Here is a 72,089-nt window from a genome sequence, read left to right as displayed (position 1 = left end):
ATTTAAAAAACAAACAAACAAACAAACAAACAAACAAACAAACACTATATCAGGAACCTGTCAGGATATACTTCTTGGCATCTACAATAGTGTCTGCATTTGGTGACTGTATATGGGATCGATCCTGATACAGCTGTCTCCTGAGAGGCTTTGCCAGTTGCCAGAGCCTGACATAGACAGAGACAGATGCTTGCAGCCAACCATTGAACTGATCACTGGGTCCCCAATGGAGGAAGGAGTTAGAGAAAGGACTGAAGGAGATAAATGGGTTTGCAACCCCATAGAAAGAACAATAATATCAACCAACCAAAGCTCCCTGGGTCTAAACCACCAACCAAGGAGTTCACATGGAGGGACCCATGGCTCCAGCCATATATGTAGCAGAGGATGGCCTTGTCCAGCATCTATGGGAGAAGAGGCCCTTGGTTCTCTTAAGGCTCAATGCCTCAGTGTAGAGGAATGTGAGGGCAGGGGGTGGGAGTGGGTGGGTGGGGGCACACCCTCATAGAAGCAGAAGAAGCAGGGATGGGATAGGGGGTTTCTGGGGGGAAATCAGGAAAGAGGCTAACATTTGAAATGTAAATAAATAAAATATCCAATAAAAAAAAACCACCATGTGTTCATATGGGAGAGGATGGTGCCTCCTCTCAACTCATGCCTCGAGGAACTAGGACTACCTGGATACAGCTTGAAGGTTCAAGTGGCCTCTGTGAAGACCTGAAAGATTCCTCAGGTGCTATGAGCAGAATACCAAAGACTTCTCTGGAGCATTACCCATCATTTTCCCTCAGGAAGGGGTGGTGTATTGCTGAGGTCATAAGGGATAACAGAGGAATCTAAGCACCCAGGGACCTGCAAGTCCAAAGTCCAGAAGACCTGAAAAGTAGAAGAATTTCCCACAATGCATTTGGCAGCAGAATCCCATCTCCCTGACCTTGTCTGACAACAAATCTTTTCTGAGGAGGGCTGAGACCACTTAAAATTCTCAGTCAACTTAGAGTGGCTACACACCTATCTCAGTGAGCAAACAAAACAAAAAAACCCAACCTTAAAGTGTTTGATTTCAATGCATCACCTCAGACCATGTGTTATGTCTTAGTTAGGGTTTAAGTGCGGTGAACAGACACCATGACCAAGGCAACTCTTATAAGGACAACATTTAATTGTCTGGCTTATAGGTTCAGAGGTTTAGTCCATTATCTTCAAAGCAGAAGCAGGGTAGCATCCAGGCAGGCACAGTGTAGGAAGAGCTGAGAGTTCTACATCTTCATCTGAAGGCTGTTAGGAGAAGACTAACTTCCAGGCAGCTAGGATGAGGGTCTTAAAACCCATACCCATAGTAACACACCTACTATAATAAGGCCACACCTACTCCAATAAGGCCACACTTAATCTAACAAGGCCATACCTCCTAATAGTGCTACTCTCTGGGCCAAGCATATTCAAACCACACCATGTTAAGAGAATCAAAGAGAGTGAACAACTTAAGAGTTTTAGCCAAGACCTGTGAATGGGGATTCATGTCTTAATTCTAGATATTGTACCTACTCCAAGTCTATGCTTGAGGGAAGTAGTCACACAGCTTTTAAAGGAAGTCACAGGGAAGGAGCCACATCATGAAGATGTGGAATGGGAGCTACGACCAAAGTGGCCTCTGCTTAAGTAATCTGCTGTCAGTGTTCCCTCCCTTAATCGTTTGTCTTCTCCTCTCAGAGTGAGTTGATTGGGCACTCTGGATGATATATGTGTGTTTATAAAGGAAGTCTATTTCCTAAAATCCTGGATGTCTTGTCCCCAGGGACCAGCTTCAATACATTCAGCTCTTCTAAGGATCCATTCCCTGCGGTGTTAGGCAGCTCTCTATTGCTATAGCAAACACCTGAGGTAAATCTGCTTTTAAAAAAAGAAAGAAGGGAAGGAAGGAAGGAAGGAAGGAAGGAAGGAAGGAAGGAAGGAAGGAAGGAAGGAAGGAGGGAAGGAAGGAAGGAAGGAAGGAGAGAGTGGTTTCTTTTCTTTTTTTAAAAAAGATTTATTTATTATATGTAAGTACACTGTAGCTGTCTTCAGACACCCCAGAAGAGGGCATCAGATCTCATTATGGATGGTTGTGAGCCATCATGTGGTTGCTGGTATTTGAACTCACAACCTTCAAATGAGCAGTTGGCGCTCTTAACCGCTGAGCCATCTCTCCAGCCCGAGAATGGTTTCTTGAGACTCAGTTTGGGGGTATTGAGTTCATCATGGGCTGGCTGGGTAACCTTGAGTCTATATTTGCCTTTGCACCCTGGTGGTCCTAAGAAGCAGAGAAGGCTGCTCACCTCGTGGTAATCAGGAAGTAGACAGAAGGGAAAAAAGACTGGGGTTACAGCCCAAAGAACCCAACTTCCTCCTACCTCCTAAAGGTTGAACAACCTCCCTGCAGCACCATCAAAGCCCCAGGGGTGTGAGGGAAGGAGCACAAACCTTCAGTTCAGGGACTTGCAGGGAACACTTGTCCAAAGCATAGTGCCTGCCCTCGGCTTCTGGCAGTGTGCACCCTGAAGTTACAGGTGGACTTGAGGGGTTGCAAGTCCTAAGAAGCCATGCTTGTCTCCTGGCACAGTTACTGTCCATGCAAGACAGGGAATAAGAAGGACCCTTCCCACGCTCCCTGGGCTAGCGATGACTTGAAGCTTTGCATGCATGTCAGTCAGGGCTCCACAAAGTCCATAAAGCAGTGAGACAACAGCATTCCATCTTCAGAAATCAGTAGACTCTGTGGCGATCCTAGAAACGCAGCAGCTTTTCATTGTTTTAGACGTGTTTAAGGGCTCATTACATATTTTTTTTCTGAACCTGACAGAATATAATTGACCAAAGAAAAACCATACCTATTTATATCCTATTAAGCCACCAGAGAAGAACCACTATGAGACTAAATCAGACATGCAATGCGGTCACCTGAGTTCACCCGTTCCAGGCTTCAGTAGTGTCCCTAAGCGCCTTCTCAGCTAATCAATAATGGCTATTCATGTCAGCATGAGATTTCCTAATGTTTGGTAATAGTTATCTTAATTTATTATTTAGAGCAGTGGTTTCAAAATCCAGGGCGCTGGGAAGAGAGCCCAGTGAAGCAAACACAAGAATCTGAATTTGTTTCTCAGGGCTCATGGGTGGAACAAGACAACTGTGTGCTTGTAATCTTAGTGCTGAGCAAGTCACATAGTGATAGGCAGATCCCCTAACCTGAGAGCCCCAGGTCTTATGAGAGGCCCTGGCGAGATGGTTCAGCGGGTAAGAGCACTGACTGCTCTTCTGAGGGTCCTGAGTTCAAATCCCAGCAACCACATGGTGGCTTAAATCCAACTGTAATGAGATCTGATGCCCTCTTCTGGTGTGTCTGAAGACAGCTACAGTGTACTTATGTATAATAAGAAATAAATCTTTAAAAACAAACAAACAACAACAACAAAAAACCAATAATATAGATGGCTCCTGAGGAATGTCATCCTATGTTGACATCTGTCTTCCACTTGTACATGTATACATAAACACATATACACATGCCCTTGCATGTGTGAGTTCACCCTCACCCACAGGCATGCACGAGTGAATGCATATACACATAGGCACTCAGGCACACAGGTGGATGTGCGCATGCATGCGCATATACACAAACATGTGCACGTGACACACACACGCACACACAGAGGGAGAGAGAGAGAGAGAGAGAGAGAGAGAGAGAGAGAGAGAGAGAGAATGCCAACAACAAAAGGAAGTCTTCATGGCTTCAGAGATAGTTCTTCAGAGATAGTTCTGGCTTTTGGGGAGAGGTGTCTGTTCTTCACACACACTTACTGGGTCTTCACTGGGCACCCTGCACTACATATTCAGAATTTACCCCATCTTGCCCCTTGAGATGGATGGAGTTAAGTACAGAGGAGAAAGGAAACCAAAGGACAGAAATCCTTGTCAATGAATGCCACAGCATCATGGAGTATATTTTAATTTTCTATCAAGAGTCTAGCTTCTTTTTTTAAAAATGTACTTCCTTTTTAAAATTAATTTTTAGCTTTACTGCAGAGTAAAGTTGTTATGATTAATTGAGAGAGGGCACTGATGAGATTTGACGTGGAGCCCTCATTAAGTGAACCGCTAGGCAAGCCTGGAACCCACAATTTTTTTTTTAATCCAAGGGCTGGCTTCACCTCACAGTGGGTTTTCTGCACTTCTTCCCAGATGGGGCTAAGTACTATCTTTATTCACATGGATGTGGGGTTGAGGTGGGGCGTGATGGTCCAAGATTTCCCATATGCTCAGTGCTGGGTTACCATGGTTACTGTACCATATCCCTGCCTTCCTGGGATTTTGCTTTTCGAGTTGTAGTATAGGTTACTTCTGTTTAGTTTTAAGGCTAGGATGAGAGCTGAGAAGAGTATGTGGCATGACCCACATCCCAAGAAATAACAACGCTTCAGTGTGTGATACCCTGCCTTATGTCTGTCCTTCCATCCCCACAGATGCTTTTCCAATTGTAGGTTTAAGGACACAGAAACATATCAAAGCCAGGAAATAATTCCTTTTTTTTTTTTTAAATTCAAACAAGGAAAACCAAACAAACAAAAACCACAATGCTTTTCCATCTCATGTCTGTTCCTGGTTGCTTTAAAAATTCAGAATCTGGGAAGCTGGGAATGGAGTACGGGGAAAAGAGATTTTTGTCATAAAAGAGAACCAACAGACTTGGCGACCGATTCAGTGGTGAAGCTGCAGGAAGCCAACAGCTGCTTTATGGTTTGCAGCCCCAGAGAAGCAAGGCCATCTCCTCTGCAGGCAAATGTGCGATGTCCAGGGCAGACCCACTTACTCTCTACACTTGAAAGGAAAGAGGAGTGGCTTCAGGACAGAGAAGCCCTCCATCTCCTGATTACACAGGAGATGTGATTTGGGAATCAGTGTCTTAGTGGGTCCTCAGTTTCAGGTCTACCTTGGAAACAACATAGCACACATTTTATAATCAGAGAGGAGGAGAAGTGGGGGGGGGGGTTCAAGATGAGAGAGGGTAAAGGGGTGGCTACTGTTCTTCTGCAAATAGAATTTTACATGATTCAACTAAGTATTGCAAAATGCTAAAATACAAAAAGGTCCATGTCTTTGGGTTTTACTGCTGTGAACAGACACCATGACCAAGGCAACTCTATAAGGGCAACTTTTAATTGATAAATCCATTAGCATCAAGGCAGGAGCATAGCAGCATCTAGGCAGCCATGGTGCAGGAGGAGCTGAGAGTTCCACATCTACATCTGAAGGCTGCTAGGAGAAGACTGACTTCTAAGCAACTAGGATGTGGATCTTAAAGCACACCCTCTCAGTGACACACCCACTCCAACATGGCCACACCCATTCCAACAATGCCACACCCACTCCAACAGGGCCACATCTAATAGTGCCACTCCCAGGGCTGAGCATATACACACCATCACAGTCCACAAGCTGAAGATGGGTCCTCGATGCGTCGTCTGTGTCTCTTGTGTCTATTTTGCTTAGGAATATTGAAAGGTTTGCACTTCAGCTCTTTCAGACACCTCTCTTTTCCTTGGTCCCTCATGTGAAAGTGCCAAGCTCACAGTCTGGCTGCTCTCTCAGGAAGATGTGTGCCATCTAACAACTTTAATGGTTAACACAAGCTTTGACCAAGTCCCATCAACAAGTGTTTTCTTTTAGCTTCTGCTGCTCCCAGGAGACAGCAACCCCCAGCTTATTGCTTCAATGCAGTCGCCACTCTGAAGCATTCCTCTTCTCTCTCTTCCTAAATGTTTCTCTGTGCTCACATGGTTCTCAGAGAAGGTCAAATGTGCTTCTCCAGTGATGCAAGGGTCCTTGAAAGACGACAAAGCCATAGCAAGAGAGCTGTTCTTACCCAGTCCTTAAAATTCCTTTCTTAAGCTAATGCCAAGTGCAGGGTGATTGTTTGGGAAGCATGCTTCCTGCAGGCCTGTCAGTGTGCCCTGTGTCACTGAAATTCAGGAGGACAGGCACAGGCTGGAAACATTCACCCAGGGTGCCCTGGACAGGGCATTTCCCAAGGTCTCCAGGTTCATTCAGCTGTGGAAATTGGATAACAATGTCTGGCCTACTTACGCAGTTATTGTCATGGTATCAGTCGGAGGAATTTGCCTAATGAATTTTCCCCCCTTTGGAAATGATCTACAGACTTCAAAGCACCAAATACAAATGAACTTAGTAAAGGAAACTTGCAAAGAAAATGTCTACAAAAGAAAAGGAGTCTCTGAATTGAAGTTTGCGGCTTATCTAAAAGCAAGATTACCCCCCACCCCCACCCATCAGGCAATACTGACAGTCTGACCGACACCTGTATCTGGTGTACTGTTGTGGTGGGGTGGTAGTGGTGGTAGTACTGCTGCTGCTACTGGTGGTAGTGGGGTGTGTGTGTGTGTGTGTGTGTGTGTATGCATGCCAGGAATATGTAAAGACTAGGCTCAGACCAAGAAGTGTTGGGTGATCTGTGACTAGAATATAGAAACAGGCATCGTCCTCCTCAAGGAACTCATCTTCTCCAGTGCTTTCCAAACCCTGAGGATTTCTGCTCTTGGCCCACACTGCTTCGTTCTCTACTGTGGTCCCCATCTTCTACACTATCTTCTACCTCCCCATCACCCAGAGACATTCCCCACCAGCTTGTGTAATGAATACTTTGTCTGCAGTGTCAGGTTGTTGAGAAGGAGAGGAAAAAGAAAGCCAGTGACTTGGGGAACTGTACAGGCCTTTATCTTGCACTGAGAGACCTGCAGAGGGGTCTCTGGTGTAAGGGTCAGAGTCAGCCATCTGCTTACAGCCTGCTATGGCTATGGGGAAGGAAAGAGAGTGCAGGAGGATAGCCGAGATGCTTCCTTTTTTGACCTGAAGTTAGTTGTTGCTAGGGGTAACCAGTGAGTTAAAGAATATCAGGAGATTAAAAACATCTCTAGGGGCTACTGTTCTGAGGGTGGATGAGGAGGAGGAGAAGAATCTACACATTTGAGTTCAAGAACTGGAACTATTTAGGGAATTATCATTGTTTAACTAAGATGGAGAAGAAAGAACAAAGAACAAACAGGCGTGGTCATGGCTAGCAAGGAGCTGCTTTATTTGGAAAATTCTGGAAACTTTAGGAAGTAGGGCTTAAATGGAGAGAGTACTCACTGGGGGTGCACCTATCAGGGATCCACCTGGTTTCCTGTTCCTTCCTCTCTGTTTCCCATTTGCTGTGGTGTAAGCTGTCTCTGTCATATGTTTCCACCCCCCCCTCCCCCACAGCAGCATGAGTCCTGCATCAGTAGAGGGCAAGGGCTATGAATTGAAATGGCGCACGCCTTTAATCCCAGTACTTGGGAGGCAGAGGCAGGCAGATTTCTGAGTGTGAGGTCAGCCTGGTCTACAGAGTGAGTTCCAGGACAGCCAGGGCTACACAGAGAGATCCTGTCTCAAAAAACCAAAAAACCAAAAAAAAAAAAAAAAAAACCCAAAACCAAAAACAAAACCCAAAAAAGAAAGAAAGAAAGGAAAAGAAAGAGAGAGAGAGAGAGAGAGAGAGAGAGAGAGAGAAAGTAAGTTAGTTCTCAAATACTGAACCTAGTGACCATTTCTTCCTTTAAGCTGATCATGTTGCGTATTTGGTCACAGAAACAGAAAATAACTGTCCTGTGAGTACAACTCCCTCCCCCTTGTCCTCACTCTAGTGTTTCCAGACAAGCCACCCTCTACTTCCCAAAGAATCACTGTTAGTCAAATCATCTGTTTTCCTTGGATCCATCCATCAGTTTTTCCAGATTTCTGTTTCTGTGGGATAGATATTGTGTTCTCTTGTGTTTTTGAAGCTGTCTGCCTACGTTCTCCTCCTCTTTGTTTTCGGTGCTGAGGATTGAGCCCTGGGATCTTGGATGTTCTGGGGAAATACTCTTCTACTGAACTAAGTCCCCAGTCTTTTTTGTGAGATCCTCATGAGACCTCTTTAGTGACAAATTTCCTCTTACAAGGCAAGATGCACAGTGCCACACAAACGGCCTTCCATGGACACTCTGCAAGTCCAAGGTCAGAAGTGGCAATCACTAGGGAAGCTTTCCCTGGAGGAGGCAGGCACAGGACTAAAGATGGCAGAGATGGGAAAAGTGTCCATCGCTGAATGAGAGATTTGTCCCTGAAAGAAAGGAGACAATGAGCCTGCCTGACCCTTCTGAAGATAGAGAAAGGCTTTGCCAGTGAACAGAAGATTCCATAGCCAAAGAGGATAGCAGAGTAGGTTTCCACATGGATTCTCTGAGTACTTGTAGTGTTAGTTACCCCTCTCTGCCCTATCCTCCCATTATGGTCTCCAGCTAACCCCCTGTTCTCCTTGCCACCTTCAGAACACTGTGCTGTACGGCTCCTCTCCCTTAGGTCTTTCTTTCAGAAAGTACCAATGGTCCCTTTTCAGTTTGCTACTCTCTATAGATAGGAACCCAGAGTTAAATACACCCCAGGTTAAACACACACATTTTTAACTTTTTAACAATTTGAAACATGTCTTTATTTTCCAGAAGCACACAGATTTTACTCAGTAAACATAAATGCGCCTACATTTAAAGACTGGGCATCACCAACCAATGATCTCTTTCTTTGACAGCAGAAATCTCAGTGCAATAGCTCAGTGCATGGAGCATTGGAGCATCTGGGGTCTGTGTAAGCTCTGGCATCAGGCCTGCAGGTAGGGGGATGGATGTTGTCAGGACAGCCCAGTAGCAGAGATCTGAAGTGGGAACACGTTGCTCCCCTGCTGAACAGGACTCAAGCAGAGGACTCCTTTGCAATGGGAGCAGGCAACGTCCTCCCTAGATATCAAGATCAAGGAAGCTGCAAGACAACACGAGGGGGAATGAAAGGCGTACATTTTGACAGTGGGACCTGCCTGTAAAAGAGAGCAGACAGCATTTGTTTGTCTTCTTGGGTCTTCACCTCATTGAGTACAGTGTGCTTCCAGTTCCATCCATTTACCTCCAAATGCTATCATTTTATATCAGTTCATAGCTGTATAAAACCCCTGCTGTTGTAGTGTATGTATTACATTTTCATTATCCACTAGTCAGGTGACAGACATCGCTGCTGCTTCCACCTCTGGCTCCTGGGAGCAGAGCAGCAATGAGCACCGGTGAGCATCTTTACTTTTTAAACACAGTGATTTATCACCTTTTATTCTGGAACAGAATCCCCTCCCCACTTTAAGGAGATACTTTGTGTGCAGTGGCATTTGTGTAGGGGAAGGGTACAAGTGGCAACTTTGTAAACATTTGCAGGTGTGCACCCACCACTCTCACTGAGACATAACCAGGAAGTTACCCAGACCTCATCAGTTATAACGTAATGACATTGTTTTTTGTTTTGTGGCATCTGGGACATTTCCAAATTGATTTCTATATCTTTTCAAGCGTCTCAAAAGCGAGTCCTTACTTTCTTGCTAATATTTATTTTAATTACCCAGCAGTGTAGGTGGTGTCTTTGCATGGTTTATATTAACCATCACCCACTGTCCCCAGTGAGTGTTTGAAGTACTTATTTAAGCCACTTGCCCAGTTTTCACTGGATGATTTGACTTCTGATATTGAGTTGTAGCAATTGTTTTATCTGCTCTGGATTCTACATTAAATCATTTTGTACTCCCCCCCCCCCAGGCTGATGATCTATGCCTAGGGTTTTAGCACCGGAGAGGTGTAACTAAAAGGACCCTGAATTCAAGGCCAGTCTGGGCAATATAGCAAACATTCAATTTGTTGCACCAAGCACATATACTTAACACCAGACGTTCTGTACCTCCCCCCCCTCCATCTCTCCCCTTCTTATTCCCAGCTAACACATCTCCTACCTTCTAATTTGCATCTCTTGCTTCCCAGTGTAATGATCCGAGCTGTTTCCAGACACACCACAAGCTCCTCACAGTGTGATTAGCTTCATCTTACACTTTTGGTTGTCTCTTTAAGTTACAAGGGGGAAGAAAATGCATCCTCTTGCATTGACTTACTTACACGACGTGTGTGTGTGTGTGTGTGTGTGTGTGTGTGTGTGTGTGTGTGTGTGGTTGGTTTCACTCTGCTGATCCCAGCAGTGGGTAACGATGTTGTTTAGTCTGAAGGGTATCATTCATCTTTCCTAGAATAACCGAATCTCTCAACTTCATTAATCCAAAACATATTTTTAAACATGTCATTTGGGATAGGTGAGAAGATCCAATGGGTAAAGGCTCTTGCTGCCAAGCCTAATGACCTGAGTTGAATCTCTAGAACCCATGGGCTGAAAGGGTAGAAGCAGCTCCCCCAAACTCCTCCCTCTCTCCCACATGTGCATGTCATAGAACGAGCCCAAATCTCTGGCCCCTCTGCTCAGTGGAGCCGTAAGTACTATTGCCTCCTGTCCTCAAGGGTCACAATCCTGGACTGCTGATGGCCCCTGCCTGAGAGAGACTTCAAAGGAATAGAAAGAAATGGGTCTTGAAAATGGAAATCAGGAGCTGATGAAACAACTAAGTTGTTGTTTTTTTGTTTTTGTTTTTTTTTGTTTGTTTTGAACATTTGTCACAACAATGATAATGAGCAACCAAAAAGGAACAGAAGGGAGAAGAGAGATCATCTATGAGAACTGCTGTGTGTGCACGCATGTACACACGTGTGTGCATGTACATGTGCATGTGTGTGTGCATGCTCATATGCACATACATATTCTGGAGGACAAACAGAACAACCTCAGCTGTCTTTCCTTAGGTGCTCATCACCTTGTCTTTTGAGGCAGGGTCTCTCACAGGGCTGGAACTCATGCCAAGTAGGCTAAACTGGCTGACCAGTGAGTACCATGGCTTTGCCAGTCTCCTCCTCCTAAGCATTAGGGTACAAGCATGGACCACCCATCTAAAAGAAAAATGTCTAATGATGACCTTTGAAAGCCAAGATGCTCCTTGTTCCAGGTGTTTATTAGAGTGTAACAAGTTAATACAAGACTGGGTGACTTAAGACAAGAACCTCTCCAGCACTTCTGCACCTTGGGAGCCTGCCCAAGTCTTCAACTGCTTGGCCAGAGCTCCCTGCCTACCGAGGATGCTTGAGGGAGCTGCTGATCAATGGGGCCCCCGTCAACGTGACTGCTTCTGTACAAATCCAGGGAGCAGTGGGGATGCACGGGTGCCCCTCAGGAACCCTAGCACTTTCCAAGCAGGGAAAGGCACTGACCCAGAGGCAGGCCAAGCCCAGTGTCTCCCCGCTACTTTGGCATTGAGGGTTCCCAGACCTTGGGGTTTGTCTACACTTTCTATGAATAACAAGTCGTTTCTGGTTTACACTGTCTTTTTAGAGGAAAAGGACCCTCGCAGAACAGACATTATATTTATACTTTGTCCCTCCTGCCCAACAACTGTCAGTACTGAGATCTGAAATTAAAGTGACTTGTTTGAAAAAAAAAAAAAAAAAAAAAGACAAGAACCTCTCATGACTCAGGCAGGGCTCAGATGAGAGATTTGTGTAGTCCAGAGGACACCCACAGATACTAGTCCAGTGGATTCTGGGTTTGAAGTTTGGGGAAAAACCACAGCCCTATTTTGCTGTGTCACTGAATGATCGATCAGGAGGTTGGACTCCAATGAACTACCACCTGACACACACATGTGGCCTTCCCACTGTGGTTCAAGGTTCCCTGACTGGACGAGTGTTCCAGGGGTCAAGGTCAGCAGCTTCGGTTTTTATGTCCTTCCCTTAGAAGTCACACAGTGTTTTCTTTAATGAAGTCCACCAGTTGGGACAGTCTCGGGCAACCGGGTCTCGAGCACAGGAGACCCAGCTCTGCCTTTTAATAAGAGGAGTCTGAGAATTTGCCAACACCTGTGTTAAGGTCCCTACCTGCTGCATGTGTGTTTGTGTGCATGAGGAAGCCACCATACCTGGACACGCAGTATCACTATCATCTCAGCATCCAGGGCACTGGGAGAGTTGTGGGCTTCAGAGAAGGAAGAAGCACCCGATCCCCGCACACCAGAGACACTAGCAGGAACCGGTAACCCAGGCCCCTCAGGGGGAGGAGGCATCTTGAAGTGGCAGCAGCAGGGAACAGAGAGGAGGGTAACACTGTGAGGGCAGGAGGCCTCTGATGGTATATCCTCCAGGGAATGACAACCCCAAGGACAAAGAGGACCGGAAACAGGGCAGGTGAGCATAGCTTAGCATCTCACAGGACAGTGTGTGAGGAGGAAAGGACGGCTGAGGGTGGTTCTCAGAGAACCGAGCGCAGCTCTGTGTCTCAGAAAGCAAACACCCAAGGTGGTGGGTTACTGTTTCCCATAGAAAACAAGATGTGTTTGTCCTTGGGAGAGGGGAAGAAGGAAGAAATGGGTGACCAATGGGGAGGCTTTGAAATACAGACAGTGATGTGGAGGGATCTCTGAGGAAGGCAGGGGGTGAGATTATTCACTAAAATTTAAAAAGAAGAAGAGTAAATCTGTTGCACACTCTCTATGAATATATGATTTCTAAGAACGTCTGTTCAGTAGGCAGATGATGGAATTTTCCAAGTATTTAGATTAATTCAGATTTACTTTAATGCTTTCTCTTACTGATATCATCTACCATAGATGAGGAGTATTTTTTTTTAATATAAGAAATTGAAGCTACCTCTCTCCTCTACTTCCCCACAAACAGCTGCTGGAGGCAGTTCTACTTCTACATGTTAGTCTGCTTTGCAGACACAGTTCTGTTATAGATTACAGCATAAACGTTTCGCATATTTGAGATTCCAGACAGCCGTGCTTACGTCTGCATAGTCTTCAAATTCATCTTTAAAGATCAGATGTCATCCTGGCTGGGGAGCGGTTCAGCAGTCCAGGTGCTAACCACGGTCCGGGCAACTGGAGTCCATTCCCGGAGTTCATTGGAGACATTGATAATAATGATATAATGATGATGATGATAATAAATAAAATTTAAAGGCTTTTTCATCACTCATACCATTGAGGTACAATAGTTTTCTTAGCCATCCCCTATTTGTGTATATGTGTTCCTATGTGCCGGTACATCTATGTCTATGGAGGTCAAAGGTCAGTGTCAGATGTTTGCATCAATCCTCTCCATGAACTTGAGCTATCAAAGCTAGCTGACCAGCAATCCCCAGGAACCCTGCTGTTTCTATCCCCTTAGTGCTTGCTATAACATTTTTTTTTTTTTTTTTAAATTCGAGTCCTGAGTGTCTGACCACAAGTTTGGGTATCCAAGTACTTTACCACTAAGTCATCTTTCCTGCTCCCATTCCCCTAGTTAGGAGCCTTTAGAATGTCCCTGACTCTTGACTCCATGTGCATATAATGACAAAAATACACCTTTGTGTGTGGATGTGGTGGTTTGAATGGAAATGGCTCCCACAGGCTCATAGGGAGTGGCGCTATTAGGAGGTGTAGCCTTGTTAGAGGAAGTGTGTCGCTGGGGATTTAGCTTTGAGGTTTTAAATGCTCAAGCTGGCCCAGTTTCTCTCTCTCTCTCTCTCTCTCTCTCTCTCTCTCTCTCTCTCTCTCTCTCTCTCTCTCCTGTTTGCCAATCCAGATGTAGAACACTCGGCTCTTTCTCCAGTATCATGTCTGCCTGTGTGCCACCATGTTCCCAGTCATGATAATTATGGACTAAACCTCTAAAACTGTAAACCAGACCCAGGTAAATATTTTCCTTTATGAGAATGGCTGTGGTCATGGCGTCTCTTCACAGCAATAAAAACCTAAGACAATAGGTATGATGTATGACATGATATATAAGACAGGATACAGCTATGCTGAGTCTTATGTATGTGACTGTCATCCTTCTCTAGGAAGTGTCACAGAGTCAGGTCCTCCACCCCCACCCCGGAGACTCTAGAAGCACACAGCTGCACATGTCTATGCAGAAATGTAGAACCCAACCTCGTCCACCATCAGTTTCTCTGTGCCCTAGCGCACATTTCCATTTCTGTCTCCTGACCACGAAGTCCCTGAAGTTTGGGATATTGTTTAAGCTAAAATCCAGAAGCTGTGTTTTCCTGTTCCAGGTGGAGGTTGGGGTCAGGAGAGGTTTCAAGTAGCTTTTTAGAAAGGTTCATTGTATTTTCAATAGTCTGGACAGCAAATGGCTCAGCTGTCCAGTCAACAAGACAGAGGAAGACAAGATCTATCTGTACCCTTGGTATTTGGCTATAGTAGCTTTAATCAGGAGGAATGCCTGGGGGACAAAAGTAGCTAGGACAGGGGCTAGGGTGGCACGCGCGCGCGTACACACACACACACACACACACACACACACACACACACACACACACACTTAGCTCAGGCCTGCTGACTGCACTGGGGAAGGGAAGAGGGAGCCAGGCAGCCTCCGGGTGGCCTGGCCAGGGTCTGGCGCCACCAAACCTGCACTTTCCGGTTTCGGAAGCCAGGTAGGGGGCGCGAGCAGCTAGCAGCTCCCGCCAAGTGGGTGAGAGCGCTCCGCCCGACCAACTCCCGCTACCTGAGCCGGCAACCACGTCACCGCCACATCATCTGGCCTCTTGTATTTGCACGAAACCAGGAAAGGGAGCGGCGGCGGGAGGCGCGGAGCGCGGGCGCCGGGAAGATGCTGCAGTCCCTGGCCGGCAGCTCGTGCGTGCGCCTGGTGGAGCGGCACCGTTCGGCCTGGTGCTTCGGCTTCCTGGTGCTGGGCTACCTGCTCTACCTGGTGTTCGGCGCCGTGGTCTTCTCGTCCGTGGAGCTGCCTTATGAGGATCTGCTGCGCCAGGAGCTGCGCAAGCTGAAGCGGCGCTTCCTGGAGGAGCACGAGTGCCTGTCGGAGCCGCAGCTGGAGCAGTTCCTGGGCCGCGTGCTGGAGGCCAGCAATTATGGAGTGTCGGTGCTCAGCAACGCCTCGGGAAATTGGAATTGGGACTTCACCTCGGCGCTCTTCTTCGCCAGCACCGTGCTCTCCACCACAGGTAGGGCCGCTGCTGCCACCTTACCCCAAACCCCGGCGTCCCCAGGCCTCCGCTGGGCGCATCCTGCGGTGGCTCGCAGTGGCGGCAGCCAGTGAGGTGACCTCGGAGCACGATATGGGTACAGCAGCTGTTACTCTTTGGGAATGGTCTCAAACACTCTGGACCTTGAGGCTGCAGGGGTCTCATTCACTTCTCCGTACTTGTGAGGAGCCGGTGGGAGCTGATGGGAGGGTAGGTCCCCGACATTTCTGTCCCGGCAACTGAGCAGGAAGGCCAGGAGATGAGGAGAGTATCCTGTGCTTAAGGAGCGGTCGCCTCCTCATGGCCCCATCCCAGAGACCCCAGGCCGAGAAACCTGGCAATGACCCTTGGATGGGTCACCTTCATGACTGTGACTCCCTTCCCTACTGTAGACCTATTACAGCTTCTTTGGATCTGTTTTGGGGACAGTGGTGACATCACTCTGCTCTCTGCAGGTGACCTCTAAGCAGAGAGGCCGATGGGGGTTTCAGAGTAGGAGGAAGAGTGGGAGAAGGGAAGGGAGTTTCACTTGACCTGGGCCCCACATGGTGGGGCTTCCTGAATCAGCAGTTACTTCAACTTTAGGTGCGTTGAGCTTCTCTTCTACTTTGAGGCTCCAACGTCTTCAAGAGGCTTAGAAATCCAGCTGAACATACATGCCCAGGGGCATAGCAGTTAGACTAGATGAAGAGAGGCCAGGTTTTGTCAGTGGTGGCTAGCCATGCGTGCAGGCTAGGAAGGACATAAACGGTGCACGGACAGCCAGAGGGACTCTCAAAGGGCCTCAGTACTGTGCCTTCTTCTTATGCATGAGATCCAATTTTTGAAATTGCCCCTTTTGGCAGGCACAAGGTCACACAGTGCCCAGGGACACTCTGGAATCCGAGCCTTGTGAGTTCTTGCCAGGAACAGTGTGTTATGCCCCTGCCCCACCTTTGCAAGTGACTCAATTGCACCTGGGTTACTCCAGCCGTTCCTTCTCCCTCCTCTCTACCTCTCAGGCTGACCCTTCACAACTTTCTTTGGGCTGTGGCCGGGTAAATTATCTTATTAATTACCCACTATTGTAAACACACAACCTCCAGCCAGATCAGGTAAATTTATTGTTTGGAAATCTGGGGTGAGTTCCTGAACTTGTAATCGACACAGAAAGAGTTCTAGGCTGTGTTGCGGTATTTTTAAAAACTGTGTTAAATGGATGCCGAAACAAGACAAACCTGTTGGCTCACTTTCCAGAGGAAAGTCTCCTCCTCCCCTGCTGCTCACAGTCCGGGCTTTATCTCAACATCACCCAGGCCAGTCAGGTCTTTTTGGATCCTATTTGTGTCAGAGTGTAAATCCCTCCTCCACCATAGACATGAATGTTTACATAAAGTTCACAACTGGCTCACAACGTTGGCTGAGCAGTTTGAGAATGAAGACTGCCCTTACCCTGCGGGCCTGGGAGACAGGGCAGGGATAGGAAGAGCCCAGGAGAGAAAGCATGCTTTTCCTAGGTGGCGTTTGTGGGCAGTGCTGAAGTTCTTGTATAATCGTGGTATCCTATGCGTCAAAAGCTGGTTCAGATCCCATTTCTTCTGGGGAATCTTTGTCTGTTTAATGTGAGCTCAGCCTCTAATGTTAGGAATCACCACAACTCCTGAAATATCCTCGAGAGGGGAGTGGGGTGTCTGATGTATGAGGGGAGGAGTGGGGTGTCGTGTTGGTATTCCTATTGCATTGTCCTTCGGAGGAAGAAAGTTTGTACTGTGGTATTGGAACAAGGGTTTATTTGAGAAAGGAGAGCAAGGGGCACTTAGGGATAAGCCAGACAAAGGAGACTCTCCGTGTATAAAACCAGCTGATCGGTGAGACGGTGGGTGTAGTGAACAGAGTGCTGTGAGTCAAAGCCCCTCCTCTCTCAGTTTTGAGCTGATGCCATCATCAGACACATTTGATTGCACCTCTGGTTTCCAAAATGGCTTTGTGGCAGAGATGCAGATGGTGCTAAGATTGGAGCTGGTGGGTTTCACCACTTAAGAAACTGTTCACTGCAAGAGAAGACCTCAGATGGCCTGCAGCCCCCCTCCCCCCCCCCCCCACAGTAAACTTTCAGTCAGTTGACTGTGATTGTCAGCTAGTTTGGCCCTTTCCTGCTTGGCTGGAACAGTAGGGCAGGTTTCACAAGGGTACATTTCTGCTGGCCTTGGGTACTGGGGAAGCTGAGGTAGGTGGATTGCTGTGATTTTGAGGTAGTAAGACCTTGTTTCCCACTCCCTACTAAACCCAAACCACAGCAAACCCCATAAAGATACCCTTGCTGGCTGCCATTTTAGCATAGGCTAACAAGGGCTTTTGTCAGTGTCTGCTGGCCCTCATGCCACCAGCTTCCATCGATGGAAGGAAATGGGTGGAATGTCCCCAGCCCTTTTAGAAGAGGCCTAAGGATAACAAAATTCCTCGCTGGTCTACAGTCATGCTCTGGATGTGTCTATTCTCTGAAGCTAAACAGGGTGAAACTTAGTGCTTAGATGGGAGGATCTGATTTTAATCTTCCTGGGTAGAGGAGACAAGATGGTTGCCTCTCCGCACTGCAAGTTTCTTGGCTGAGACACCACACAAGGAGAGGCATTTCCACACATTTGCAGCTCACAGAAGTGGCACAGCAGCCTCTGGCAATACACATGGACATTTCTACCTTCGGTGTATAAAGTGGGCTCTCCTGCCTACTTTGAATGAGGGTCCCTTAGAGGAGGTCTATTCTGAGACAAGAGGGAGGAGAACAGAGCCACAGCCTTCCCACATCTGCCCTTCCCACGAATGTGGAGGAGCAGCCCTGAATGTCATCAACCTTGATTCAAGTGAAACTTAAGGACAGCATCTCAAAATCATGTTAGAAATGAGGAAAGGGTTCCTGAGCCAGGCTTTTCCGAGGGAATGGGGCATGTAAGGGAAAGAAGAGAACATGGCACCTGTGCACCTTCTACACAAGGAAATCACATCTGGCTTCTTGGGGAACGAGAGATCATTATGCTAGTATCATCAATAGCTGTGTAAAACTTTGAGCCGTGTTATTCATTGTGTTATTCATTCTTAGCTCCCTCTTTCCCTCCCTCCCTCTCTCAATTCACTCCCTCTCTCTTTCCTCTCCCCCTTCCTCTCTCCCTCTATCACCCTCTCTCTCTCCTCATCTCCCTTCCTCCCTTTCCTCTCCCTCCCTCTCTTCCCTTCTCTCTTCCTTCCCTCCCTCTCTCCCTTCCCTCCCTCTCTCCTTTCCTCTTCCTCTCCCTCCCGTCCTCCCTCTCTCCCTCCTTCTGATGTTATGCTTTGTTCACTGCTGGGTCTCAAACTCCAGGCCTCACACTATGGTACGTGTTACGAAAGCACTAATTAAGCCCAAGACTTTGTTTGTTTGTTTGTTTGTTTTTTAGATAGAATCTCACTAGGCTGCCAAAGCCTTTTCTGTAGCCCAGACAGGCATGCTTTGAACTCCAGATCAACTTGTCTCAACCTCTTGAGTAGCTGGGGTGGAAGGCCTGGATCACCACCAGGCTTAGCTGCCATCCATTCTTAGGACCAACATGAGCGGTGGGTGAACTATGGGTTTGCTGTCTCCTGCACCCCTGCAGGCGGGGCCACAGCACGATGATGGGTATCCTGTAAATGTACCATTAGGAGTCAGACGGCGCACAAGCTGTCTCTACCGTCCATTTCTTCTCAATGTGTGGGTCACATGACAGAGTCTGTTCTGCCAACTGCAGATAAGTGACTTTTCCCACTTTAAGCCTCATCTAAGGCCAGGAAAAAAAACAGGTTCACACTTGTATTCCCTGTCCTAGAGAAGCTGAGGCAGAAGGATTGCTGAGAGTTCATAGCCAGCATCAGCTATAGAGTAGAACTCTGTCACACACACACACACACAATCAAAAGAAAAAAAGTGTCCAAGAAAGAATTGTTTGGGGTGTTTTGACACCAGGCTTTGGGTTAGTCAGAGCAACAACTACCTGATCACTAGTGGTTTTAAATATGGGGTGGGGACAGGTAATAATGGGTGCTGCCTGATCCCTTTTAAACCTGTTGTCAGTAGGGGGAATGTGTCATTACCCTCAGGCAGTGTTTATGAGCTGTCTAGGACAGACAGGGAACATTAGCGCCTGCTGTGCAGCTACGCACACAGCTTTAAGAGGCCTGAACCATGCTCCCCATATTTTCAAATAACTGGGAAAAGCAGCAAAAGAAAAAAATATTCTGAACACAATTCAAGCTGGCAACAATCCACTTTCCTGGTGTGTAAGAAGTCTACCGCCCCAGCCACACCTGTTGTTTCTATGTTCCTTATGGCTGCTCTCTGGAACAATTGAAAGGTTGTCATGGAAACCACAGGGCCACACACCCTAAAACACCTGTTCTCTGTGTCTTTACAAAGCAACTTTCATACACCTGTTAGGAATGTTCTGGAAGGAGCTCTGGGAGCCGCTGAGTGCCGTACACTTTTGTCCTCTTGCCATAAGACAGCTGCAGTGGTGTTCCTCACAGTTCCCTGGGGGCTGCTAAGCTGGATGTCACCTCTGAGATATTGATCCCCAGCAAGACTTCTGGGAAACCTATGGCTATAGGTGGGTGTCCCAAATTACTCAGACAAGTCTGTGACACACCCCCATACTTTCTGAAGGGCAACAAAGCTATGCGTCACTCTAGGATTATTTATCAAAAGTGAGTGCAGAACATTGTGCTGCATGCTGGTCACCCCAGCACTTCAGAAGTGGAGGACTGGGAATGCAGGGATAGCCTTGGCTATGTGAGATCCTGTCTCAACAAAACAGGACCAAATCAAAGAGCAGTAAATATGCCTTCTATCTAGAACGGGAATGAGAGCAAACAATGAACAAGACAGTCTCCATCAGCCAGGGTGGAGCTGTAACCCTGGAGGCAGAGGGGAAACAGCTTCTCTGAAGAACCATGTCGGTCTCTCTTTCTCTTTTTAGATTTGCCTTAAATTATGTGTCTGTATATGATTGTGTCTATGTATAATTATGTACAGATGAGTGCAGGTGTTATCAGAGGCCAGAAGAGGGGGTTAGAGTCTCTGAAGCAAGCAGGAGTTATATAGGTAGCTGTGAGCCCTCTGCTTAACATAGGGACTGGGAAATGAACTTGGGCTCTTATCTCATCTCATGGAGTCATCTCTCCAGCCCTGGTCTTGGTTTCCATCCACTGAGCTGTGTGGTTTTGTGAGCCCATGTAGGCTGAAGTGGGAAGGCATGAACGCAGGCAGCGGAAAGACAGACAGACCACGACGTACAAAACTAAAGTTCTAAAGACTGTGGGCTGTGGACCACATCACTTTCTCACAGTACAGAGGCGGAAGCTGAACCCCACAGGCTGAATGCTCTGCTTGGCTTACAGCCGTGAGTGACCAGGCTACAATCTCTCTTAGCCTCCCGCTGCAGAAGGTAGTTTCGGGTCTGACTAAGTCTCACAAACTCCCATGTTCAAGTCCTAACCAGAAACCTGGAGCATGGTCTGGGTTTAGATATAGGAGGCCTAGAAAGATCGGTAAGTGGAAAATGAGGACCCAGCTGGAAACCAGCCGCCTGGCAGCCAGAGACGCCTGAGAAGAAACTCCCCAACTCCTTGATGTTGGACTTCCTGCCTTTAGGGCTGGGATTCCGGAAGTAGAATGTCAATTTCCGGTTTAGAGCACTGGTCTGTGATCTTGTGCTATAATAGCCGTAGTATAGAAGCAGGGGGTCTTTTGTCTGGTTTGTGTTTGTTTGTTTCTTTGTTTGGCTGGTTGGTTTTTTGTTTTGTTGTTTGTTTGTTTGGCTGTTTTTTTTTTGTTTGTTTCTGTTGTTTTTTTGTTTTGTCCTTTAGATAGAGTGTAGGTGGGGCCGGAGTGGGAGGGGTGGGGGGGAGGTCAAACAAAGGAGCAGAAGAAACAGAAGTTTCCAGGGTGTGGGACTCACACCTGTAATCCTGGCAGTATGGAAGGGAAGCAAAGTGTATTGGTCAGGGTTTCTATTCCTGCACAAAACATCATGACCAAGAAACAAGTTGGGGAGGAAAGGGTTTTTTTCAGCTTACACTTCCACATTGCTGTTCATCACCAAAGGAAGTCAGGACTGGAACTCAAGCAGGTCAGGAAGCAGGAACTGATGCAGAGGCCATGGAGGGATGTTACTTACTGGCTTGCTTCCCCTGGCTTGCTCAGCTTGCTTTCTTATAGAACTCAGGACTACCACCAGCCCAGGGATGGCACCACCCACAATGGGTCCTACCCTCTTGATCACTAATTGAGAAAATGCCTTACAGCTGGATCTCATGGAGGCGTTTTCTCAAGGGAGGCTCCTTTCTCTGTGATAACTCCAGCTTGGGTCAAGTTGACACACAAAACCAGCCAGCACACAAAGCTAAGAAAAGAATTTCTAAGTCTTTGCTCTTGTAAGCATGGACCTCAAACAGGACATTACTCCTACAGAGCCAAATATAGATACAGATGACCTTGAGCCAAAACCACACTTCAGCATGCTCCTACTTAAGAACACTGTGTAATGGGGTTGTGTGTGTGTGTGTGTGTAGGGTTCTTGCTGTGCCATCACAAGGACCTGAACTCAATCCCCTAGCACACAGATCAAAAGCCCACATAGTCCATGCCGGCTCCTCAGGAGGCAGAGGCAGGGGGATTTATGGTATTTGCTTGTTAGTCAGTCTAGCCTCAGATGCAGTAAGAGATCCTGTCTTTGGGGGGGTGGGCGTCAAGAGGAGACAGATAAAGAGGACAGCTGACATCCTCCTCTGGTTTCTGTGCCCACAATGGCATGCACTTGCACATAGGTGTGCACACAAACATGCACACACACTGTATATGATAAATTCTATGAGAGCTTCTAGCCAGCATTAGTCAAGGAGAGAGAACAAAGACTTAGGCTTAAATGTATAAACCCGTCCCATCTGTTCTACATACATGAAATCTTTAGTGTCTCGCTATCTCAAAGGGTTTGTTTACCCTTTAGCCCCAAACTTGCTGTTTCTGTACCTATTTATAGAACTTGGAACATACTGTTAGAACCAAGTGGCCGTGGATTTCAAGGCAACTCCATCTTTGCTTTTAATAACAGAACTGCGAGTCCTGTTAGGAATAAAATCTTCCCTTGAGCCATTAGCCCATTGGGAGCAGTGAGGCCCTCAGGACACTGTGGAAGGGAGAGTATCTACAACATTGACTGGTGTTAGGGGGAGGGTCTGTGACCTGCAGGATACGATTGATTGACATTACCCAGACCAAAGCAGGTAGAGTTAACCTCAGTCAGTTCTTTGGACCTATTTTCACCCCCCACCCCAAAAGTTGCCCCCCAGCACAAGGCTGGCTTCAGGGATAGACCCACAGTTGACACTAGATGCTCTTTTGGCATGGTTAGAGTGTCGATCTGCTGGATTCTGTTTTCAAGTGGCATCCATAAATGGCAACTGCATTAGTGGCTTTTCCCATCACTGTAAGGGAATAACCAACAGAGGTCTCTTAAGGAAAGAATGGTCAATTACAGGTCAGGGTTTGAGGGCACGGTCATCCGGGAAAGTCTGATGGCAGGAAGTGAAGTAGCTGGTCACACAGTGATGACTCGGAGAGAGATAGATGATGGTCACACAGTGGCGACTCGGAGGAGAGAGATGGATGCTGGTTCTGAGGTTTTTCATTGTTACGCACTCCAGGACCCCAGCCCATGGGATGACGCTCCCTACATTTAGGGTAGATTTTTTTTTAAAGACTCAATTTTCCAATCTCTCTCACAGGCAGGCATGCTCAGAGGTTCTTCTTCTAGGGCATTTTAGATCCTGCCAAACTGACAATCAGGGTGAGTCATCACAATTACAGTCAGACCCTTTCGGTAAGGAGTAGGTGCCAGGGACCATCCCAGCGGGTATGGGGGTCCCTGGGATGTGGGTTCTCAAGGTCGGGTGGGTAAGGATTTGGTGGTGACAAACAGAAACAAACACAGAGGCAGTTTGAATTGGAGTGTATTTTGCAGCTCTCAGCCAAGGGTTTTTATACACAGAGAAACAGGTGTTACAGCTCTGAAAAGCTGTGTTCAGTGAAGCAGAGAAATAGAACAGACATAACAATATCATTTGGTACATCAAAATACAAAATCATTCAAGTCTTATAACTTCAAAAAAAAGGTGTTTTCAGTAAAACATCCAGGTAGAACGAATATTGTTATGATCATTTAGTACATCAAAATACAAAAATCATCTATGGTTAGTGGCAAATTCCCAAGAACAAGCTAATGAATGTGTGTGATCCGTTACGATTTAACCTCTAGTTCCTGTTCTTCTGTACCTCTTCAAAACATAAATTTAAACTGTTTCAATTCTTTCTAATTAAGGCTTTCTTAAACAAGATACCAAAACCTACTTCTGATGAGACACGTGCAGCCATATAAAATATTATTGTTGGGAAAGTTTATATTTATCAATACTATCTTATACATGATTTATAAAGTGAAGCGCTGGTTTTCCCGGAGATGAGGTCATGTTTAGTGACTCCATTTCAAGGGATGGTTTTGTAGCCATGATACTCGCTTAAGATCTTGGCCTAGGCTATCAGGAACATCTTGTATATAGGAAAAGGAATAGAAAACATAAAACAGATAAGTAGCCAAGAGATCTACAGCTCAATAATTTTTCTCCTGGGAAGAGTTCCACAACCGGTTCCAGGAGGCCTCTCCCTTTTGAGGTCAAATGCCTCAGCCTGTGGAACTTGTCACACAGATCCTTACTGGAGGTGGTGTGGCAAGTAGGGTCACCCAGACTCTTGCAGCAAGGAGCAGAGTCACCCAGACCCTTGCAGTGTGGAGTAGGGTCATTCAGACTCTTGCAGTGTGGAATAGGGTCCACCCCATCTGTGCCCAGGTGGTGAAGCACATGGTGTTTGAGTGTCTTGTTTTCCTGAACCTGTCCTCTGCCCTGGACTCAGCTAGGCTTTTATCCTCCCTGTTCATTTTAGGGAGACTGTGACCTTGCTGTTGGTGGTCAGTTTGCCAGTGACCTGCTGCTGGGATGTGACGCTGGCCAGAGATCTATAAGAAGGTCAGGGGTGGGGAATTGGGCTGGCAAGCTTGTCTGCTCTTTTCTAGTGCTACATACTGTGTTTACACACTTAAGTTTGCAAAACTAAGGTTACATTGACAAGGTCGGGGGGCTTCCACCATACAGCTGCAGCTTTCGGGGCCACTGTTCAGTCTTTACTCAGTTACAATTCTGTAAAACTTCTTCCCATGTTGGGCAGGCAGTGTACAATTCAGGCCCTTAATTATGTGAGACAAGCCTCTGTTAAGCTACATGCTACCTTGATTTGGATGCGTTTCTAATGTGGCGTGGTTAGAAAATTCTGCCATATAAATGGATGTTTATTAGTAGCAGAGAAAATTAGAGGATTCACACAAATTATTCCTAAACTTTTGGAAATTAAAAAAAAAGATTTAATTGTGATTATCTGTGAGTGCCTGAAGATTCTGTTCTGGCTCCCTTCTTCCTGTCTGTCTCATTTTGTTGTTTTCTCTCTCTCTCTCTCTCTCCTTTACCTCCTCTCTCTTGTTTACCCCCCTTTCTCCCCTTTCTCCTCCTTTTTCCTCTCGCCCACTCCCATTCCCCCTCCTTCTCTCTGCCTCTGTTTCTCTGACTCCCTCTGTCTCTTTGTCTCTGTCTCTCTCTTCCTCTGTTTCTTTCTCTTCCCCTCCATCCCCCTTCCTTCCCCCTCTCCTCTTGTCTTCTCTTGTCTTCTCTTGTCTTCTCTTCTTGTACTGGGACTTGAACCCAGGACCTCACATCACCCAGGACCTCACATCACACATTCTAGGCAAGCCCTCTGCCACTGAGCCGTCTCACTTCCCCTCCAGAGGCCTTTGCATGGGCCACTTCACAGATTGAAGGAATCTTTGCTCCTCAACAGCTGCCTTCCATCCCTTAGGGCTTTCTATTTTTCCACCCACTATTCCCGGCACAGCCTTGGTTTGGAATAGGAACAGGGAAAGCGAAATGTCTTAAACCAAAATTAAAAGGTTCCAGCATTCCTGTGACCAAAATTCTTCAAGCGCTTGAGTACCGGTTACCAAGGTACTCAATTATTTAAAGAACATGGTTAGGTGGATTAAGTTAATTAAAGACACAGGAGAAAGCTGTTCCCAAGCTGCCTGCCTATGTGTCACTGTCGAGTGGCTCCCAGAGGCTCTGAGCTAAGAGAAGGGCCCCTTCACCCTCTACCCGCCATCCTCCACCCAGGCCCTGGCAAGTACCACAGAGGCAGCCTGTGGACTGACTGCACAGCTCCAGATGGGCCTCCTAGTGGGCATGGAATGGCAGGGTCCCCTGCAGAAGGGAAGGGTGTGCTGTGTGGATGAGCCATCTGTCACCCACACCGTTCTAGCTCATCTCCTGCCATGTCAGAGCAGTTGAAGCTTAGCAGTCCAAAAAACCGTGAAGACAAAGAGAGACTGAAAATGAAAAAGCAGAAGGAGCTGGTCAGAATGGAAGATGATACGAGTCCACCTTCTTTCTTCTGGCAGTAGAGGGAGCTGAAGGAGGACAGCCTGAGGATGCCTCCTCTTGTCCCACCGTTTCCTGGGACCAGTCTCCTGCAGCACACAGGCTGTCAGCTCCTCTCGGCGATGGTGGGGTCTGTCTGCAGTCCCTTCTGAGTGTCACTGGCAAAGACCATGGGAAGGACACAGTGAAGTTACATCACCAAGAGTCAGTCTGGTTGATAAAGGTCCAGCGTGATTTCACAAAGAGTGAGACTAATTTTAGTTAGCTAAGACTAACTCCAGCGTGATTTCACAAAGAGTGAGACTAATTTTAGTTAGCTAAGACTAACGGCTAATTTTATTTTGTTATTGTCACTTACTTAGTTTAATGTAACTTTTTGAGATATGGTTTCAGGTGTCCTCGGCTGGCCTTGATCTTGCAGCCAAGAATGACTTTGAACACCTGATCCTTTTGCTTCTGACTCCTGAGTGTGGGGGTCACAGGCAGGAGCCACCATACCCGGTTTATGCAGTGGGACTGAGCCTAGGGATTCCTGCGTGCCAGGCATGCACTCTGCCGACTGATCTACATCTCTACCCCTTCATGTCTCGTTTTAAGGCAACGCTGTGTTCAGAAGTCTAGAAAGATCAAATGCAGAGCAGTAGGTATGAAGGTATCCAGCTGGGGACCAAGGTAAGGGTAAGGGCTGGGTCATCTCCAATCAGTGTTTTCGCCGGGGCTCACTGTTCCACTTGGGCCACAGGGGCCTATTTTCTGAATTGGGTTTTTTTTTTTTTCCTATTGAGTTCACAGTACAGAGACAATCACGTAATCTCCAAGAGCCCCCACGGCACTCTGCAGACGGGAAGAGATGCAGAGGCAGGTTGAATGAGGCCCCTGGCACCGTGTGGGACTCTGTAGGACTTGATGTGGGTGGCTGTGACCTGAGCAGCAGTCTTGGGGGGAGGGAATGGCATTTGACTCGCTGACTCCGGTGAGCTTGGGCTGGCGAAGCGGAAGGAGGCTGTTCTATTGGGACATCTGCGCAATGCGCATGTCCAGAGGCAGGCATGAGGCTGCCCATAGAGAGTGAAAATGCAGCCTTCGGGAGTCCAGAGTCCAGAACTACCCACGCCAACCGCAAGAGCAGCCAGGTGCAGGTGCAGGGCTGGGCCTTGACGAACGAGCAGCAGGAGTCATTTTGTTATCTGATGCATGGCCTGACCTACACGCTATCGAGGACAGGGAAAGCTAAATCAGGCAAAGCTGGCTTCTGCCACACTGAACTAAGGGCCTTGCTCTGAGGAGACTGAAGAGACAGAAGAGACACTGATCACAGGCCCTGCATGTGAGAGGTCAGAGAGGTGGGATTGGAGGGGCCAAACTGTGCATAGAGCTTCCCTAGGAGAGTCCTGGCGAATGTAAACAGAACATTACACTCGGTGGGTTATTTTAGGGTCACAGTCACCTGACATCAGTGGGCTGCTTAAAAGGACCAGAAGTAGTGAAAGCACACAAGAAAGGACACTTGGAACCAGTGACCTCCAAGTCCCTCTTCAGGGCCCTGACAGGAGGTTTAGACTTAAATAGAGAACAAGAGGATACAGTGAAGATCTGGTCAAAGTATGGTCTCATCCATCACTGACCATTGTTATCAGGCTCCAGTCTGTTCTTCTAGGTGTCTGACAGGCGGTCAGAACTGTGAGATATGCCTTCTTGGGAGGTTAACCCTCCATCAAGCTGCCCCCATGCTGTAGCCTTTTCCTCTAGAGATTCCTGGGGAACCTCCAGTTTCTTGAAGTTCATTGTTTCAATAGTCTGATAGGCAAAGGGAGGGCACAGTGTCTCTTTAGAGTATCTTCACTCCTGCCAGGATGGTTACAAAGTTGTTCTCTGTCCCTCTGAGTTCAAGACCAACCTGGTTTCTATAGTGAGGTCCAGTACAGCCAGGGCTATGTAAAGACATGGGGGTCTCACAAATCCCACCCTGAAAAAGTTGTTCTCAGACCTCCACATACAGCATGCAATACAATGCGAGCGTACACACACACACAGACAAACACACACACACACACACCCCAGCCCCAGGAAACCACAGGTATGGGAATTGCTTCTGGGCCATGCCTCTGAGGTCATTACTGATAGAACAAAGGACAGAATGCAGCCTCCCTGTTTGCTGATGACGAGACAGGTGTACACCTCCTTTGGGACTGTGCATGATTCAGGGTTATAGAATGGAGGAGCACCTTGTTCTATGTTCTTACCTCCATCTCCAAGGCTAGGCAAGACTCATACTTTGGGTATTCTGTGCAGGTCTTGGTGGGGAGTTGGACTCACTATCCCAGATTCTCATGGATCCAGCTCTGGGGTGATGGGCAAGCTGTCAAGGGTGTAGACTAATATATGTTCCGGGATGAGTCACAGATGGTATATGTCCACACAGCTGGTGTGGGTCCAAGTGGGTAGTCATCCAATTGCTACGCTCCTAATTGTCCCAGTAAAACTGTGACAGCACACTGAGACCACAACAAAAACCAGTGACAATTCAGCTCTTAGGTGATCCCTGATGTTCCTGTCCCATAAAGACATGGTACTCTGTGTGTATCTGGGCTGTGTATATACTTGTTCTTGCTGGGTGGTCAGGATACCCGGTGTGTGTGTGTTTGTGTGTGTTGTGTGTTTGTGTTTATATGTGTGTTTATGTGTGTGTTTGTGTGTATTTGTGTGTGTATGTGTGTTTGTGTGTGTGTTGTGTGCATATGTGTGTGTGTTTGTGTGTGTTGTGTGTTTACATGTGTTTGTGTTTATATGTGTGTTTGTGTATATTTGTGTGTTTATGTGTTTGTGTTTATATGTGTGTGTTGTGTGTGTGTGTTGTGTGTTTGCGTTTATATATGTGTTTGTGTGTGTTTGTGTGCGTGTGTTTGTGTATGTGTTTGTGTGAGTGTGCATGCACATATATTTAATTTACACGTGCTAGTGGAGGCCAGAGGTCCATGTTGGCTGTCTTCCTCAATCATTCCACTCTGTGTTTTTTTGATTCAGGATCTCTCTCTGACCTGGGACTCAACATTTTATTTAGAGGAGCTTCAGGGGTCCCACTGTCTCAATCTCCTCTGTGCTGGGAGTAGAGACCTATGTAACATTCCTGCTTTGTTACTGTAGCTTTTTTTGGGTGCTGGGGATTGAACTCTGGTTCCCATGCTTAAGTGACAGGCACTTTACCAACTGAGCCACCCTGAAACTGGGTATTCTAAATACAGTTCTTGGTATTATGTAGCTGTTCAAGGTAATTTCTTAGGGTTCTAGACTCAGAAAAGCGACTAGCTTTTCTCTAACGTCTGGCTAGTCTCACTGTTTCTCAGGACACAGGATCTCATGGGTTCAAGTCCCAGTTTCACAGAAGTGGTGTGGAATCCATGCAGACTTTGTGCCAAGTTCCCATCAGTAACTTTCACATTAATGATCTGCCAGCAACTTCAAAAGATGTGATTTTTTTTTTAAAAAAAGATTTATTTATTTATTTATTTTGTATGAGTACACTGTAACTGTCTTCAGGCACACCAGAAGAGGGCATCAGATCCCATTGCAGGTGGTTGTGAGCCACCATGTGGTTGCTGGGAATCAAACTCAGGACCTCTGGAAGAGCAGTCAGTGCTCTCAACTGCTGAGCCATCTCTCCAGCCTACACACACAGGATCAGACCTGCAAAGTCTCCTTTTCCTTCTTGTTACTTTCTTTGAAAGGTGTGAACCCAAGAACTGAGTGTCTTACTGATCTGACATGTGCAACAGGCACATATGTCCACAGTTCATGACCAGGCAGGTCCACAGAAGTGTTTGAATTGCAAAGTGACATCCACCAGACTTGTTTGGGTTTGGGGGATTGGGAGTGCCCAACTTTTTGAGACAAGGTTTGGCTGTGTATCCCAAGCTGGCCTTGAACTGGTAATCAGTCTCCTGCCTTAGCTTCCTGAGTGCTAATATTACAAGTGTGAGCTGCCACCTGGCTAACACTTCTGACTCTCTAGAGACCCGTTGTGTAACCTTAGAATATCCCTCTGTCCAGGTCAGACATTCTGACCCCCAGTGTGGGACACTGAGATGTGTTTGGACAGATGACCTCTAAGCCGCTAGAGGACCCTACAAACTTGATGCTGAACTCATGCTGTTAATCAGGGGTGAGCATTGGAATTGCCGGAAGACTCGCTGATCAATCAGACTGCTGAGCGTTGCACCCCTGCTCTGCTATGACGTCATTCTTGCAGGCATTCCAGCACAGCATTCTTAAAAAGAAGATGGCCATGCATTGCTTCTGTACTGCCTGAGAAACATGTTCCATCTTTAGCTTGTCTCTCTTATCCTGTGTCCTAAGTGTTAACTCTGACAGAGGCTGTGGTTAGCAGATGTCATAAGCAAGGTCCTGAAAAGGACAGGGGAGCTACTCACTGGACGTCTCACATTTGCTTAGCTAATACAGTTGAGAACCAAGACTCCAAGGGTCAGGGCTTGGTTGGGTCCCAGCCATGATACTCCTCCTGAGTGACAGGTACCAAGGCCAGCCAGCCATAAAGACTCAAAGGCAACAGGAATTGATCATGGCCTGCGCTCTGTATCAAAGCAGTGTTGCAGAAGGTGAGCCCATCCTTTGTCTGGCTGACGTTCTCACAGAAGCATGACTGTGGAGAGCTGCAGGCTTCCTGTCTGGCATGGGATAGCTGGGAGCTCTAGAATCTGCTGAGCTCAGCCTTCTCCTTTGCTGGTCTCCAAAGGTGACTGGGAGAGGTCAGGAGAGAGCTCGGTGCACAAAGCACCTACTGTGCAAGCACAAGGACGTTAGCTTGGCTCCCCAACACCCACATAAAGGTTGTATGTGGTGGCATAGTGTGCAATTCCAGACTGGGGGGGGGGGGGAAGAGGAGACAGGAGGATCCTTGGGGTTTGCTGACAAGCCAGTGTAGTCAGTCTGTGAGCTCCCATTTCAGTAAGAGCTACCTGTCTCAAAACGTAAGGTGGAGGGGACTCACCAACACCTGTATTTCAAGTCCCAGGTAACCTGACTCTCTCTTCCGTACCTCCCCAAGCACCAGGCCACCACAGAATGGACCCCAGTCCTCTGTAAAAGCAGCCAGTGTTCTCAACTGTGGAGCCATCCCGCCAGTCACATGACCTATCTCTTCATCATCATTTCACTGAAGATATTAGCCAGGAAAATGTCTCCATCCTTAAAAGCGCCTTGAAATCTGTCTTCCTTTGTCTCCAGTCTGACTATATCTCTCTGTCTCTGTTGCCCCTTAGCTTTCTCAGAGGCTCAGCTTATCTTTGTAGTTCTCTGAGTTTTTCAATTAATGTAAGACAGTAGCACTGGGTCCTGAAAACCATTGGTTTGGGGAAGGTGGCATTCAGGCCATAGCAGTTTCTTTTGTGAACCCTAGAAACTTATTCCTGGGCCAGCAAGATAGCTCAGCAGGGGTAAAGGCACTAGTCCTCTAAGCCTGACACCTGAGCATTCTTCCTGGAACCTACATCAAGGCAGAAAAAGACAACTGTCTCTACAAAGTTATTTTCTAGCTTCTCCATGTGCACCTTGACATACATGCTCACTCACATACATTATTTGAGTGTGCACACACACACACAGAGTTGCATGTACACACACTCCTAGAATGTTCTGCAGAATCTTATGTGGAAGGCCTGTTCAGGTCTGTGTGCTCAGGAAACAGCAGCCCTCTTGTTCACTTATTTATTAGCTGGGGGTGAGAAGTTATAAATACAGGTGATTGGCAGAGGGGCCAAGATAAGAAAGGGACAGGAAGCAGAGTGCATTATCTACCTTCCCAGGGCCGTGCAGTGACAGGTGGCTCTTGCTGCAGGACTTCCGTGTTCTCTGGCATCTCTGTGGACAGACAGATGGCCAGCCCTTTGTGATTGCAGTCTGTGATGGGAAATGTCTTCCGTGAGACGTTAGTAAGGTGGTGGGGACTCAAATGCACCTGCCCCGATGGGCTGCGGGCTCTGAGTCAGCAAGGCTTGATGGGAGCTGTGCTTTGATTCTAGAACATTACAAGGGCACAGACAAGCCTTGGCATCAGTCAGGGTTAACATGTATCTGTTGAGTTTTAGTAATAATAATTTTATTTGACAATTGTTCTTTCTTAAAAATTGCACTTAATTTGTTTGTTTGTTTATTTGTTTATGGGTGGCACATGCTATAACATGCATGTGGATATCAAAAGACAACTTTTGGGGATTGGCACTCTCCTTCCACAGCGTGTGCCCTGGGAATTGAACAGTGGAAAACCTGGCTAGTGACCCAGTGACCCACTATCCTCTTCTAAGGGCATGGACCCATTCCCCATGACCTGGAAATGGCTTCCTGGGCTCTACCTCGTCAGCTTCCCACCACCTCTCAAAAGTGCCTCTCTAGGGAAACAAGCCTTCAACATAAGAATCTGCAGGAACATTCTAGATACAAACTCTGAGATGAAATGGGGACAGGCAGATAGGGCAAACCCCCTTTCTTCCTGAGCGTGAGGTTAGCAGCCTGCTCTGCCGTGGGATGCTGCTGTGATGCACAGGCCCAAAGCAGTGAAGACAACTGGCCATTGGATCACACTTTCCCAAACTAACCCACAGGAACTTTACCACCTTCTAAGTTGCTTCTGTCACTGTTTGCCACAGTGGACAACAGATGATCAGCAGAATGATGGTATGAAGTAGAACCTGGGCTCCTGGGGTCGCTGCACCCAGGAGGTGTGGCACAGCAGAGCCTCTGGCCTCAGAGGTGTCCTCCAGGGAGCCATCTGCCATCTTCTGGACTACATCGTGAGAAGCTGGATCAGCCTAAATGGATGCCTGGTTGAGTTTGCCAGTTTTCCAATGTCTCTCGCTGTGCCGGGCAGGTTTTTTTATCAACTTGACACAAGCTAGAGTTATCCAGGAAAAGGAAATGGACATCAGCTGAAGATTTGCCTCCATAGGATTGGAAAGTCTGTAGGGTCTAATTAATGATTGGTCTGAGAGGGCCTAGCCCACTGTGGGTGATGTGCCCTCTGCTCCTCAGGGAGGTAAACTCAGTACTATAAGGAAACAGGCTGAGTGAGCCCTGGAGAACAGGCAGTAAGCCTTTTTCTCCATGGCTTACTTCGAAGGAGTTCCTGCTTCAGGTTCCTGCCTTGGTTCCCATAGATGATGGACTGTAACCTGTAAGCAACCCACGCCTCCCCAAGCACAGAGTGAACAGTTTGTCCAGAAGGAACAATTGTCAAAGGGCCAGTGAGATGGCTCAGCAGGTAAAGGCACTTGCTGCCAAGTCTGGTGACCTGAACTTATCCTCAAGGCCCATATGATGGACAAAGAAACCTGACTCCTGAAAGTTGTCCTCTGACCTATACATGCATGCACATGTAGGAACACACACAATATACAAATATACACACTCACACACATACACACACACACACGTGCAAACACAAACATGCTATACATATAATCACAAATACACACATATACACACTCACACACCATACTTACACACTTACACACCGTACACACACTTATACACACATATATACACATAAGAACACACACACATACACATGCTCACATACACACAATTCACACACACACATACACACTCACACACACATTCACACACACACACACACACACACACACACTCACATACCATACACACACACACTGACATACACATATAGAGCAACACAACAAAGAAACAAATTCATAAATATGATCTGTAAAAGAACAACTATCAAAGAAGTGATTTTATTCCAATACTCAATGGATGCATTATGACCTTGGTTGGTACACAAGGCTTGAGCTCAACTTGGAAAGACCAAAGAGTGTTCAAATACCTGCAGTTCTCTGGTACCATCTGTCATTATTTGGCTCAGACTTAAAAAACGAGATTCTCGTGGTAGCTAAGGTTCGTAAGAATATACACCGTGTTTCCTTTCCAGGAGCTGTTTCAGTAGCTGTTATCCTAGAACCTGCCAAGTTGACAATATGAAGCTCTCCATAAATGAAACTCAGTTTGGTTCATACTAGAGTAAAGTACTGATTGGTACCATGAGGGCTTCTGGGTATTGGGAGGCACTCTAAAACAAACAGGCAGACATCCTGGCCATGGAACATGTATTTTAAAAGACAATAATGCCGATGAGTATAAGCTAGCGAAATTTTGTCACATAAAGTAAGCACTTGAAGTTAGGAGGAATAAGGTAATAGAGGTGATTCAAGGATCATGCCGTGGGTGGCAAAGTGATTTTACGTGAGGTGCTCCGTGGCATAGAGATTTTACGTAAGGCTCTCTGTGGCAAAGGGATTTTACGTAAGGTGCTCCATGGCAAAGGGATTTTACGTAAGGTGCTCCGTGGCAAAGGGATTTTTATGTAAGGTTTTGCATGGCATAGGGATTTTACGTAAGGTGCTCCGCAGCATAGAGATTTTACGTAAGGTTCTTCGTGGCATGGTGATTTTACATAAGGTTCTCTGTAGCATAGGGATTTTACATAAGGTTCTCCATGTTCATTTTGGGCAAGCCTGAAAATTGGTGAGCAAGCCAACCATGCGTACCAACAATCAAGGTCCACTCCAGATAGTGGTGATAATCATTTACAAAGGCCCCATGTCAAGATGTCTGGCATGGAGTCGTCTTCTTCTGGCTCCTCTGTGGCAAGTGGGATGTCTTGGAAATCCCACCTGAGTCACCAAAACGAGAGACAGAAAAATATACTTTTCCTCAGTTGGCATGAGTTTGCGGCTGAGACACAGCCCCATAGCGACAGGTGGATTGAGGGGGAAAGTCCATCCGTTAGCTAAGCATGCAGGTGTATCACATGGGAGAAAAGTATTTGCCTAAAGAACAGCACATTTCAGGGAGGTGATGGGACACAGGTAATGTTGTCCCAGGTATCCAAGGTGAGAGACATTTCATGGGAAGAGCTGAAGACTCACTGGTCCTGAGTCTGAGTCAATAAAGAAGCCTTGAAATTTACTTCCAGCCTTTAGGAAGAAAGGCAGCAGGAAGTCAAAAAAGACATTTGTTCTTGTGAACTTCTATTTTGCTTTTAGGTAAACGGAAGGCATAAAGTCTTTGCATTAGATCACCTTCAGCTATAGGGTCCTTTGTAGTTTGGAGGGGAAATAAAACTTAGTGTTTTACTGCTGTGACCAGTCACCATGACCAAGGCAACTCTTAGAAGAACAACATTTAATTGGGGCTGGCTTACAAGTTCAGAGGTTCAGTCCATTATCATCAAGGTGGGAATATGGCAGCATCCAGGCAGGCATGGTGCAGGACAAGCTGAGAGTTCTACATCTCCACCCAAAGGCAGACAGAAGAAGATTGGCTTCCAGACAGCTAGGATGAGGGTCTTAAAGCCCATGCCCACAGTGACACACCTATTCCAAGAAAGCTACACCTACAGCAGCAGGGCCACACCTTCTAATAGTGCAACTCCCTGAGCTGAGCATATACAAACCATCACTATATATACACATATGTATATGTGTGTGTGTGTGTATCATCTTATCTCCCATTACTGTAACAAAATACTTAAGACCATCAACTTATAAGGAGGAAAGGTCTATTTTGGCTCATGAACCCACCGTCTTTGTTTTAGACCTCTGCTGTGACAGAGAACATCGTGGTAAGGAGCAAGTGGAGGGCAAAACTGCTCAGCTGTCCTGAATAGCCAGCAGGCCCCAGGGATCCACCTGTCAGCCTCTGGGGGTTACAATGCATGGCACTGTGCCCATTCTTCACATGGGTGCCTGGGATGGAGTCTGGGTCCTAATATTTCCATGACAGACACCTCAATGGCTGAGAATTCTCCCCAGCCTTAGAACATGTTCACACCTTTGGAAAGGGAAGGGATGGTAAGCTAAGCTGGCTCAGGGGGTGGGATAACCCATGGAGATGCCAGGGGGAACAGTACATCGGTTGATAGAGGAGAGTCATCAGCTGTTTAATTTAGGGCAACAGTCCTGAAAGTTCTTACCCTAAATAGAAAAACAGGGTGCAGGACCCTCAAGGTCAGCTGCAGTGGAATTAAGCCAGGGTTTCCACACAGTCCTCTCTGTTGACTTCACCTGTGGCTGATTAAATGTCTCCTTTTTTTTTTTTTTCTCACTTGATAGCCTGTGCAATTAATTTTAAGACAGCTCAGATTTTTTTCTTGATCAATTGCTGTCAGGATCACTGTGGAGGATGTTATCTTAAAGATGTGGTGCAATTTGAACAGGGTGCAGAGGGTAGCGTGGAGCAGGCAGGTGGCTTCCTTGTGGTCTGCTAGGAGCTGCGTGGGGACAGCTCATGGCACCATTTCTTCCGGCAGCAGTGAAACAGTTGCCTATAGTTTCAGGTGCACACATGAGCTCCATGCAGACAGCAAGCACATGGATCATTCACTTTATCCTCAGGATACCTGTGTGAAGCAGCACAGAAGTCCACAGGGAACACCTTGGATGACTGACGAGGCAGAAGTGCATGCTAATTGAGAAACTTCTGCCTCTGACAGGTGTAAAGTTTCCGTTCAGCTTCAGTGGACATCGTGCCTTCTTCTTCCTGTAGCCACTAGGGATGCTGACAAAGGACTATTGTGAGTCTCGGGAATGGAGGTGGGCAGATTCCGTTGGCTCCAGAGGGTGCCTCAGGACCCTCATCCCTTCACTCATTATGAGAGTTGAGGACCAGTTCACCTTCTATTCTAGAGCTGGCATTTGGGGCCAAGTGGGAGCTCTCTTGATGACTTGTGGCTTTTCTGTGGCTAGGAACACATTGCAAACACGACATCAAGAAAACTGTGTCTGGGCTGGAGATATGGCATAGTCATTAAGGGCACTGGTTGCTCTCCCAGAGGACTCAGTTTGGTTTCCAGCACCCACATTGGGTGGCTCACAACCATCTGTAACTTCACCTCCAATGGGGTCTGACACACACTTCGGGCGTCCGTGCACACATGTGCACATACCCACACACTCATACACACAAATAAAATTGCACCTCCTTGTCACTCAGCGTTTTGAGTTACCTCTGCAGTCTGCCTTCCCAGCACAATGGCGCCTAGCAGTTGCCAGGAGGAGAAAGATTAAATTCGGAGTTGTCTGAGCAGCCTTCATGCCTGGGGGAAAGCCTGCAGCAGGGATTGTGCACCCTGTGGTGGAAGTGCACATCTAGGAAATCTCTACAGTACACTAATTTTGAGACCTCGGGGTAGCGATGGCTTCAGGGTGGTTATGTTAAACCCAGAGGGGACCTTGGGGAAGCGGCAGGTAGAGGATGTAAGACTTTTACTCAGCAGATCTGCAGTAATTCATGCTCTTTGCTTCCAGAGAGCTTTGTCTGTTGTTCCTATTGTCTGCACTGAATCACCGCCAGCACAGCCCTGTTACTAACATGATCAAGGTGGGGACGGAGGGGTGGCTTAGTGTCTAAGAGGATTGCAGTGCAAGCATGAGGACCTGGGTTCAGATCCCCTGGAGCCCACATAAAAAGCTAGGTGTGTACTTATAATACCCGTAGGGGCAGACAGGAGGATGCACAGGTCACTGGTTGAACATTATGAACATGCTTTTTGGTCTGTCTGGGAGGGTGTTTCTGAAGGAGGCCAGCGTAGGGTTAGGCTAAGGAGATCTACCCACCAGTGTGTCTGTCTGGTTGTGTCTCATCTGTTGAGGGCCAACACTGAACAAAGGATTAATTCTCTCTGCCTCCCTGTGCTGGGGCTTCTGCTCTTGGATATCAGAGGCTTTGCTTCTCAGGCCAGTGCTCTGTTCTCTGTAGGTTGGAAGCCTGGAGGCTTCAGAGAAGGATGTGTTCCCTCTAACCCCTTGTAGGGACACACAGTACTAAGAAAAAGCAAACAAGCAGAGCCCAGGTTTACAAATCAGTCAGGAAGCCACTGGTTTGTGTTTCTATGAGGCTGGATTTCAGTTCCTGGAGTCCGCTCCTGGGCCTCCTTCCCCAGTGAGCCTGCACCAAGCTAACCATACAGAAGATACATTGTTCCAAATTGTTCCGTATCTTGCTAGTTAATGAAAAGAAGCAAAGATAATTACTACACTGGCTGAACTACAGACTCTCTGAAGCACCTGGGACAGGTGAGAAAGTTGTTTACCCTGGGTGTGAAGCCATGTGAGAGTTCACAAAGGTTCTCTGAGATAGATACCATGAAGTTGATTTAAATAACTGAAGACTCATGCCAGCATGGCCTTAGGGTTTAGGTGGTCTCATGTGTTTGCATGATTAGTCCTTAGATGGCAATGCTATACTGGGTGGATCTGACCCACCTAGAGAAATTGAGTCACCAGAGGGGAAAGCTCAGCCCTGCTTCTTGCCCTAGGTCCTCTGCTTCCTCCTCCAGGTTTTCTGCCCCAAGGTCTCTGCTTTCCACTCTAGACTCCTTGCTTCCTACCCTGGTGCCCCACTTCTTGTTCTAGGCTCCCCGTTTTCTGTCCCAGGTTCACAGCTTCCCGATTCCCAAATATGTAACACTTTCATCACCACCAGTACACACAAGAGCTGGTCCTGTCTGCCACCACGCAGTCCCCACCTTGGCGGACTGTGCCCTGTCAAACTGGGAGCGCACATTTGCTCATAGATTGCTTCCTTCAGAGATTCCATCACAGTAATGAGAAAGCAGCCATTCACAGCCCCAGATTAGAGATTAGCCAGAGCAGTACCGGAGCTGTTGCAGCCACAGGGCCCAAATGGGAAGACTGATACCCTCCTGAGACTCACAGGTGCAAAGCTGTGACTGAGCATAGCAGCTGAGGAGCAGGAGACTGGAACTGAAGAATCAAGTGTAGATCTGTCTTCCTAGGAATCTAATTCTTTTGCTGTTTTGGGAGGCAGTCTGTGCCTCAGTTCCATTTCCTGTTGTGATCAAACAAACAAAAGAAAAGAAAACTAGAGGAGAAAGGGTTTGGAGGCCCATGATTCCGTGACGGTTTGTGACTGGGGCAGGAACCTGAAGCCCCTGGTCACACTACATCCACAGTCAGGAGCAGAAACAATGAACACTTACTGCCTGTGCTCAGCTTGACTTCTCTACTCTCCTAAGTTCAGGATCTCCAGCCTAGGGAATGGTGCCTCCCACTTTCAGTCTGGGTCCTCCCACATCAAACAATGTAATCAAGTTAATGACTCCCAAGCAGGACAACCTGATCTAGACAATCCTTAACTGAGACTCACTTCCCAAGTGACTCTAGAACATGTCGAGTTGGTAATTAAAATTAATTTTCACGCTTTTCACTATACAAACCGATTTATATAAACATCAAGGAGGTAGGAAGAAATGGCTCTGGGTCAGGATCCCGTGCGCATAATTTTTAACCTCTTAGCTGGATTCTATTACAAGCATAAAAATGACCTTCGGCAGCCAGATATGTGTGGTGATCATGTTTACAGCTTGAAAAGAACATCATAGTTAATAAGATTTAGTCAACGTGTAATGCAAAGAGACAAAGAGTAAAAATTATGTTATGTCCTGAAGCTGTGTTCATGTGTGGACTCTGTGTGTGTGTGTGTGTGTGTGTGTGTGTGTGTGTGTATGTTGGTGCATGGATACATGTGTGCATGAGTTCATGCCACCTACGCATGCACATGGAGCAGAGGTCAGGCTTGAGGATTTTTCCTTAGGTCCTGTCACCTTGTTTTGGACACAGAGTTTCTCATTGGCCCATGGCCTGCCAATTCAAGCCTAAGCCCTGGGAAGACAGGTATATACTTCATGCCTGACTTTTTTTCCATGGGGTCTCAGGATGAATCACAGGTCCTCCTGCTCAGAGAGCCACACTACCACCTGAGCCATCTCTCCAGTCCCCTAACCCCAGAAACTAGTCTACTTTTCTACTTCTCCATCATGAAAACCTAAATCACATAATTTATTGGGACAGGTGAGAGATGGAAGACCTAAGCTGTGTGGCATAGATATGTCATACTTTTTAAAAAGCATTTGTTTGTATATTTATTTTTAGTGGGTGTGAGAGTGTATGTGTGTGTATCACACACACATGCAGTGTCTGTGGATACGGATGGAACTGAAGTGGGAACTGAAGTCGCAGGCAGGTGTGGGTACTAGGAATAAAACTCACTCCTCTGTAAGAGCAGCAAGCACTCAACCCTCAAGCCATCTCTCCAGCCCCATTTAACCCTTTCAAAACAGCACATTTACAAAAATACCCCCTAAAAGGGAATAAATCACAAATATACACATTTCTTATCTCCTGCCTCGGATTACTTTCTTTCCTCTACAAACTCCCTGCTAATGTCATTTCCATCCCTTGAAATCTCTGCTTAACTGTCCTGGCCTGTGGAGGCTCTCTCTCACTGCCTCACGCTCTTAGCCACAAGCTCACAACTCCACTCCTGAATCTCAGCTTTGCTGTGGTTCAATAAAAAGCTATGTCCAGAGTTTCTAGTTATCCCCAATCGCTGGAACCTGTCCCCTAGTGAAAGCTCTACTTCTGGGGACTGGGGACCTGTGTGCTGGGCTGTTTGACGGGCAACTGGTCTCATTCTTTGCCATCAAAAGAAACATCCAACTTTCCCCGTATGCTGCCTGAATGTGGCACACTATTGGCATCTTTCATGCTGTGTGGAAGCCTCAGCTCTCTAAATGTCAAGCTCAAAAATTAGCCTCAGCCTCCCAGGAGCTGTTGGCTGCGTGGGGACCAGATGGATTCAGGAATTGATGTAGAGAGTGATGGTTCTTAACCACAAAGGGACGTTTGTCACTTCTGAGAACTCCATAAAAGCGTGCGGCGTATGTGGATGGATGTGTGTGTTTGCATGGGGCTTCAGAAGATGATCTGTGGTTCACTCAGGAGCCGCGTACCTTCTGGGGCAGGCAGTCAGGACAATCAAGGGATCTCTCTCTCTCTCTCTCTCTCTCTCTCTCTCTCTCTCTCTCTGTGTGTGTGTCTGTCTGTCTGTCTGTCTGTCTGTGCTCACAGGGTACAGAGGTCAGAGGAGGACATGGGTTTCCTGGTCTATCACTCTTTGTTTTATTCCCATGAGACCAGATCTCTCAAAGAAAGTGGAGTTGGGCTGGCTACCAGGAAGCCTCGGTGGCTCTCTTGTTCCCTGCCCCCTTACTGAGAAGGGGTTTTGGGTGCATGTAAGGTCATTCTTGGCTTTTTACATAGGCACTAGGGATTTGAATTCAGCTCCTGAGTCCCAAGAGAGGTCTTTTGTTTTTGTTTTGTTTAAATATCAGATACTTGAGAATGAAGCAGAAATTGAATCTACAACCAAGGAATTTGGAACTGTTCTTTTAAAACAAGATATATTCCTAAGACTACATTTTGAAACCTTTTTCAATTACACTAACATGTTTTTTTTTTTTTTTCAGAACCTAATTTTATTTTATTTTTTAAATGCTCTTAACTAGTTCTCTTGAATGGACTTGATCACACACACTTGCCATTTCTGAAGGAAGTCCTCATGGGATTTCAGATATGATCCAGAGAGCCTCCTACCTGGCTGAGTCCTCTCTTGCTGGCATTTGCCGCCCCTCCCCCCCATATGTTTTGTTTTGTTTTGTTTTTTTTTGATAATGATTTTGAGGAAAGAAAAACAGACACATGTTATGAGCAACAATCACTAGTCCTAAAGTAACAATCACTAGTCCTAAAGTAACTAACAATCACTAGTCCTAAAGTAACAATCACTAGTCCTAAAGTAACTAACAATCACTAGTCCTAAAGTAACAATCACTAGTCCTAAAGTAATAATCACTAGTCCTAAAGTAACAATCACTAGTCCTAAAGTAACTAACAATCACTAGTCCTAAAGTAACAATCACTAGTCCTAAAGTAACAATCACTAGTCCTAAAGTAACAATCACTAGTCCTAAAGTAACAATCACTAGTTCTAAAGTAACTGCTGTGGTTTACTAGTAGGGCAGAGTGCCAGGTTTTCTGTGTCTGGAAATGGCAAGAGGGAAATGTGTGGAGTTCTGACTGTGTTCTGAAGCTAGAGCCTGGGCTAAGAGACTCTGAAAGAATTACCCAGCCCTTGACTCCCTGGGATTTTGCTTTCTGTGCCTTTCCGGTGTCTGCTCCACCCTACCCCACCCCACCCCCTTACTCTTATCAGTCGGCTTCCCCTCACACACCTTTATTGTCAGTCCTACTGGGACAGTCCATGAGTCATCTGATTCAAATGGGAGTGTAGTGTATCTTATAGATAGAGGTTGGCGAGGATCCTGGGAGGAGCATGGATAGAGGGATCAACCTTGATGAGTGGGGTGTCCTGGCGTGAGTTTTCCTGGGTGGTCTGAGGCGATGAGGCTGCTGGCCTTTAGCACTCAGCTCTTCCTTCTCAACCCTGTAATGTGTCTTAAACTAGAGACCTGTGTATGAGAGGAGCTGCTGGTCTGACATGAAGAAGGGGAGGGGGACACTTCAAATGTCACCAGAGGGGATCTTGGGGGTGTCTCCTAGCAGTCATGAAACTGTAAATTCATTAAAAAAATAGGAATGGGGGCCCAAGAGATGGCACAGAGCATTGAGTACTGGAGTTCGATTCTCAACACTCACCTCAGGTGGCCCTCATCTCTGCGGGGACCTGCACTCATGTACACAGAGGCTCACACAGACACATAGGAACATGGAGTAGACACATAGGATGGGAGCAGGCCATATGTGTTTCAAGAGCCCTGGCTTAGGGTTCAGGGCTCCTTCCTACCGACAGCCAGAGAAGAGTTATTTTAAAGGGTGGATTTTTCTTTGGCTGTTGTAGGTAATTGGTTTTCTATTTGCTGGAGCACACTTGTCCAATCCTTCGGGTGGTCGGGAACCGTCTGAATGAAGCCTTTCTTGTTTGCTGGGTCCCTCCCCTTAACTTTCTTATGATTCACATATCTTGCCTCACAAATGACTGCCACCCATGCTGAGTTTTGCAGACCACCAGAGGCCAGAGCCTCTGAAGGCTCACACCTAACATTTCATGTTCTCTCTTCCTTACAACCCACGTGCATGCTGTTTCCTAACTTGAGTTCTGCTTCCGGTGCACTCACGGAGTTTTTCCTCCTTACAGGCTATGGCCACACGGTGCCCTTGTCAGATGGGGGCAAAGCCTTCTGTATCATCTACTCTGTCATCGGCATCCCATTCACCCTCCTCTTCCTGACGGCCGTGGTTCAGCGTGTCACCGTGCATGTCACCCGCAGACCAGTCCTCTACTTCCACATACGCTGGGGCTTCTCCAAGCAGGTGGTGGCCATTGTCCATGCCGTTCTGCTGGGATTTGTCACCGTGTCCTGCTTCTTCTTCATCCCAGCCGCCGTGTTCTCTGTGCTGGAGGATGACTGGAACTTCCTTGAGTCTTTTTACTTCTGTTTCATCTCCCTGAGCACCATCGGCCTGGGGGACTATGTTCCAGGGGAAGGCTACAACCAGAAGTTCCGAGAGCTGTACAAGATTGGAATCACGTGTGAGTACCCGTGGCGAGCGCGTCTCTTCTGTTCCCCCACGTTGCACTTTGTCTGGGATTGACAGTCATGCCGACTGCTTGCGTTCTCTTTGGAGTATTTTCTTTTCGTCCCTGACTTCCCATAGCTGTCTCTCTTCACCATTCCCTGCACAACTCTTTTTGCTTAGTTATGTATCCAATGCTCTGTGACTCCTGAATGTTTTCATATGGGGTGCACACATGTCCCCACTGAGTTTGTTGTGTGTATTTTTGTGGTGGTGGTGGTGGTGGGGTGTAGCTGTCCTTGTTTGTTGGAGGACAACATCCCTGGTCCTTTCTCTGGTGCCTTCTTCAGGTTCTCTCTTTGTCTTGGTATTTCATCAAGTTGACTGAGCTTGATGGCTGTGCTGGAGGATGACTGGCTGACCTGTCCACAATGGCCATCTCACCATCTCTGGGATTACAACACAGGCCAGGACAACAGCTTCCCCAAGGAGTTGGAGAATCCAACTCAGAGCCTTACACTTCGAGGCTCTCACTGCTGCCATCTCCCTCCCTGGTCAGTGTCACAGGTGTGGTAGCCAACTTCTACTAAACTAACTTAGTTTACACTGTTAAATATTTCACACAGAAGAAAATAAGACCCACCCCACCATACTCCCCCTCCCCCACCCTGGTCACTAACATGTTCTTTAATTTTCCAGATTTCTCAAAGTGGTCGCTGACCTCATTTTTCTGTTATTCTGTTTCGAAGTTACCGGACATCCACTGTTTTTAGGATTTCGTATGGAAAGTGACGTAGACAATGACTTTTAGATTAAAGTGCCTGCGGATACCAGTATAAAATCCCAAGTCCAGACCTTTAGCATCCACATAACAAGCCAGGTGTGCCGCCAGGCTGGAATGGGACAGATTCAGGAGGATCCCAGGGTCACTGATGGGTCAGGCTAGCTGAAAATGCAAGCTCTGGGGTCTGCGAGAAACTCAAAAATAAACTGGAGAGCCACAGAAGACATAGAATGTCAACCTCTGGCATCTACATGCATATTCACCAGCAAACACACCTCCATGGACACATGCACACACACACACACACACACCAGATAACATACAAGCTGGAAAAAAATGTCACTCATCCATTTGGAAGAAATGACTTATTTTCTGAGTGAGCCCTTGTATGTGTTCAGGACATGTAGCAAAGCAGTTGCAACACAGTTTCCATTTCTGCGTTCTCTCGATTCTTTTTTTCTGTGACCTGGCTCAGTCATAGCTTCTAGGAAGTCATGGATTCTTGAGCAGTGGTGTCTCGTCCTCACCCCATCTTGGTCTTGTGGTTTTAAACCCACAAAGCGGTTGATTGAACTGTGTGTGTGTTTTTAATATTTCCATGAAACGGTAGGCTCCCCAGGAACAAAGCCGGCACTCACAGAACCCCAGTGCTTTCGATGGCTTCTGGCTCCAGTCCAAGCCCAGTAAATGTTTGCCAGAGTCCTGCAACAAGGACTTCATACTCTATATTTTAGTCTGTGTGTGACTCTGGGACCACTCCACAGCCCACCCTCCTCACCTGTTGACTATGTTGCCTATAATTTGGTAGCATGGCAAACCACCTCAGTGTGGAGATCTTTTTGTATTACACTTCTTATATTTGAGATCTTTCTAAGAAATAAAAATATGTGCCCTAAATGAATATACTTTTTGTGTGTGTGTGTGACTCACAGATCACAACTCCAAGGTCCCCAAATGGAACACACATCCACACAATCACTGGTATCTAAGTTCCCACCCTCCTTGGGTGGCATTGACAAAAAAAAATTTTTTTGTGTGGCTTTGATGACAATATAGATATCATCTTAACTTTCTAAAAGCTAGCAGGTCAATTGTTTAACTTCCATTTTGCTTTCTAATTTCTTCGTGAGCTAGGGAAGTAGAGGATCCCTTGGTTGTGCCTTCTGCTTACACTTCTCTCTGGGTAAATTACCCTCTTCCTCCTGGCACAGGAACTCTCTCAGCTGTCCACAGAATACCAAATCCTTCCTTAACCTGCACCCCTTGTTACAGTGTGGACCTTGTTTTTCAGGCAGCCAACCAAGAGAGATTTTATGCTTGGAGTGTTCAGGACTTGATTATCTAAGGAATGAATGTTCCGAAGATGTAGGTGGGATCAAATCCCACAGCTTACCTGAAACCCCATGGGCCCTTCTGTCAGAGTTCCAGAGTCTGCTTAAATAATAACCATGGAGGGAGTGGATTCGTCTAGTGCGACTGCTACCAGTGCTGCTGCCAAGCACAAAAAAGTCCCCATGGCACCAGCTTACTACGAAAGCCAACAGTCAAAGCTGGCAATGCCTAAACTGTGCCTGACAAATCCAGGACCCACTCAAGCCCCAACAATGCAAACTTTAACTTTCCTTGTCTGCATTTTCTGGCAATCTTTTACGATTTACTCCCGGAACATGAAACGAGTAGGCTCAGGAAGCGGAAGTTATGACGATAATATTGAGTGCTTGGAAAGGTGTTCACAAAACAGGAAAGACGTTTTGTGACTCTGATTCTAGAGTCAGCAAGGAAAGGGTCACACTGGGCGACTATCACAAGCCATTTGATCTAAGGAAAGCCACATTAGCAACAATCGACTGCTTTCTTCCTCTAAGAGTAAAGCCAGAGGAGAATAGGATGCCCAGCTTCAGGCTGAGGCATTAGCAGTGTTGAACAGCGGGGAGCAAATTAAAAATGGCTGATGTTGGAAAAGGCAAGAAGATTCTTGTTCAGATGTGTGCCAAGTGCAGAAAGGGCAGGCAAGCATAGAATGGACCAGATCTCCAGGTCTGTTTGGGCAGAAGACAGATCAGGCCTCTGGATTGTCTTACACAGGCACTAACAAGAGCAAAGGCATGGCCTGGGGAGAGGCTATGCTGAGCATTTAGAGAACACCTAGAAGTACAACCCTGGAACAGAATAATATTCACTGGGATTAAGAAAAAGGGAGAAAGAGCAGGCCTTATGGCTCATCCTGCTGAGTAAAAACACCTGCCTTATTTATTACAAAACAATGTCTCATGGCTTTTAATGTGAACCATAATTCAATTCAGACATCAGACATTAGATCATGAATGGTAACGGTGTTTCTGTTGGACAGTCCAGATTTAGATACAAGCGCCTGGTAGTCCCATGGGTATCATCCTTTTGAAAATAACTATTCCCGTTGTGTAAATTCTTCACTCTTCTCTCTCCCTTAGTGACATCCAACTTTCTACGAAGATGAGGTGTCACTGCAAAAAGCAATAGAACATTTTTATACTTAGATGTATGTAGCGGGCACATGAGTGTGTTTAAACACAGGAACAGTCAGTCCTTCATGGACTCGGAATCAAGCAGAAGACCGAGCTGTGTTTCCGTCTGTGTTCACAGACCTGTACAGGCGGTGGCTAAAAACCAGGAAATAGCTGTCTGCTCTTGACGATGCCGATTTAAGATTTGATTAGAATTCCCTGTGTCAAAGGTTGCTGTCTTTTAGTACCGAATAGCATTTTGATGCAGTTTATGCATGATATCAAATAAAGAGTGTTTAACTCCTAAAGACAACTGAAGCCAGGCTTGGAGAGACTGCTTGGTGGGTAGGTGTGAGCACAGCAGGCATGAGGACCTGAGCTTGAATTTCCAGTACCCACATAAAAAGCAGGCTGCACACTTGCAGCCCTAGCTGGCTGAGGTGGGGGCAGGATGATCCTGGGGCTTGCTGGCTGCCAGCCTAATGCCAGGTTCAGTGAGAGACATTATCTCAGGGAAATAAAGTGAAGAGCAACAGACAGGACATCCAGTGTCCTTTGGCCTCTGCACTCACTTGCATGGGTGCACCCTCCCCCTTGTGTGAAACTCACTCACACCACGTCTGAAGCCTGTGATTGTGACTAATCCAAAGTCATCGGATGCTAAGTGTTTTCTCGTTCTTTCTCTCTGCATTCCTCCGTGAGCTGTGTGGACTTCAAACCTTCCTAGAAATCAGCTGGAGTGGACCTACCTGCCGGAGAACCCTTGTGTGTGGCGTGGGACGGGGAGAAGTTGTTCCGTCTTGATTTTACGGTAACCAGATCAGACTAAGATGCTGCCTGTCTTCTGCTTCGCAGGTTACCTGCTCCTCGGACTCATCGCCATGCTGGTTGTCCTGGAAACCTTCTGTGAACTCCACGAGCTGAAGAAGTTCAGGAAGATGTTTTATGTGAAGAAAGACAAGGACGAAGACCAGGTTCACATCATGGAGCACGACCAGCTGTCCTTCTCCTCCGTCACTGAGCAGGTGGCGGGCCTGAAGGAGGAGCAGAAGCAAAATGAGCCTTTTGTGGCCTCCCAGTCCCCACCCTATGAGGATGGCTCTGCAGACCACTGAGTGTGGGCGGACAAGAGGCAGAGCTTTGACTGCATCCATTTTTAAAAGAAAGTCAAAGCTAAGATGATGTTATTTTAAGAAGTATCTACTGTTAACAATATTTAAAAAAAAACATGGAACTTTGGCTTCTTGGGGTGGGTTTTAATCCCTGGGCAAATGAGGTATGCACCTGTAACTCATAGGAGATGTCATCACTTGGTGCCACACACTGGGGACGAATACTTGAAACAGTGTACTGCAGTAGGCGGAGGCAGATCTTATATGTAACTGGGGACTCTGGGTTTGCATTCCAATCATTTTGCCGACAGCTAAGCAGCAACATTTATATTTATAAACAAAACAAAACAAAAATCTATAGAGATGTATTTTATAAATAGGTTTAAGTGTCCTGGCTTGCATGTGCCTATCCAAAATGATTATTTTTGTAGAGTCTAAATTAACTCTATTTATAATGAATAGGCCACCATCCACTGTGTACATAGAACATATAAATATGTTTATATTCTGTACATATGTGTAGGCTAACAGATATCCCTGTACTTCTTAAGCCAAGATAAGAGATATTTTTTTTTCTTCTTGATTTCTCTTTATACAAAAGAACCCAGAATTGCTACAACAAGCTAGGAGGCCTAACAAACCCAAGAGAAAATAGGTATGATATTCTGTTCCTGTATACATTTCTACCCTCTTGCAATGGTGTAGGACCAGACAACAAGTGAATTGGTGAGAAGGTGAATCTATTTGGTCTGGAAGGCATACCACCACTTCTACCCACTTCACAGGTCTGGAGGGCATACCACCATTTCTACCCACCTCACACTAAAGCACAATGGCAGTGTCCCTCTCCCCTGAACAGATTATGTCAGGTTAACCTGAGAATTCTACATTTAGAATCTGAAATCAATAAAATCATGGCAGATTGCAATTTTGTGGTTTATTACAGCTGATGTTTTTCTCTATGCACGTTGTCTATGTATACCCTACCTTAGAGATACTACACAATAACAGTGCATCTGGGATGTCAGGATAGATACTACACAGTAACAAGTCACTGGTGTTTCTGGCATGTCAGGACATTTAATGAGACCAGGTAAAGACCAGCTAATACCCAGCAGAGGGGACACCTGTGGCTCTGTCACCCAAGCTACATTCTGAGTGTGGGGCTCAGGAAAGTCCCTTTGTATCCCCAGGATCTAGGTACCTTGTGGGTGGGAGAATTATTTAACACAATGGCTGTCACATTATATGCCTGACCCTTCATAGAAGAGAGTCACAGGGATGGTTTTTGACGGTGTAGAGTTTATTACCAAGAGTTATTTATGACACAGACAGACAGACAACAGCAAAATGGGGGTTCTAAAGAAAGTTTAGGCCCCAGCCAGAGACAGACAGTGTGGCTGGGCCCCTGAAGAGAGGAAACCAAGGCTCCAGTGGGAGAAGTGGGCTCCTGTCTTATAGCTTGTCTGGGGAGGGCCCATGACATAAGCCTGCAGCTGGGCTGCCTGATTCTCAGGCAGGAATGGGTAGGGAGTGGGATGTCTATCCACTAATAGTCCCTTAGGTTTAACTTCCTCTGCAGGTGAGAAACAATGGAACCCGGGAGTCTATTAGTTAAGGACTCACAGATAGCGTATCTGTGAGAAGGGCTACTATGAGGAACTATGGCCTGGATTCTCACATTAGTCTTCCAAACCTTACACCCATGTCATTCTAATGTATTCCCAGATGGTTAGTCTTGGTTCCGGAGGCTAATTTTGTAGATGGATGGCTAATTACAGACCTAACCACAACTATGGATATTTTCTCACATCCTATAGGGCATTTTCTGTTTGTTTGTTTTATTCTACAGCATTTAACTGGCCAAGGTTATTTGTCAAATATATCCATTTCTGGGCTGGAGAGATAGCACAGTCAGTCAAGTGTTTGCCACACAAGCATTAGGACCTAATTTCAAGCCCCAGAACCTGTATTAAAAGAAATATCCAGGTATCCCAGCACATTTGTAACACCAGGGCTAGGGAAGCTTAAAAGAAGTGGGTCTCGAGCCTGCTGCTCAGTGGCTTAGCTTGCGAGGCAAAGTCCTGGCCAGTGAGAGATCCTGTTCCAAAATAACAGGGGTGTTGTTGCCTAAGGACTGACATCTGAAGTTGTCCCCTGGACTCCAGGTGCATGTGCGCACATGTGCACACACAAACACACATTCATGCACCAACACAAGCACGGCACACCCATGCACATGCCCTCTGGTAAGTGTACACAGATGCACCATTTCCAAAGTTATCTGTGTACCTCAGGCACCCTGGAGGCCATGTCCCATACTGATGGTATTGTTGAGAACACAAATGATAGTAGTTGCCTCTGTGGTCTACAGGAGAGCCTGTGCTCCATGTTTGTAGGGGAAAGCCTGATCAGAGTGAAGATTATTGTTAAATCAGCTACCAGGAGAGATAGTACTTTTCCCCACAGAGATTTAAAACAATGTTTTCTTGTGTGTTGTCAGTATTTAAATGCTGCGTTTTATGACCTCATCTGTCCAGGAAGTAACAAACTAGCCTAAAATGGGAATTTATTTTTCATAGCTCTTGCTGTGCAATGAAAATAACATTTGCATCAGCTCTGCTGGGACAAGGAGGAGGGGGAGGGAGAAGAGGTCACAGATACACATATGTGTCTGTGTGGGGGGTGTACGTGTATATATGTGTATGTGCCTGTGTGGTCTGTATGTACATATGCATGTATGTGGTGCATGTGTGTATGCATGTATGTGGTATGTATGTATGTGTGTGGTCTCTGGTTATATGATGTGTATGTGTGTATGTATGTATGTGGTGTGTATATGTCTGTGTGGTCTCTGTTGTGTGTACATGTATGTATATGGAATGTGTATGTGTGTATGTATTTGTGTGTGGTCTCTGTGTGTGGCGTGTGTATGTGTGAATGTATGTGTAGTGTTGTGTGTGAATGTGTGCATGTGGTGTATGCATGCGTGCATGTGGCATATAAATGTACGAGCGCAGGCACACACTTACACATGTGCAAGTGGAGACCAGTTAGCTTTGGGCATCATCTTCAGTTGCTTTCCACTATATTTTTGGAGTCAGAATCTTTCATCAGATCTGGACCATATTAATTCACCCAGGCTTGTTGCCAGTAAATCTCATGGCTCTGACAGTCTCCATCCCCTAGTGCTGACATTCTAGAAGTGTGCTTCCCTCACCCAACATTTATAGAGCCAAACTCATGCTCTCATGCTTGCACAGCAGGCACCTCACCACTGAGACATCTCCCCAGCACTTGAGCGCCTTTTGACCCATCAAGAAGAGATGGAGTCACATGCGGGAGAGCTGGAACTGTGCATAGTCACACAGCCTGCTGATTCTTTGATGACAGTCTCACTGGCTTCATTAAATTTCCACACTGTTCCTCAGCCCTGTGTCCCTAAAATGATAGTTTGAAGAGGAACCTTGGAGAATAGTATTCATAATTAATATTACTGCTGCTGAAGCATCCTGGTGTCTCCGATTTTCTTCATTGTCCTGCTTGCCTCTGGGAGGGCACTCCTGAGGGGGAGATCCTTGCTTCTATGCAGAGCCAAATCCAGTCTCCAGTCTGCACACATTCCTTCCAACAGTTCTAGACCTGGTTCTGGGTGGTATCAGAGGGTCCATCTACTGCTTCAGGGTTTTAGTTCATTTCCTCAGAATGGAACAGGCACCACCCACCTCCGCTCTCTGGAAGGGCAAAATCATCAGAGCATCCCTCAGACAGTCTTAAGGATGCAGAAGAGAGAAGGAAAGGAGTTCACTAGTGCACCTTAGGTCCTCGGGGTTCCAGAAGGGGTCTTTGCAGGTACACAGCCCCCTGATGGGAACAAGCAGATAACAAGGAGGGTAGCAAGCAAAAATGTGTGGGGAGTCCAGATGGTGCAAATACAACAGGGACTGAGGTATTTCAAGACAGGTGTGAGCAGAGAGAATCAGTACAGTTTCAGTGATTAAAACATGCCAGCCCTTTCTTGCCTAGAATCCCCTCCACAGTTCCATATCTTAATATTTCTGCATAATCATGTCTTAGAAGGATCCTGCCATCCTGAACTAAAGCAAGACAGAATGGCCAGGATCCCAGAAGGTAGACTTTCTCTTTACTTTCCAAAATAGACACCTCTGTCACCCTTGCCTCCCTCAATACCAAACAGGAAAGGGAGAGTGGAAGGAACCAGTTCCTGAATAAGCTCAGGGTCTCCCATGTAGGCTCCTCCCCTGGGTGAGCCTCTGTGTTAGTTACTTATCTCAGTGCTGTGATAAAACACCCAACACATGCAATTTAATGAAGGGTCTGCTCAGGCTCACATTTCCAGGGCATGGCCCGTGATGGCAGGGAGAGCGTGTTGGCAGGAGAGGGAGGCACATGGCACCTTCAGTCAGGAAGCAGAGACAAAAGCTGGTACTTAGCTCTCTCTCTCTCTCTCTCTCTCTCTCTCTCTCTCTCTCTCTCTCTCTCTCTCTCTCTCTCTCTCTCTCCTTTTTATTCAGCCCAGCACCCCCAGCCCATGGCATAAAGCCACTCACAGTTAGGGTGGGGTTGCCTACCTCAATGAACATAATCTAGAAATCCCTTCCCAGACATGCACAGAGGCCTGTCTACCAGATGAGACTTGACCAGGTCTAGATGACAGCCAATAGGAGCCATCCCACTTTCTTACGTGCACATGACCTGGGGACTTGGGCAGCTGAATCAAGTGCCCTGGGCAGTGGTTTTTCTCTTTGATCCAGACACTGAGTTTCCCTCCTGAATGAATACATGAATGTAACTAATCAATGTAACTAATGTAACAAATGTAACCAATGAAACTTCACAGAGCGGCTCTTCCACCAGGCAGGCGTAGTTCAGAGAATTATGCACCTGTTTACATTCTCTTTTACCTTGTCATCATTGGGTGAACAGGTCTGACAGTGCAGTTGCCTATCAAATATTAAATTCCTGCCTCTGGGCCATGCCTATTTTCTGTGCAAGCCTATGGATCTGAGTTTGAATTCCCAAAGCATACTAAAGATGAAGTTGCAGAACCCATATTCTGAAAGTTAGGGAAGTGGAAACTAGAAGATCTCAGAGGCTTTCTGTTCCACTTATCTAGCAAAACAATTAGATCTATGTTCAGTGAGAAACCCTGTCTCCAAAAAAAAAAAAAAAAGTGGAGTGGAGAATGATAAGAAAAGACACCTGATATTGATTTCTGGTCTCCATATGTACTTACACATATAGATACACATACATACAAACACAGACACATACACACACAGATACACATTCTCTCTGTGACTATCTGTCACACACACGCATATACAGTCTTTGTCTGTCTGTCTGTCTCTTCCCCTTTTACTGCCCCGTCAGCTTTCATTCACCTCCATTGGCACCAGGTTGATGCCATCTGTCCTGCCTGCCTTTAGCTGGTGTCCTAGTTCTGTCCTGTGGCAGCCTGCACCAACATATCTGTTCTCTGTCAGCTGCAGCTCTGTCCCTGCTGTTTCTAATTTTCTTACTCTTCCTCCTTTCTATGAACCAACCTGACATTCATTTCTAGGTCCTTCTCTTGTCAATTCAGAGATGCTATTTGAAGAAATGCTATCCAAACCCAGCTTCCCCCTGCCACCAGTTCCTTCCCATATGGTCCTTACGGCATCTCTCATGAGATTTCCTGTTTTAATACAGATGGATTTCTGCATTTGCTATTACGTGATCCTGTCACTACACTGGGCAAGAGCCATGTCTAAGCGTGCCTGAAATAGTTCTTGTATCCGATGAGACTAAGCTCCACATACACTGAAGACAGGAAGATGTCGGGAAAGCCAAACTTTCTCAACATTAGGTCCATGGTGAATAAAATACTGGCGGCGAGGAGAGGAAGTAAATAATTATTTTACCAACAAGACAGCAGATGTTATTCCAGATAAGTGAGATATACCAGCAAACACAGAGACAGAAGTCATTGCGCTCCATTACCAGCTTTATTATTTGGTTATCGTAGGTTATTTTACTGTGCTAGGGTCTTATGTAGCCCTCGACTGGCCTTCTACTTGCTATGTAACAGAGGACAGTCTTGGCAGTTTATTCTCCTTCTTCCACTGTCCAGGTGCTGGGGTTACAAGCATGTAGCATCAAGTCTGGGTTATCTGGTCCTGAGATCATACCTAGGGCTTTGTGTATGCTCTGAAAGTACCCTACTAACTGAGTGGCAGTCCAGGCCAAATAGCTTGATTTCAAAGGTTTTAACTGGGGCTATAGAGATGGACCAACCGTTAAGAGAACCGGCCACTCTTCCAGACAACCCAGGTTCATTTCCTCACATCCACAACTATCTATAACTCTGGTTCTAGGGGGTCTGACACCTACTTCTGGAGCCCATGGGCATCAGGTATGCTTGTGGCTAAGACATACATGCAGAAAAATATTCATATGCATAAAGATAAATGAATCTTTCCTTTAAAGGAGCTATTATAATGCATGTCTGAACCAGTTTAGCTATTTTATGAATCTTACTTCACCCTCTTACATTCTGCACGAGGCAGGGGCATTCCCTTGTGGGGTTAGGGGTGCTCTTTCCCCTGTTTGAGTCTTCGTTCTCTCATCTGTGACAGGTGTCTGCTTCCTGAGGTCAGCGTCAAGGGAGAGAGCATTGATAATTGGCAAGCGCTTTCCCTCTGCCTGGCATTTTTACTAGGTGATTTCTAATCATATCTTCACAGACAGACCTGTGAAACGAATTACTCGGTCTCAATTTTTCAGATGGAGAAAACCAACTTATCAGAATAGCAGAGCAAGTCGGTGCAAGTCAAATGCCTTTAAGTAGCAGAGTGGAATGGCTAAAGTCACATGGCCACCAAACGGCAGAGCTTGTTCCTGGAGTTGTTAGGCTCTTAGCCTGGGAACTGGCAGTCCCAGCAAGCTAGGCTCTCTATCTTTCCTCTGACAGCAATTAAAGAAAAAGTGACTGGAAAGTAGAGGAAGTGGATCATGCATTGTGGCTACACTGAATAGGGAAACGAAGTGATCCGGTGACTCCCAAGTCCCCCTGAGGGTCCTGACATGAGGTTATGTTTATCCATTTCTCTCTCTCTCTCTCTCTCTCTCTCTCTCTCTCTCTCTCTCTCTCTCTCTCTCTCTCTCTCCCAAGGTTTCTTTGTGTATCCCTGGCTGTCCTGGAACTTGTTCTATAGACCAGGTTGGCCTCAAACTCAAAGCTCCTCTTCTCTTTCTGCCTTTCATGTGCTGGGATTAAAGGTGTGAGCTACCACAGCCAACCCTGAGGTTTATGATTAAATAAAGGGCCAGAGGTGTTTATTGATAAGCAGTCCAGGTCAAGGCATAGCCCTGCCCATCACCAGCCTACCACTGTTAGCTCCTGTCTCTCTCACAAGTTGTCAGAGCTGTGTGACATTCTTTCTGGGAGACAAGTTCCTCTTCTAGCTGGCATCAGGCTTCAGGCTTTTCCTTCTCCCAGCTTATATATGGTTCCTGAGAAATTCCCATTTCCCGAGGCTTCTTTAGATAGTCTGCTTCCCAAAGGCAAAGCACGGGTGTCTCTTGAGAACAGCAACAATCTCAGAAATGGTTTCAAATGGAAATTAGTGCTTGCTGTGCATTTGGGATGTAAAATTCTATTAGATGTCCCTGAAAGGAAATGAAGTCCTTGCTGCTTGTCTATCAAATCTAGAGATCTAGTAGATTCCACACGGTCTAGAGAGGGAGCAGTAAATGATATGTTGGTGCAGACAAGAGAACCCTGTCTTCTGCTCTGGGCATGCTGTGATTGCAGAGCATCTAGTGTAATTCAAAGCTTGTTGCCAAAACATGACTGTAGACAGAACCTCTGGAAGTGGTTGTGGATGTCAGTCATGAGTTCCAGTGACTCTGTAGTCACATGTGTTGGGGCCCTGGAATGGATGCAGCTATCCTGAATGGTTAGAATTATCAGACAAGGACAGCTAGAGATGGTGACAATGCAGGCTTCGGTCCCCAAGTTCCACTGGAACATCTTGCATCATCCGTTACTCTTCTCATTGTTGTGAAAAATACATAATTAATGTCATGTCAGAAGGAAGGGTTGATTTAGGCTCACATTTTGGAGGGGTTACAATCCATCATGGGAGGAAGGCATGGTGGTGGGAGCATGAGGTGGCTTGATCACATGACCTCTGAAGTCAAGAAGCAAAGATATTAGTGATTAGTCGCTGGCCCATAGAATAGTGTCATCCCCATATAAGGCAGGTTTTCCCTCATCAACCTACTCACTGTAGAAACTGCCTTACAGGCATGCCTAGAGGTCTGCTCCATGGAGAGTCTATTAATCTGTTAATCTCTATCAATCTGTTAATCAAGATTAACCACCACAGGCAAAGCAGACAATCCCTCCCTCCCAATCTTTTAAGCTTGTGAGTATATGAAAAAGACCCTGTCAGTGAGATGTCTGAAATAAGGCTGGGATCATTTATGGAGAGAGGCAGCAGGATCCATGACTCACTTTGTCACCAGCCACCAGAAGTCCAAGGGCATGTGTATCTCATGTAACCCTTTCATGATCAGCTCATCAGGACACTCTGATCTAAACTGGATGTCAGGATCCAGAACCCATCTCCCTAAAGATTCCTGTTTAGCAGACCCAGAAAGCCAGCTGTGTGGTATGCTAACATGATCCCCAAACAGGAAAGCCGAGAGCCTTCCATTAAGAAATCCAACTAGGAAAGCTGAAAACGGGTTGGAGAGATAGCTCAGCAGTTAAGAGTACTGGCTCCTCTTCAATTCCCAGCACACATGTGGCAGCTCACAACTGTCTGTTACTCCAGTTCCAAGAGATCTGACACACTCAAACAGATACATGCAGGCAAAAAACCCCCAAAAAACCAACAAAGCAAAGCAAAGCAAAACAAAACAAAACATCAATGCACATAAAAATAATAAAAATTTAAAAAAAATAATGAAAAGGAAGATAAAACAGAATTAAAATTAAGAAAAGTAACTCCAGGCTGAGTGGATGGCCAGGCCATAAAGTGCTTGCCTTGCAAGCCTGAGAACTTCAGTTCAATTCCCCAGGACCCATGTTTAAAAGAGAGAGAGAGAGAGAGAGAGAGAGAGAGAGAGAGAGAGAGAGAGAGAGAGAGAAAGAAGAAGAAGAAGAAGAAGAAGAAGGAGGAGGAGGAGGAGGAGGAGGAGGAGGAGGAGGAGGAGGAGAGAGAAAGAGAGAGAAAGAAAGAAAGGAAGAAAGAAAGAAAGGAAGAAAGAAAGAAAGAAAGAAAGAAAGAAAGAAAGGAAGAAAGGAAGAAAGGAAGAAAGGAAGAAAGGAAGAAAGGAAGGTGGGCATGGCAGTGTGTCCTTGTAATAACCCCAGCTCTCTGAGGGGAAAAGATAGAAGGATCCTTAGGGCTCAATGGCCAGACAGCCCAGCCTGTTGGTGGGTTCCAGGCTAGTGAGAGGCCCTGTCTGTAAAGAACAAGACAGAAGCCCCATAAGGAATGACAATCATGGCTATCTGGCTGTCTGGTGGCGTCTTCATGCACAGGCAAATTCTCACACACACATGCATCTGAAAATTTAAGAGTCCCTAATAACCAAAATTGTATTTGTGAATCATTGCAACTCTTCCAGCTGCAGTCGAGTAATAACAGGTCCTCATGGGCCCAAGTGACTTTAACACACGAAACCTATGTTGTCAGTGGGATACACTTGGTGGGAAAGAGGGATATTTAAAATAAGAGAGCACTGGCATGTATGCACTGACATGATTGTGTTGATGCCATGGCGCTGTCTTCATGAGACTCACCAAGGGGTCGTTATGATGCTGCCAGAATGAGATTTCTGCAAGTGCTAGAAGGTAGGTGTGGTTAACGAACATCCTCAGCACTGGGAGCGTTGGATCTAAGCTCATCTGCCCTCTCTGTTTCCACAGCAGTTTGGGGGAACAGCCTGGTCCTCAGTATGGGGCAGGAAATTATGATCCTGGAACACCTTGTCAGATTCTTGTAAAGGAGATTGTCCAAGACTCAAGTCATGTCAAAATGACCCTACTGCCGGCATGAAGACATTGCCACAAGCCAGAGCAGATTGATGAGTCCCATTAATCCAGACAACCTCAGGGACCAATAAATGTCAACCATACTTAGTCCTGTGCTCTTAAAATTATTGACTATTTTGAAGCTCATCTTTAATCTTCAGAAAATTCTACTGCTTGAATTCTGAAAAAAAAAAGAATAAAAATAAATTTTCTTTTTTTTCCTTATTTTTTATAAAAAGTTTTATTTTATTTTGTTTTTAACTGCGTGTATGTCTGTGTGTGTCTATGTGTGGGCGTGTGAACACGAATGCAGGTGGCCCCAAATGTCAGACACAAGACGTCAGATCTGCAGCTAGAAATACAGGTGATTGTGAACCTCCCAACATGGGTGCTGGGAACTGAACTCGGGTCCTCTGCAAGAGCAGCAAGCTCTCTTAAGCTCTATGCTATCCCTTCAGCCCCTGTCCTACCTTTTCTATGTGGTAATAGGTGGTCACGTGGCTAAATCTATTCTGAAAGAAAGTTCTTCATTGAAAATAAGAGGAGAGCAAACAGACACACTCCGATGCGGAACTCAGATGTTGCTGTTATCTGATCAGCGGCCCCAGGGAGTTTTGTGTATTGTATGGAGGGAAGCAAGTAGAGATTGGGGTAGTCTTTATTGAGACTGGTTGTCTTTGATCACATCATGGGTCAAGTCAGTGAAGAATACATACACCCTATACAAGCTCCCTTGACCCAAGGGTGGCTAGGGGGATGAAGTGTTACTACTCCATCCAGGACGAGGGTCTTGTGTGCTGAACAGCTCATGACCCACCATGGGCTTAGCCCTTACTGCCTAGGGCAATTAACTCCTGTTTCAATTATACTCTACTCTCTGCTTTTAAATGGACTTGAAAATCTTAAAAATAAAAAGCAAACACACACACATACACATATGCACACACACACACGTGCATCTTACATGCATGCACACATGGGCACACAAGCGCACACAGACGTACATACACACACATAAGAGTGAACTGGGAAAAGAAGTGTAATTCTTTTAAATAATTTATTTTTATTAATTTATTAATTTATATCCCAAATTTTGCCCCCTTGCCAGTCCCCCCCTCAAAGAGTTCTCCCCTCACCTCCCCTTTGCCTCTGAGAAGGTGCATCAATTCTCTACAGAATTAGACACATCCTCTCTCGAGAGGCAGTGTTTATAAAAAGCCATAGTGTCCCAAAGACCAAGGAAGCAAAGTCTCAAAAGGACTGAACAGGAGTAAACTGGCAGTGCTGCCATGAAGCCAGGACAGAGTGTAATTAAGAAGTGTGCAGCTAGGAGGTGGGGGCTGAGCTGGGAAAGAAGGAGCTGGGAGAGCCATCTGCCTGTGGTCAGATAGGCCTTGCTGGAAGAAGGTAGACTTTCCAGGGGTAGAGGGGTTGTGTGTGTCTGTGTCTGTGTGTCTGTGTGTGTGTCTTGTGTCTGTCTCTCTGTGTGTGTGTGTGTGTGCATGCAAGTGCATACATATATTCGATTGCATGCCTGTGGAGGCCAGAGGATAGCCTATGTTATTCTCAGAAGCCACCCACCTTGTTTGTTGAGACTGAGTCTCTCCTGACTCAGAGTTTGCTAAGTAGTCTGAGCTCGCTAATCAGTAAGTCCCAGGCATCCGACCTGTCTCTACCTGCATAATTTAGGAATTATGAGCACACACAACCATGCTCAGCATTTTTACATGCGTTCTGTGACTTGAACTTGGCTCCTCATGCTTCTGAGACAAGCATATTACTGGCTAAGCCATTTCCCCAGATCTTGACTCTTGAAAATGGAAGACACTTGAAGACGGTAAACGCGTAAGAAGGACTCCACAGAGAGGATAACATTTTAATGCATGAAAAACTTTGACCAGACAGACTGACAGCCATTTTTGAAGGGCTGAGAGGAGAGGGTAGAAGCACTGGAGAGGGGCTCTTCAAAGCTCCACACTCCCAAATGAGTGCTCATTAGAATCACAGGAAGCTTAGGAAGGTGAAATCTCTCCTGCCCTTGAAGATCCTAGCCACAACCCCTACACCCTTACCCACATAGGGAGATTTTAAGATAATATGGATGGTTTCCATATTTAAAAGTCCTCAATGGACTCTGTTGCAAACAGAGCACTTCCAGGCTTTTTCCTGAAAAGGAAAGGTAAATGCATAGTTGTGTCCTTGGAGTGAAAGAAATATCTCTCTGGCTTGAAAACCTGGGACAATAGAGTAGGCTCAATTCACCTTCTACAAACACTCAAGAGGTTCGAGAGATGGCTCAGCAGTTCACAACACTTCCTGCTCTTCCGGAGAACCCAAGTGTGTTTCCAAGAACAACTGGGCAGCTCACAGCTGCAGGCAACTCCAGCTTCAGGAGACCAGACACCCTCTTCTGGGCTCTGTGGGCACCTCCTGGGCTCATGTGTACATACCTCCACCCCAACACACACACACACACACACACACACACACACACACACGAAACACAAAACCCTTAAAAACAAACAAAAGAAGACGCCAAACAAACATTTAAAGACTGAAACTGATGTGTTTCTAAACACAGAAACAGACTTCAGTACCAGGGGCATCCGTGACCTTGAGAGAACCTTGAGTGTGCCACCATTTTGTTGTTTATGTGATCAGAACGTGAGATGGTCCTATCCTACGAATACCATTGACTCACAGATAAAGCCTAGGTGAGGCAAGGAAAGCCAAAGGTTTCAACTGAGCGGAATCTTAGGCTACAGTGACAGAGGTCTGGCTGTGTGCACTCTTAGCCATCTGTGCAAATATTTGACGAACCCCACTGTGGGCAACAGTTCCTACCTAGACTCCCTTTCTGGGAAGGCTACTGCATTAAGATGGTAACATTTAGGCAATAGTAACATATCTAAATACACCTTACAGGGCACAGGAACTGTATCAGCCAACAACCTCAATGAGAAACTTACCATCCTCAGTACTTCAGCTGGGTTCTAAGTCTTGGAGGATCAGGCTTTAGAGACAGGGTGCTGACTTCATCAATTATCAGAGGAAAAATAATGGAAATGCGACTCCTGCAACTCCTGCCATTTTATCAGTTTACAGATTAAAGTGACTTCATAGTGTATACAATGGAAGTGTGTATCAACTGGCAACGCCAGCCTTGCTGTTTGTAACACAGACATGTATGAGGAGCCTGTCTTCTAGACAGATAAATGTCTTAGTTTCTTCTCATATCACCGTGATAAAATATTCCTGACAAAAACAATTTAAGAAGGAAAGAGTGAATTTCAGTTCACGGGTCCAGGTGATAGTCATCACAGTGAGGAAGACACTGGGGAGGTGCAGGAGAGGACTGGTCACATGACATTCAGGGTCAGACAGGAGCAATGGATGCATGCATATTTCAACTCAGCTCATTTTCTCCACTCTCATGTCCCCTGCCTAGGGAATGGTGCCTCCCATAATGGGCGGGGCTTCTCACCTCAATATAATCAAGACAACACCCCAGCACCACGGATGTACTTATAGGTCAACCTGATCTAGACAACTCTTCACTGACGACCCCTTCTCAGTTTACTGTGACAGGTTGACACAATTACAACTAACCATTGCAACAAGCAACAAAACCTCCATTTTCGGTAAGTTTTTTTTTGTTTTTGTTTTTTTGAAACAGGGTTTCTCTGTGTAGCCCTGGCTGTCCTGGAACTCACTCTGTAGACCAGGCTGGCCTCGAACTCAGAAATTCGCCTGCCTCTGCCTCCCAAGTGCTGGGATTAAAGGCGTGCACCACCACGCCCGGCTTCGGTAAGTTTTTAAACGTTTAGTCTTGTGTTCTCTCTCTCTCTCTCTCTCTCTCTCTCTCTCTCTCTCTCTCTCTCTCTCTCTTCCTCTCTCTCTCTCTCTGCTTGTGTGTGTGTGTGTGTCAGAGGAGGGAGGCTGAATTTGAGGCAGGCTCTCACTGTGTAGCCCAGGCTGGCCTTGAACTTACCTGTCTCGGCCTCTGGGGTGCTCAATTATGTGTATATACCACCTTGTCTGGATTTTGCCTTCTCTTAATTGCCACATAATTATGTAAGTCAGTCTGCAGTCGGCACCTTGCCCACTCTGAAGCTATCTAACATGTCAGTGCACTGTACTGTCATCCCACTTGTTAAATTCCAAACACAAGATTTATTCTCTAACCTCCTGGGACCTCATGCCCTTTCCTCTTTCATTCACTGGCTACAAAGATTAGATTCATTTCCATGGCCCAGAGAAACTTAGCTTTCTCTCCTCTTTTGTTAGACATCCAGGCTTTTGAACTATTAATTACGTGATGTTAAAGTCAGCATTTTAACATTTTTTAATGGCACTCTCATCCAAAGGTGCTTTATAATGGATGGCAATTTACAAGTAATTGCTGTGTGGTGCTAGAGGGACCACGGTGCGGTCCTAAATCCAGAAAAAATACAAAAGCAAAATGACAGTCCTCTTGCCCTCCCATTACCTCCTCCTGGCCTCTCAGTCCCAGCCTCCATCACTGGTATATTAACTTTCCCTGGAAGATGCACCCAAATGTGTGTTTACCAAAGATAGGGCACCAAGGACAGACAGGGGCAGTAGTTCTGTGCAAGTTTATTGGTCTCACAGAGCATGCATGAGGGGTGAGTTGCAGGGCCATGTTTCCAGACTCTATGAAATGGGACCATTCATTGCGCAGGCTGAAAGATCTTAGATGTGGGGCTCAAGAGAGACACTGAGATGGATTATTGAAAGGGGTCTACTAGGAGGGTGATTGAGGGGGCTGGAGAGATGGCTCAGCAGTTAGAACGCTGACAACTCTTCTAGGGGTCCTGAGTTCAATTCCCAGCAACCACATGCTGGCTCACAGCCATCTGTAATGGAATCAGAAACCCTGGTTTGGGTGTCTGGTGTGTTTGAAGATAGTTACAGTGAACTGACATAAATAAAATAAATAAATGTTTAAAAAAAAAAAAGAAGGGCAATTGAAGCCACGGATGGGCAGACAGACAGACAGACACGAATGGGGCTCTGAGGAGAGTCATAGACAAACAGTATGGACAGGGTTCTGATGAGGAATCAGGACCACATGGCAGAGTTGGGGTATGTGTGTGTCCCTTTTTATAGGAGTCTGAGGAGGGAGGTTTCATGGGAGCCTGTACCCAGACAGATCCCTCAACAGAATGGAGGAAAGGGAGTGGGGGTGGGGGAAGACATGCAAGGCCACCAGCATCCACAGAAATCTCCCCATCTTCCTCAGGTGAGAAGCCTGTTAGCTAGAGCCCCACAGTGCTTTCCATGGGGTGGAAAGGTGTCAGTCTGTTAGTCTGGGCAGAGGGGACTGTATCTGAGCTGATGCTAGGGGAGCTGGGGTGAGGCTGTGGGTATGGGGTGATGGGGGTGAGGCTGTGGGTATGGGTGTGATGGGGGTGAGGCTGTGGGTATGGGGTGATGGGGGTCACTCAGCTTTTGCTATGCCTGCAGAGGCAAAGAGAGTAGAACCCAGCCTGCTTTATAAGCCAGACAGCGACTACCGATCCCATACCTGTTGGTGTGGTAGTAGCATGTGTATGAGTTGACGTGAGTCACCCTCCTTCAGGACACATGAGAACCCAACCAGCTCACCACAAATGTCTGTTTCTAAATTCATTAGAGTAAACAATGGTTGGCAATGCCCTGTGGAGACAGGTCATACTTATTACTCCATGATCCCTTTGTCAAGCCTTCTCCCTACAGCAGAGGACTGTTTGCAATGAGCAGCACACGCAGACATTCTGGTCATAGCTGTACCAAGCCAAGGGTACATCCTGGATTCCCACCTTATGAGGACAGCCTGTTCTGAATCCCTCTTAAATCATGTAAAATGTGAACGCATCACACTAGAAATGCACACGACTTGGGAATCTTCGATACACAGTGGTCCTCAGCCTGTGTGAGCAACCTGGAGAAAGTGCAGTGGCTGCAGGTCACAGGTGGGGCTCATCTCCATCACTCCCTGGTCTCCCGCCTCAGGGTTTCCAGCTCTCAGGATGTCTTCCTAGCAAAACTCCACACCTGCGTTGCTCTGTTCAGTTAGAGGAGGCATGGCAGAGGTGTAGGGATTTGGGGTTGTAGCTGCTAATATTTTTTCTCATTCCCTCGCTGTTGTGATTCAGCCTTGCAATCTGTTGTTTGCCTCTGACATTTAAACCTGCTGTCAAGTCAGGGTGGAAAATGAAGGCAGTCACAGTGATCGAAAGCATCGCTCAAGGATTGGCAAAGATGTGACAGCTGCGACAGGCTCTGTTTAGCAGATTCTGCTGTGTGTGTGTGTGTGTGTGTGTATGTATGTGTGTGTGTGTGTGTACAGATCAGAGAACAACCTGTGGGTTCTGAGAATCAAACTTGGGCCACCAGTTTTGGGCACAATTGCCTTTACCCACTAAGTCATCTGACTGGACCACACCTGTCTTTAAATATACACTTTTTTGAGAATCACATGTACTCAATGAAACATGATTATATCTATCTCCATTCCCCCCAAAAGACCCCCTCCAAAATCTTCATACTTTTTATTTTTATAACTCACTACGTGCAATCAGTTCTATATGCATATGTATGGGTTTGTGGTCACCCACTGGAGCAGGGGAAATCTAGTTGCTAAACATTCAAAAATGAATAATTCTTCCTCCTCCAATACCTGCCAACTGCCAACAGCTCCTCTGTAAGGGGTGGGGAGCCCAGAGAGAGCTTTCCCCATCTATGCCAGCATTTTGGCAGGACTGATCTTGTTTGGATAACCCCAGCTACCATAAGTTCAAGAAGACAACAGTGTGTGGTGTAAGTGTACAAACAACAGTATTTCACACATTCCTTTCTTCCCTCCTGCTATTGCATTATTTTTGATTTTCTGTCTGTGGCTTCCCAGGAGCCTAGGTGGTCATGGGGGACACTGATGAAGATACTCCATGTAATGGCTATTCCTGGTTGTCAACTTGACTATATCTGGAATGAACTACAATCCAGAATTGGAAGGCTCATCTGCGATCCAGATCTTGAGTCTGGAACACACAAGTTTCTGACCTGGATCTTGGCATGGAGATCTTGAGGCATAGTGGCTATGAATTCCAGGAGACTAAGGAAGGCAAGGAGATCTCCGAGTTCAAGGTCAGCTTGGGACAAAACAAGTCCTGTTTCCAGGGATGGTAGCACATAACTTTAATCTGGGCCACACCTTCTGCTGGAGACCTACATAAGGACATTGGAAGAAGGAAGACTTGTTCTTCCTTGCCTGCTTGCATTTACTTGCCAGCACCTCTGTTGGAATCTACTTCTACAGAAGACCAGCTGAAACAACTGGCCTCGTGGGACTGAGCAACTACTAGATTCTTGGACTTCCCATTCCCAGTTGATGAGTGTTGGGGAGTTGGATTACAGCCTGTAAGTCATGATAACAACTTCCCTTACTATATAGACACTATCCATAAGTTCTGTGACTCTAGAGCCCTGACTAATACACCCCACTTAGAGCTTAGCCCACAGTCTCTTATTCTTTGTACTTGGACCACATCTGCATCTCAGCATTTTTTGCTGCCCACTGTGGAAAGAGCCTTCTGTGGCCAAGGCTGACTGTAGTCCAGAATGTGGATATGAACATAAATATTCACAAGGCTGTTTGACACAATAGCCATTCAGCAAAATAACAGTGGGCATGTTCTACCATTAGCCTAGCTATGACCAAGACTATAGTACTAGGCATGGAATTCCCTTCTCTGGGGGTCTTAAATCCTATCCGAAAGTACTTAGTTACCCTTTAACACCTATGCTCACTGCAGCACCAGTGGGCACAGCTTGCCTGGCAGGTTAGTATTGTAGAGTGCAGAGTCCAGGGCTTGGTAAGACTGTGGATGTGTTTTCTTTCCCAGTAACATTCAGAGCACCGCCAGTGCTATGACAGCTGCCCAGCAGGGAGGAGGTCCTGCAGCCACAGTGTGTGATGTCTTCCAACAATACAGTCTTACCATATACATTAATACAGGGAAGCCAAGAGCCAACCTGTGCGGCCTTTTTTAGTGTGGATTCTGAGGAGTGAACTCAGGTCCTCATGCCAGACAATTTGTACACTGAGCTATCTACCCAGCCTTGGGCTCTGTTTTTGCTTTTGTTTGTTTGTTTATAAAGTAGAATGAGGTATCCAGGCATGGTGGGTCATGTCTACAATCCCAGCACTTGGGGGACTGAGGCAGAAGGATGGAGAGTTCAAGCTAGCCTGGGTTTCAGAGTGAGATCCAGTCTCGGAAGAAATGGAAAGAAGTATCTGTTCCTTGTAGCTGAACCCAATGTTACTGATGGATCTGACATGTTTTCAGCAGGTGCCGCTGGGTCTCATACAGTCGAGACTGGCTTCCAAGCCACTTCTCAACCCAGGCTACTGTTGGATTCAATATCCAGTCTTCCCAAGTGCTGGGGTCACAGGTGCACCACAAAGACTTACCTGCTTGGAAGGCAATGCTTTATTTCACAATCCCAGGTGCCTATATTATTGTGTAATTAAACCCATGTGCTTGCAGGAATGGGTTTAGAGGCTTTTTACAAAGAACAAAGAAAAAGAGTGTATTATGAAGTTATTAACAAGGTCCTGGTTTTCCTGACTACAGAATAAATTATGCTGACCTCACTAAAGGAACAGCAATTGCAAAACCATGCCATTGTTATTTTTAAGTGCCAAGGGATGGTGGATGACCCATACTTGCCCTTTCTGAAGCGCCAGTGACGTGTTTGTGTCAAGCGATACAGGCTGTTGTGACCTCTGCTGCCTCCTGTGCCCTCCTCACCTGGTGTCTTGACCTTCCTAATCTCTCTTCCTTATCTTTCTATTATTCTCCTTTTTATTAAAAGAGAAACTTTAGAGGGTTGAGACATCTCAGGGAGTGAAGTGCTTGATGCTCAAGGATGAAGACCTGAGAGCCATCCCCAGAACCCACATAAAAGCCAGGCACGCCATCGCACGTCTGCAAACCCACTGTTGTGGACAGGGAGGCAGACTGATCCCAGAGGCTTCCTAGTGAGTGAGCAGAACCTGTGTTCTCTGGTCAGGCTCAGTGAGAGACACATCTCAAAAAATATGGTGGAGACAAATTGAGGAAGACACCTTGCCAACTTCTAGCCCTTACATACATGCATAGATATATGCATTCATACACATGTAACACACACATGCACATGCACACGCACACACACACACACACTTTAGGTAAATTAAATATAGCTTTCATTAGCTGAGATATAGAACAATTCTCATACTGGGGAGCCCCTAGAAGTAGTGTGAGATTTGTAAGACTTGGGGTTGGCTTCATAGCTGGATATTATTTAGAAAAAAAGAGAATGAGACATCACCTTCAGGGATCAGAAGGTCAGAATTGAGGAAACTAGTGTCTTTGTTACTTTTTCTGTTACTGTGTTAAGACATCAAGACCAAGGCAACTTATAGAAGAAAGAGTTTATCTGCGGCTTACAACTCCATAAGGCTGTACTAGCAGGAGTCCATAGCTATACTAGCAGGAAGCACACTAGCAAGCAGGCAGGCATGAATGGTAGCTCAGAACTTACATCTTTATCTGAAAGTAGGGGGCAGAGAGTGAAAGACAGAGAGAAAGAGAGAGAGAGAGAGAGAGAGAGAGAGAGAGAGAGAGAGAGAGAGAGAGAGAGAGAAAGTAATAGAGAGAGAGAGAGAGACATAGACAGACACAAAGAGAAAGATAGAGAGAGACAGGGAGACAGAGTCAGAGACACAGAGCTAACTAGAAATGGTGCGGGTTTTGAAACCTCAAAGCATACCTCCTGTGACACACCTCCTCCAACAACACTGTCTAATCCTTCCCAAATAACTCCATTAGACTAAGACCAAGCAGTCAAATATATGAGCCTGTGGTCTTCTCATTCAAACTACCATATTCCACTCCTTGACCCCCAAAAGGCTCCTGGCCATTTCATAATCAAAATGCATTTAAGCTAAACTTCGGAAGTCCCCGTAGTCCTTCAGTCTCAACACTATTCAAGCATTGAAAGTCCCTGCTATCACTTAATTATACCCTCCTATGAAAATCACAAGGCAAATTATATACTTCCAACACTCAATGACACACAATATACATTACTATCCCCAGGAGGAACAGAGAGGGGATAGTGAGAAAAGAAGCAGTAAGGAGAAACCTCACAGGCCAACTCCAAATTCTGTAGTCTTAGATGGCTTTTCCCCTTCAGCTTTGCTGACTGCCACACACATCTCTCTATTGGGCTGCCCTACTGCCTGTCTCCACCTCTTCTTAGCAGGTATCCCATGGCTCTGGCATATTCAAGCTTCAATATCCTGGGGTCTCCAGGGCATTCCAGGCTTCACTTTCACAACTCCATGCAATGACTTCCAGGCCTCTGTGAAGTCACTTCCCTGCCACATGACTGACCTCAGCCGTTCTCCTTAATCATGGAGAGAGATAGATACTTATTTATGAGTCTAAGGCACCACATATGGCTAGTGCTGCCATGTTCAGCTGCCTGCTTGGGATGGAGACCGGTCCCATCCTTGAATTACATTTGCATAAGCCATGTAATGATTTCTTGTTGCTCTATAGGAACAGATAATTCCCAAGGCCTTTTCTTTTTACAAGTTATAAGCTTCTCTGGGTGGAGCCTTGTTTTGAGAGCACCAACTTTTTTATTTCACTATGAACCAGGCCTCTCATGTCCTTCAGCACAAGCCTTGGCTCCAACATTAAATTCTCTGGTGGTCTTATTCTCCTCATACTCTACATTTTGTATTTCTTTTTCCCTGCTTGCTCTTTTTGTTGTAGACTTGGAGAATAAACTACACCTTCGAGCCAATCTTAGGCTGTTTTGAGTTTTCCTCTGTCAATGAAATTAGTCTGAAACTCTTCTATTTAGCCTCAAGTGCAAAAGGCTGCCATAATCTTTACCAAAATGGTCTCTAGCCCAGTTGCAGTATTGCTCCTCTTTGAAACCTCTGGAGCCAGGCCTGGTTCTCTCAGTGCATTGTCTAGCATGTTCCTTCTAGGATCGCCCATTAAGCCCAACTCATGACATTCAACCAGTTTCCTAGTTTTAAGTCCCAAAGTCTCCCACATTCCTCCAAAAAAACAGCATGGTCAAACCTGTCACAGAAATAACCCATTACTGGCACCAAATTCTTCCTTAGTTACCTTTTTTTTTGTTGTTGTGGTAAGATACCATGACCAAGGCAACTTATAAAAGAAAGAGTTTATTTGGGGCTTATAGTATCTTAGAGTGAATCCATAACCATCATGGTGGGGAGTATGTCAGTGGGTAGGCAGGCATAGTGCTGGAGCAGTTGCTGAGAGCTCGCATTCTATTCTGCAAGTAGGAGACTGAGGGGGGCATGGGGAGAGAGAGAGAGAGAGAGAGAGAGAGAGAGAGAGAGAGAGAGAGAGAGAGAGAGAGAGAGCGCAAAAGTGAAAGCAGAGCAGAACAGAGGGCATATGGCATGGGCTTTTGAAATCTGAAAGCCAGGGACACATCTCTCCCAACAAGGCCACACCTCCCAATCCTTCCCAAACAGCTCCACCAACTGTAAACCAAGCTTTCAAATATATGAACCCATGGTGGCCATTCTCTTTCAAACTACCACAGCTAGTGAAAATCTTATGTCTGGGGTTGGATAGGTGGTTTAAGTAGTGCATTCTAGGCCAACTAGGAATGCATAGCAAAGCCCTGTCTCCAGCTGGAGAGATGGCTCAGTAGCTACCTATAACTCCAGCTCCAAGGGATATCCTCTTCTAGCCTCTTTGGGTACCAAAATGCATGTGCATATGCATGCACACACATAGATACGTATAAGTAATAAAGTAAAAATCTTTTTTTTTTTTTTTTTTTTTTGGTTTTTCGAGACAGGGTTTCTCTGTGTAGTCCTGGCTGTCCTGGAACTCACTCTGTAGACCAGGCTGGCCTCGAACTCAGAAATCCGCCTGCCTCTGCCTCCCAAGTGCTGGGATTAAAGGCGTGCGCCACCACGCCCGGCCCGTAAAAATCTTTAAATATGATTTCTGCTTTATTCAGCTTTGCTTTGCTGAAACCTCACTACTGTGATCCACTGAGACTCAGCGATCTGCAAGGTCAGACAGACAAATTCCTCTTAGTATCCATTCCTGTTTACATACAGGGTGAAGTTGCAGTGGGCTGAGCAAGGATATGAGCATATTTGTATGGAAGATTATTCTGGCCAAATTCAGTTTCATTTAACACTTCTTTTTATTTTTAAAAAACAATATGATTATAGAAATCTTTCCATGAGCCGAACCCATCTGGGGAAGCCACAGCTCAGTGGGAGAGCCTGCAGACTGACCTTGGAAGACTAAATCATTGTGGTTGTGGTGAAATGAAATGCTGAAGATCAAAAGCCAAAATTATCCTGGGCTATCTTTAGTCACTGGTAATGACCATTTCCTGTCAATCTCTTTATCTGACTCAACATCCTTGTGACTGCTAGACAGAGCTCTTAGAACATATCTCTAAGCCAAGCTGACCTCCAAGGGGCCTCCAAAGGATGAAGCTGTGTCTAGGGTCTCTGCAGAGCAAGCACTGGGCCTCGTAGGTGCTTAGTTTCTGTGTGGTCTGTTTCACAAAGTCATGAAATACCTGAGGCCTCCCATCCCCCTCTCCCCTCAGGTGCCCTTTTCTTCCCACCCTCTCTAGCTCACGTTGACATTTTTCTTTCCTGCTGCTAAAGGAAAAAGACTTTAGACAAAATTGAGCTTAATCAGAGAAAAGCTCTTAAGATGGAGACTCCCAGAAGCAGGGTAGGATCTGTCAGACCCCAGGTCTGCCATGCAGACAACACTTAGGTGTAGAGAAAAGGAGGTGACTTCCGGGAAGCAGTTGTCCCCTCTAGCTCCATGACTCTAAATCTAACAAGGTTATATGTCGTTTTCTAAAGCCTGCAGATGTGAGTCCCTGCTCTGTTGAAGCCCTCCTACCTGATGCCCCCATCGAAGTAATTGATAAATATATTGATAAATATGTTGATTAATATATTGATTGATATATTGATTATGACTTTCATAAGTTTTGTCATTATAAAGGTGTCAGAACTGGGACTGGGAAGTGGGGGAAAAGCAGAGATGGAGCTCACAGAGACTTTAGCTTGGATCGTTTTTGTAAGAGCAGTATACACCCTCAACCTGTGAGCAACCCTTGTGGCATCTCTCCAGCCTCTTGATTTTTTTTTTTTTTTTTTTTTTTGCACTGATATTCTCTAAGGTTCACAATTGACCCATATCAGTCTATTTGTTTTGTTTTGGTTTTGTTTTGTTTTATTTGGTTGGTTTTGGGTTTTTTTTGTTTGTTTTTTTGGGTTTTTTTGGGGTTTTTTGGTTTTGTTTTGTTTTGTTTTTACTTCACAATTCTGCCCATTTTCTGATTATATTAAAGACTCAGCTTTATATTAAAGATACATTAGTTGCTTTTCTGTAGCTGTGATAAGACACCATGATCAAAATGCAACTTAAGGAAGGAAGTGTTTGTTTGTTTGTTTGTTTGTTGTCATTTGGTTTACAAAGGGATAAAAATCCATAATGGTTGGGAAAGTACTGCACAGCAGCAGGAGCTGGAAGCTGACTGGGCCCATCTTTATTATCCACATACCCAGGAAGGAGAGGGAGAGGGAAGGAGGAGGGGAGGGGAAGACGGAGAGAGGGGGGGAAGGGAGGAGTAGGGGGAGCGGGAGAGGGAGACAGGGACAGGGTACTGTCTTGGCACTGATGACTTGTGAAGGACTGCAGGACACCAAGTCTATCACTTGATTTTGTTTCTGTGTCTTCTTGCAGCCGTGCATAGCTGAGATCAGTGGACAATTCCCTGTAGAATTCTGTTCGATCTGTTTGGCTTCCTCGCATTTGACACAAGATCTGGAAAACACACACTCTTACGCTCTCATTTTGTAGATAAGAAAGACTGTTTAGCAAGGACAGGGGTTCATTCCTCAGGGATGTTGGTGAGGCAGGGAGCTGCCTGCAGGGCCTGGTCTCTGGCCACAGTCTTCCTCTTGGTTAGTCCTAACACCAGATTCTGGCCACTGCAAGGTGCTCACAGGAGACAGAAGAGGTCTGTCTGTCAGTCATTCTGATGTTCTTCCATCTCCATCCTTCTTCAGGGAAAGATGAGTTCCCTTCAGTAGTATCGTTGCTTTGCTTTGCTGAGGTATTTAGGAGCCTAGGAGACTTTTCTTTAGCAAACATTCTTACGACGTATTTTGATTATCAAATACTTTTTCCTAAAAGTATCAGCACTACACCCAATTGTGCTCATTTCCAGTCAGAGGCAGAGATCTCACCCATTCCAGAGATGATTCTCAGTTCCTCCCACACCTCTCACGGGAGTTATGATGTACAGACCAGTACACCTAGTGAATGGAGGGTCCACAGCACTTATAAGATTTATAAATTAGGTCATAAGTGTTTCCACTTCAGGAACATCCCTCACCCCTCTGTGGTCCTGACGGGATAAACACAGCATCCTCCCATGGGTTCCATAAGCTTGGATTCCTGAGCAGTCTCTCTGCCCAGCTGCGACATAAAGGGTTTATTTCTAAGTACTCAGGCCCCTCATTGCTGCCCACTCCCACCTCCACAATCAGCTGACTGTGGGAGGCACTCAGTAATTACCAGCTATAATCGCTTCTGATGACTCCCTGCAGTTCTCAGTATGGATGGTCTG

At 46.2% G+C, this 72,089-nt stretch overlaps 1 protein-coding gene across 1 annotated transcript; it reads left to right on the top strand.

The window, feature by feature from the left end:
• Positions 1-14,374: 14,374 nt before the first annotated feature.
• On the top strand, positions 14,375-48,242 carry Kcnk1 (potassium two pore domain channel subfamily K member 1). The gene is made up of 3 exons (XM_021170139.2): positions 14,375-14,970; positions 42,556-42,951; positions 47,058-48,242. Exons 1-3 carry the CDS (start codon positions 14,616-14,618, stop codon positions 47,315-47,317), a joined length of 1,011 nt encoding a protein of 336 aa, XP_021025798.1. The 5' UTR covers positions 14,375-14,615; the 3' UTR covers positions 47,318-48,242.
• Positions 48,243-72,089: the final 23,847 nt, after the last annotated feature.

The sequence above is a fragment of the Mus caroli genome, unplaced genomic scaffold (genome assembly GCF_978045245.1).
Source record: "Mus caroli unplaced genomic scaffold, Mus_caroli_1 scaffold_10, whole genome shotgun sequence".
Taxonomy (NCBI): domain Eukaryota; kingdom Metazoa; phylum Chordata; class Mammalia; order Rodentia; family Muridae; genus Mus; species Mus caroli.
This window is presented reverse-complemented; position numbering and strand designations above follow the sequence as displayed.

Bases quoted from the DNA above. Each gene is read 5' to 3' on its own strand.
- Kcnk1 (XM_021170139.2), top strand. From the start codon at position 14,616: ATGCTGCAGTCCCTGGCCGGCAGCTCGTGCGTGCGCCTGGTGGAGCGG. The intron at 14,971-42,555 runs GTAGGGCCGCTG...TCCTCCTTACAG, and splicing joins CACCGTGCTCTCCACCACAG to GCTATGGCCACACGGTGCCC. The intron at 42,952-47,057 runs GTGAGTACCCGT...TCTGCTTCGCAG, and splicing joins GTACAAGATTGGAATCACGT to GTTACCTGCTCCTCGGACTC.